Source organism: Vigna umbellata, chromosome 3 (assembly GCF_029865625.1).
Source record: "Vigna umbellata cultivar VRB3 chromosome 3, Vumbellata_1.0, whole genome shotgun sequence".
NCBI lineage: Eukaryota > Viridiplantae > Streptophyta > Magnoliopsida > Fabales > Fabaceae > Vigna > Vigna umbellata.
In genome coordinates, this window is record NC_142167.1 from 28442471 (window position 1) to 28514559 (window position 72089).

The following is a 72089-nucleotide window of genomic DNA, read 5'->3' on the forward strand; positions in this document are numbered from 1 at the left end:
CAAGGTAGAGAAAGTTGAGCTGGAGAAAAAACTAAAGAGATAGAAGAACTGTTGTCTATAATATGAGAAAAAGGGTAAGGACAAGGTAAATGAGTTAACCATTGCATTGGCCGAGGAGAAAAGTGCTTGAAACGCCAAAGGTGACCAACCTGCACGAGTTCCTCAATCTTATCACTAAAGGTGGCACACTCGTCTATCGTATGGTCGCAATTACGATGGTATCTTTATTGTTTCTTCATGTTGGCATTTGGATTCCATGTTAACTTCCTACTAGGAAAATTGTTAAGATATACCTGTCTCCCCAAACCCAAAGCTGAGAAGCTTGAGTTGGAGAAAAAACTGAAGAGCTAGAATAATTGTTGTCTAGAATCTCAGAAAAAGGGTAAGGATAAGGTAAAGAAGTTGACCGCTACACTCGCCGAGGATAAAAGTGCTCGAAACCCTAAAGGTGATTAACGCGGATGAGTTTCTCAATCTTATTCTTAAGGGCAGCACACACGTCTGTTGTATGGTTGCAATTACGATGGTATGTACAATGTTTCTTCATGTTGACATTTAACGGTGTCTATGATTTTTTGGGTGGTGGCATAAGGTATATCTGCAATGCCTTTTATAGGACATGAGATCTTAGGGCATTCAAAGGTGTGCATCATGATAATTGTAGAGGCTTAGGCTCCTTTTGGCGGAACCTACCCTTTTGAACAAAATCTCGGTGAGTTCCTTTCTTTCAAGCCGACATGGTCTCAACTTTAATCTTGCTTTTATATTCTCTCATCTCCTCAAGCCAGGCGAATTTAGCGGCACATTATCTCAACTCATCCATACTCTCACAACGAGACAACGAACCATAAAATAACAGGTTTAAAAAAAGGTTTTAAAGTCCCCACTATAATTTATTCTAAAAACGCTATGGAAAACTATAAAATAAAACATGGTCAACGAAAACTGAATTTTTGGTCGAAAATCAATTACGCATAAGGAAAGTATTAGCACCCTATTGCGCGTGCCCGAAAGTAGTACCTTTAATTAAATGTATGCAGTTGATATGGTTTTCAAAATTTTTGATTTTCTCCTAAAATAACACTATAGAGAAACAAAACTATTTTTTTGGTTTTTTGGGTCCGACAATGATTGACCTTGCTCCTACATATTTTCATTCAAAATGAGAAATCAGGGTTATATAGTTATTTATGAAAGATTATTTGTTTGATAATGTTGATGTTTTTGTTTTTGAAGATTTTGTATTTTTTGGTATTTTTGACACAATTGAGAAAAATTAAGGTAATAAATATCAGGCTGACACGGATAGTCATACGAGTACTCATACCTTTGAAGTGTTGTTTAATTATTTAGAAAAAAGAATAAGTGTATTAAGCACTAGTACGATATGGATGATCACACTAGTACTCATACATTTAAAACATTATTTAATTATTTAAAAAAAAGAATGATATTAAACACTAGGATGATGTGAGCGAGTATTCAATCCTCTAAAATATTATTTAATTATTTAAAAAAAAGAAAAATTTTAAATACTAGAACGATATGAACTGTTAGCCAGACACCAAAGAAAAAAAATTATTTAATTTTTATATTCTTTAAGAAAAAAGAAATTTGAAAATAGGTGTCACATTACATGAATGGTCGGACATAAACTAAAAGAAATAAGAAAAAAACATTTCTTTATGATTTTTAGAAATAAGATATTTGTGAATAGTATAAACAAGGCCTCTGAAAGAAAAGACCTAAGTTAAATACAAAAGAAAAGTGCATACAATATTAAAAAAAGTATAATAAAAATTGGGAATGCATAAATCAAAAGAAAAAACTGATAGTGACATACCTTCTAAGCTTTTCAATCCATATTTCTCTTTATCAATCTTAGTTTTTTTGTTCCATATGTTACAATTATATACTCTCTTTTTTCCTTCCTTTTATACTTCCTTCTATTAGTTTTTTACTTTTTTCAAATGAGGTAAAAAGAAGACGTGTCTATATGAGTGGTGATGGAAAGAAAAAGAGAAATGTAGAGAATTGTCTCTATAATTGTATATGTCTATGTGTCCTTTTCATATGACAAGTTATGTATTTATGTGCACACATTGTAATCCTAGTCATAATTATAAATAAACAATATAAGAAAGGAATTGATATATTTCAAAAATGAAATGAGAATATAATATGTGAGATATTGATTCTAATTATTATCATTTGCTTCAAATTATTAGAATCATATATTTTTTCACTAAAAAGCTCATGAGGATATAAAATCATTAGGCGGTTGGACTCACAAAAAAGATTAAAAATAAATTGGACTATTTTATTTTATTATTGGTTTTGTTTTTGTATTTTTTTTATGTTAAAAATTAAAGTTTAAAAATTTATTTCGTTTTGTCTTTTTTACTTACCATTAGTTGAAAACTTGTTTAAGTCATTAAATCTGAGTTCAATCATATAAAAGATTGACATTACTCTCAAACCAAAACTTCAATCATATAAAAGATTGACATTACTCTCAAACAAAAACTTTAAAGTAATAGGTTAATGAATCTTCATCTTTACATATAGTGTTTTACTTTCTCGTTTTTACACTTACACTTAATTTCAACGTATAAATATAACTCTCACATTTGTGTTCTCTCTTCACCATACTTTCATCCGTCATCTTCGTTCTTATGTCAAATACATGAGTTTCTTTATACCAAACTGAAAGTTATAAATATATACACTCACACCCCATATCCATCTTTAAAATATTAAATTTACTAACCCCTCCGTTCTCTAGTTTATTTGATAACATGTAAAATTATATCTTAATTCAATACTTGCATAACATTCCTTAGAAGCGACTAGATCTTAGACTAATAATTAGTTGCATACTCAATCCAAAATCTTTCTAAAATTACTTCAAGACACTGCTATTTTTTTTCAAAATTGTAATAACAATGGAATTTAATTTACAATAAATTATTATAATGGTAAAAAACATGGGATGTTAAAAAGATAAACAAGGTAGAAGATAAATTAATAGAATAAATGATGCATTTTTAAATAACAAGAGTAGTTTCTGAAGTTCAAATATTTTTGTTGATAATGATACTTTAAGATGAGTAAGTGATTAGGTTTAACAAATGAAGTAGAAAAAGCTAAAATAAATAACCAGACTATTGTTTGAAAGTGCACCATACTGCATTTAAATTTTTTTCATTTGTTTTGGATTAGAACGAACCATTCCATCTATTTCTGTATATTTTCACCTAACTTTGAGACTCTTTTCAATGCATTTTATTATGCCATGACAACAGAAAAGTCATTCCACATTGTCATCAAATGGTTGCAATTTGTCTTATCAATGCTTTCAATTCTTTACATTACGCACACATATAGTATTTGATTTAAACTTTTTCACTTTTTCTTTTATGTTTTTTAGTCTTGACGGATGAAAAGAACAATATCTGAATTTGATAAAAACAAAATGTTCTCTTATATTGATGATAAGTTAAGTTTACTTTTTTTTTCCTAATAGTCCAAACTCAAAAAGTAGATTCCTGTGTATAAGAATATAAAAGGTTAACATATTTCATATAAATATAGAATTTAACAATTTTGAAGACTGTTAATTTAAGTTTTTCTTTTCACCGAATCAGGAATTAAATCAGAACTTGCAAATTACGTGTTTGGATAAACCTAGAATTGAAGTTATGTTATGGGTCAGAATTGATGTTCGAAATTTTCTAAATTTTGACACTATGAATGAAATTAAATTGCATTGATTAGTGTTCAAACACATGAAATTGCATTAATTAGTGTTCAAACACATTGTTGATTTTTTTGTCGGCATCACAGTTCAATGAATAAATATCATAAATCACGATAAATAATGATAACATATTTTTAACATGTTTGCAACTCATTATTAACAGATAATCATCTTATATGTCATGTTTTTTAGCTACAAAATCATAAGTGAGGCTTATATTATTTATACTGTAATTTTCTTTTTAATTTTATATTCAAAATTTTGTTCTTCCTACTTTTTATCAAAGATTTTCGTTTCTACATGTTAGAAATTTTACAATTTAGTTTAATTCTCAATTTTGCATATTTTTCTTTTATATACATTTTATTTAAAAAAATTATTGTCTTTTTTTTGTGCTTTTTTGTAGTGCTTTCAATACGAATATTCTAAAGTTTAATTAGACCAACATCAAATATACAAAATACATACGTAGCATTGCAAATTGAAATGGTGCATAAAATAATATTAAAATGGTATAGTAAAAATTATTAATTTACTTGGCTGAATAATATTTAAAGAATACTTTATTTTTATGAAAATGGGACATTCTTTATCATAAAATATGTTCCTTGGATATTTTCTCTAAGACAAATTGAAATTTTAAAAAAATTAAAAAACTCATTTGATTACTTAAAATTATAAAATTCTAATTTTTATCTAAAAGATTAAGAATTTATAAGTTTCTATATTTTATCCTCTCTTATACTTCGTTTATGTGTGAATATTAGTTCAGTTTTCAATTGGATCTTATTAACTCGGTAAAGATAAAAATATTGTCTATTCGATATCATTTTTATGTCATTGAGGATTTTTATCGGATTTAATTTATTTTCCGTTTATGTCTGTCATTTATGTTCATATATTTATATTCTGTTTTTATATTTATATTCCGTTTTTATATTATTTTAAACAATTATATATATTAATTGTATTCTCTCCTTATATGATGGAATAATATACACAATTTTCATGCTTTCTTTTCTCGTAACATGGTATCAGAAGAAAATTAATTATTGATCACGTTCTTCCGCAACCAATTCTATTACCGCCAAGATCTTCATCTTCTACCTTTTGTTCTTGGCTTTCCTACAATTTCTTCTCCTTCTATGGCTACTCTCTCTATTACTCTCGCATAGTTATGTTTTATGTTTTGACTTTGTTTTATAGGGTTTTCAATTAGAAACAATTGGGTGTTTTAATCACTTGTAGCCCTGGATTGATTTTTGAGAAATCTGGGGAAGTTTTTGGAGATTCGGGTTATGAAATTTTTTGTCCAATTTGAGGTTGTGAAATTCAATGGCTTCTACAGTTGTTCCTTCTTCTACTAATTCTCAAATGCAACCACATTCCTAAACTCTGGGACTTTCTCAAGAGCAAATTCATGGTCTATTGGCACTTCTTCCTCAATCTAATCCCATAATCACACATTCTACCAATCTAGTGAGTTCTCGTAATGTTTCCACTTCTTCTCCAGATCAAGATAATATCTATTCCCAATGGATTCTAGACACAGGTGCTACTGATCATATATCCAGTTCTTTGTCTCATTTTATTTCTTACCATAGAATCTCACCAATTACAGTATCACTACCAAACAAGAACTCTTCATTTGCTCATTATTCTGGCATAGTTTCTCTTAGCCCTCACCTTACTTTACATAATGTCTTGTTTGTTCCTAATTTTTCAGTCAATATTATTTCGGTCACAAAGTTAAGTAAGTCTCTATCTTGTAAAATTACCATTTCTGAATTTTCATGTGAAATACAGGACAAGTCAACCCTGTAGATGATTGGGAAACCTGAAGAAAGGGATGGCTTGTATATCATGATAGTTCCTGCATCCACACCCCTTAGTTCACCAGCTTCTATTACTCCTGAGAATTCCATTGCTTGTTCTACAATAAAACCTAACTCTATAGATATTTGGCACTCTAGACTAGGGCATCCTTCTTCTTCTTGTTATATCAAATTACGCACCATGTATGCCACTTTACCTGATACAAAACACACTCATTGTGATACCTATCACTATTCTAAGCAAAGGAAATTGTCTTTTCAATTAAGTACTACTGTTTCAAAAGCTCCTTTTGATTTAATTCATGTTGATATTTGGGGGCCATATTCTACTTCTTCTGTTGATGGTTTCAAATATTTATTAACTATAGTGGATGATATGTCTAGACACACATGGATTAAATTGATGGCAAGTAAGTCAGATACAAGATCACAACTTATTGGCTTTGTTTCTTATATCAAAACACAATTTGGCATTGATGTAAAAGCTGTTAGATCAGATAATGGTAACGAGCTTGCAATGACAGATTTTTAAAGACAAAAAGGGATACAACATCAATTATCTTGTGTTGAAACACCTCAACAAAATGGAGTTGTTGAGAGAAAACATCAACACATTCTCAATGTTGCTAGATCTTTAATGTTTCAATCCCATTTGCCTATAACTTTCTGGTCTTTTGCTGTTCGTTATGCTGTGCAACTCATTAATATTTTACCTTCCAAAGTTTTGGCATATTTTTCTCCATCTCAGCTGTTACACAATGTTAAACCTGACATTACTTACTTACGAGTTTTTGACTCACTTTGCTATGCTTCAACTCTTCAAGCTCATAGAACAAAATTTCAACCTTGTGCAAGAAAATGTGTTTTACTTGGTTTTAAAAGAGGAGTGAAAGGCTACCTTTTGTTAGATTTAAACTCTAGGGAAATTTTTCTATCAAGGAATGTAGTATTTTATGAAAACATATTTCCTTTTCTTACTAGTGACAAGCATTCACCTATTGATACACAAAATTCCTTGGATTTTGTCACCAAAATCATTTCCTCTCCATCACCTATTTTCTCAAAAAGTTACTGATCAACCCTTTTTACTACCTACATCTCCTCCTTCTATTGTTCCAGACCCTGTTATTTTTTCTTCTCAACCTGTTTCTATTGAACCTGCCACTGCTACTCCACAAAGGAAATCAACTGGGCCAAAATATAAACCATCTTATCTACAGGACTATCATTGCAACATGTTATTTACTTCTTCCGCCACTCAGTCATCCACAGGTACCTTATATCCTATCTCTTCATATCTCTCTTATGATGCATTATCATCTCTTCATAAATCATATGTCCTTCATCTTTCCCAAGTTAGTGAACCTAAAACCTATAACCAAGCCATCAAACATGATTGTTGGAGAAATGCCATGGATCAAGAAATTGCAGCTTTAGAAAATTCCAAAACTTGGGCTTTGACTGATCTACCTTATGGAAAGCAACCTATCGGATGTAAATGGGTATACAAAATAAAGAGGCATGCTGATGGGAGTATTGAACGATACAAGGCAAGGTTAGTAGCCAAAGACTACACACAACAAGAAGGCTTAGATTACTTTGAGACTTTTTCACCTGTTGTCAAACTCACAACAGTAAGATTGGTTCTGGCTTTAGCAGCCTCCAAACATTGGTATTTACATCAACTAGATGTAAATAATGCTTTTTTACATGGGGATCTAGATGAAGAAGTATACATGTCTCTTCCTCTTGGCTACAAAACAGAAAACCAGGGCAAGTTTGCAAGTTGTTGAAGTCTTTATATGGACTCAAGCAAGCATCTAGACAATGGAATTACAAGTTGACAACTACTTTACTTTCTTTGGGCTACATACAATCAAGATCAGATTATTCAGTTTTTGTCAAAAGTGATTCTGCTCATATCACCATCTTACTTGTTTATGTAGATGATATAGTCTTGGCAGGTGATGACATCCAGGAAATCCAAAATGTGAAGGCTCTATTGAATGCAAAGTTCAAGATTAAAGACCTAGGCCAACTCAAGTATTTGTTTGGGCTTAGAAATTGCAAGATCTCAACAAGGCATTAATTTGTCACAAAGGAAATATGCTCTAGAGTTACTAGAAGATGCAGGATTGTTGGTATGTCAACCTGTTTCTACTCCCATACAGCTAGGCACAAAATTTTCCAAGACAGAAGGGAAACCTTATTCAGATGTGCATGCATATAGAAGACTTCTTGGCAGGTTATTATATCTAACCAACACAAGACCAGATTTATGTTTTGTTATTAGTACTCCCAATCAATTTCTTTTCAATCCTTTGGAAGATCACTATGCAGCAACAATAAGGATCCTGAGATATATCAAGAACAATCCAGAACAAGGATTATTCTTTCCCTCCAACATAGAACATGCTCTCAAAGCTTTTAGTGATTCTTATTGGGCTGCTTGCCCTGACACTAGAAGGTCTATGACTAGTTTTAATGTGTTCTATGGTGCATCCTTAATCAGCTGGAAATCCAAAAAGCAAGGTACTATATCTAGATCATCAACCAAAGCAGAATATAGAGCCTTAGCTTCCACAACATGTGAAATTCAATGGCTTTTGTATTTGCTCCATGATTTGAAACAACCTCTACCATAATCAGTTCCTCTGTTTTGTGACAATCAATCTGCTATACAAATTGCACAGAATCCAGCCATGCATGAGAGGACAAAACATATTGAAATTGATTGTCATCTCATAAGGGATAAAGTTAGAGCTGGTGTAATTAAGCTCCTGCCCATTTCTACTTCAGCCCAACTTGCAGACATTCATACTAAAGCTTTGCATCTAGCACAATTTCAATCTTTGTTGTCCAAGCTGAGCATTAAGGATATATATGTTGCAGCTTGAGGGGGATATTGGATTTAATTTATTTTCCGTTCATATCTATACCTTTATGTTCATATATTTATATTATGTTTTTATATTTATATTCCATTTTTATATGATTTTAAACAATTATATATATCAATTTTACTCTCTCCTTATATGATGGAATAATATACACAATTTTCATCCTTTTTTTTCTCGTAACAATTTTTATCATAATACTTTATGTATAGAAAGAAGTTAAATGTTAAATAATTATATACCAAGTCAATATATAATTAATACATGAGTACTTACCATATAATTAATTATCTTGATTATCATTTTGAACCTATACCCATTTTATTGATTATCATTTTGAACCTATATCCATTTTATGATCATGTATCAACTACAACCATAGAAAGAAAAAATCAAACAATCATCCAAAAGGATGAAATATCTAGCATTTTGAGTTATTATAAAATACAATATACTCATATTCATCGAAGAAAAAAAAACTCTATTAGGACCCAAAAAAATAATACAAAAAAAATAGACGATTGAATAATATTTTAAGTTTTTCTTAATATTTTTGTAAGATATATGTGTAATAAGACAATAATTTTTACTTAACATGTTATTTCTCAAAAGTTTTTCTTAAAAGGTCAAGAACATGTTATTTCTCAAAAGTTTTTCTTAAAAGATCAAGAATGACACAATTTCAGATTTATAGAAAAATTATCCAAAACTGTTTTTCAAAACTTCTTTTTTCAAATGTCTTCTTCTAACATTTGTAGGATTTATTGTATATTTCATTTGTTTGTTCAATTCTAAATCAATAAATTGAGTTTTAATAAACAAACTAACTCTAGAAAGATACAAATGACTATTATTTGTATATCAGTTACTCTATTTTAAAACTGACTATTATTTATACTTTAATTACTCTTTATTAAGATTAATTTTTATTTGAACTACAATCATTTATAGTTAAATATAAAAGTTTTTTTAATTAATAAATAATGTTAGTTGTTAGTTTTGTTTGTGAGGGTAGTTGAACCAACAATCTCTCTCAACTTCCCTTTCAAACCCTTCAAATCAATCTTATATCTCTCAAATGTTTATGAGAGAGTTGAATCCACAACCTCTCTTACCCTACCTTCCAACTTTTATACTAGTAAAAAAAAGTGGTTTTTAACACGTCATATACGCTTCGGTTATATAAAAATCGAAGCATATCAAAACGCGGTGGCATTTTTGTAATTTTAGCGAAACTATATGCCTTGATTGCCTAGGAATCGATGCCTAAAAGGGTATACTGTCTTAGTTCTCTGACCAACCGAGGCAGAAAACTCTGTCTCCCCCTACAAATCAATCTTTTCACATGACAGGCTTTTCGAAATAGGACATACTACCTCGGTTCTTAGTAGAATCGATGTCGTAGGTCCTTTCTGCATCAATTTAACCGTGAACCAATGCGTATAGAGTGAAATAATTTCAAATTTGGCATTTTTATTTTTTTTTCAATATTTTCTAAGGAGTATATGCATCGATTCTTTTACTTAACCGAGGTAATAACCTCTGCGTAAGTTCAAATTCAGAACACTAAACGCGAACGCATTTTCTCGCCCAGTCTTCTTCCTCTTCTCTTTCGTGCCTCCAAAGAAGTTCCTCACCTCACCATTGCTGCTTCATCGCTGCACCACCACAATCGTCTCATTGTGGTGTCGTCTCCTTCTCATCTGCACCGCTATCATTTAGTTGTGGTGTCGTCTCCTTCGCATCTCCACTGCTGTTGCACCGCCACCGTTGTCTCGCTGTGGTGTTGTCTCCTTCGTGTCTGCACCGCTGCTACATCGCTATTGTCTCGTCGTGGTTTCGTCTCCTTCATGTCTCCATCACCGTTGCACCGCCACCGTCGTTTCGCTGTGTAGTCCTCTCCGCCGCCTCGACACTGTCATCTCGCCTCCACCAGTTTTCATCGTTGTTGGTCGTTCTTCATCGTCGTTGTTGTTCATGCTGCCGACGTTCATCCCTTCTCTATACGAACTGAGGCCTAAAGTCTAAAGAAAAATAAAACACGCTACTGTTTCGGTTCTGTATGAATCGAGGCAAAATCCTACCCCGTTTTACATCGGTTTGTAACCGAGGCAACAAATTTACTCCTTTTTGCCTCGCCTGTATATGCCTCGGTTACGGAATCGCTGCCTATAGGCGAAAATAACCGTTGTTGTTTTCCCTTAGTGCACTAGTGTTACCACTAAGTCAATCTCATACCACCACAACTAAATGCAAAGTATTATTTGAAACACAATCACTCCTAACTAAGACAAAATATTATTATGGAATGCAATCCTTCTTAACTAAGATTGGATATTATTTAGAAGAAGGTAGTGTCTTAAACAAGTACAAAGGTTATTACTCTTCCATATTGCTAATGAATAAGAATAATGTTTCTTCTCACAATTCCAAGGTTTGAAAACTTAAGATCTTGTTCATGGTCTTGTAGTAAGTTTTTAACAGTCATTGACCTTCCTTCTTCGAAAACGTCTTCTATATATAGAGCTTATGTAGAAAAAAAAATCATTGCACATTTTTTGTAGTTATTGTGCGGGTTTTTTCTAAGAAAAATCTTATTCTTTTAACATTGGCCTCTGTTCAAGCTTGAAGAAGCATTAAATGAAAGAAGTGTTATTCTCTTCTTCAAGCAACATCCAAAAAGTGATAGGACTAAACATGTCTTAGAGAGATTTTTTTCTAAACCAAACAAAGATGGTACAAAACAAATAACAGTTACATAATCGACAATGATTGCATGCAAAATGGTTGAGAATGTGAAACAATTTTAATATCCTTCAATAAATCTTTGATGTTTATATATATATTATCATAATCTTCTTATTTATATAAGATGAAGAGATTATCTTAAACAAATAATAATAGATATAGCATGCATATATCACAAATGAACTCAAATATGAACTCAAATGTTAAGTATCCCTTACTTAATATATACAATTTAACTTATCATTTTAAAATTCAATATAGTAAACATTTAGCTTGACAAAAATATTATATTACTAATACCATTTTAAGATCATAAAATATTCATTATTTGAACGAAATGATTAAAAACAACTCCACTCATCTAAAATTTAGTAAAAATCTAAACAAAACACAATATTAAATAAAAACTCAAACTTTACTTATAAATCTATTATCAAAACGACCAAAACACCAACTAAAAGAAAAATTAATTAATGAAAAATAACTAAAAAGTTACAAAAAAATAATTAAGTAAATTAAAATTAAATTATAAAAATAGAAAACTATAAAATAAAAATTAAACTTAATTTATATTAACATCCAGTCAAATAGAAATGTTTTATACTCTATTATTATCTAGATCTTAACATCAACGGAAGAAAAGGAAGTAAAGAAAATGAAGAGAAATAAAAAATAATATTATCAAGTATCGGAAAATTAAAGCAGGAAGAGAAAACGAAAAGATTCTCAGACTCCATTATCACATTATATATCACCTAAGAATAAAATTTATACAAAAATGTTTAAATTTACAAGGAGTATTCTTCAATACAAAATCACATTACTGTAGTTAGAATGTAAAGAGAACACAAAAGAAAGAATAAAATGAAGTAAGAAACAGAATGATTGGAGACCTAAACATAATGTTCATTAAAAAATCTTGCAAGTGCATGATACGTGCACGGATGTTCAACATCACGCTTTTACTCCATCAACTCCTTTTTCACGCGTTTCATCCCACGCGTCCTTTTGAAATTTGAGTGTAAATTAATTAATTTTATTTTTAGATGAACTCATGAGAAAAAAAAAATATAAATAAAATAATAGCTAGAAAAAGGCACAAACAAATTTGTGAAACATGTTGAGTGTAGATAATAAATGAATCCGGTTTCCTTGTTAACAACTTATTAATATATTATGTTTTTGGTTCATTCTTATGTCTTATCCAGGGATAGAGACTTGTTATTTATATTCAAGAAAAGTATAATTACTTAACTAGTAATATTTTATTGGCCATTTGATTTAGTGTTTAAATCATAAATATCTTCCCTCCTTTTCTTTTTCTGAAAATAAGTCTTAAAAGATATTTGTTGTATAAATGATTTTTGTGGTATAAGTATCCAAAACAAGATATTTTTAGAGAGAATTAATAAGATATGTTTGAATTAGTTTATATATATATATATATATATATGGGTTTGCTAATGCTCGTACACCTGTTTTTCAGTGATACATTTTAGCAATGTGTACCGAGTTTTAATAGACAAAAATATCCTTATATACCATGGATTCTAAGTTTTAAGGTTAAGGATATTTTAATAATTTTCATTCTCAAAACTAAAAAAAAAAAAACCCAAACCCTTACTCACCTCTCTCATTCCTCTCAACTCTTTCTATTTCATCTTTCTCACTCCAATCTTTTCTCTGTCATCCCTACTGTAGTCCCAACTGAAAAAATCAGAAACATTTGCCGTTACTTACAAAAAAATGATTTTATAATGAGTTTTCATCTTATAATTTTTGTCTTATTTAATTTTATCCAATTTTCATAAGCATAAAGGAATTGGTAATTGACTTGGAAAAAATCAGAAATACTTGTTGTTAAACAATTTCTTACAAAAAGTGATTTTATAATGAGTTTTTATTTTATAATTTTTGTCTTATCTAATTTTATCTAATTTTCACAAGCATAATGACATCAAACGAAATTGGCCTGGAAAAATCAGAAACACTCAGTTGTTAAACAATTTCTTACAAAAAATGACTTTATAATGAGTTTTCATTTTATAATTTTATCTAATTTCACAAGCATAATGACATCCGAAAGAATTGGTAATTGGCCTGGAGAGTTTTTTTAGAGATGATGATTCAACATATGCAGATGATGAAATTAGAGAGATTAGTGAAGATGGTGAAATTGAAGAGATCTTGAATGAGGTGAATATGTCAATGACTCAACTCTTTACAAAGGCAAATTGTTTAAAGGCAAGTGTTTCTGATTTTTTTCAATTGGGACTACACTAGGGATGACAGAAAAAAGGTTGGAGTGTGAGAGATGAAAGAGAAAGGAATGAGAGAGGTGAGTAAAGGTTTGGGGGTTTCTTTCTTTTTTTTTAAGTTTTGAGAATGAAAATTATTAAAATACCCTTAGAATCCATGATATATAAGGGTATTTTTGTCTACTAAAATTCGATACACATTGCTAAAATGTACCACTGAAAAGCAGGCGTACGCGCGTTAGCAAACCTCTATATATATATATATACTTTTATATATATATATACTTATATATACAATAAAAACAAAAGTTAAAAAGTGCAAATTTCATAAATAAGAACTAGTTTAATAGTAAGTCAAAACGAGTTTTTAATAAATTAAAATTTATTTTGTGATAAAAAATATATATCATTTTAATATTACTTTTTTATGATTTTTTATCAAATTTTCTCAACAAATGAGTTAAACAAAACTATTTGTTTCGTTTTTTTTTGTATAGAAAAATTAACAGTTAATGAAATAATAAATTATTTTAAATATGATTAAAATAATTATTAAAAATTATAAACCTTATCATATATAGTAATTATATTAGTTATTTATATTTGTAGGTGTTTCAATTAATATTAATTATTTTTTGAGATATTTTGTATTAAACTAATTATTTAGTTAAGATTATTTTTTTATTTTCTATTAGATATGAAGTTGTGATGGACTTAAATTTTTATTATCATTTACGGATGAAAAATGATCGTCAGGTATTAAAAAATCATAATCTAAATAATAAAACTAATTGTTAAGTTTGATTTAGATAAATTTCATCGAAAAAAAATATCACAAGGGAAGAAATATAATTTTTTGTTCATAAAAATTAATTTAAATATTTTGAAAAAAACTAGATGAGTTTTTTTTTTTGGTATAAAATTAGAATGTGATGAATTAATTTAATTAATTTCTTTTTACTTTTTTTAAGACAAGTAACAAGAGTCCTTAAGACACATTTACGAAATTTAAAATACTTTGTAATTAAAAGTATCATTAATTCATTCTTGTTATAATTTCTAATGTATTTCTATTGTAAATTTTAATTAGAAGAGTATCTTGAATTCTTTAACAAGGATAGGAATATTTTTTTAAAATAGTTATTAAAAAGTCAATTATGTTAACTATGATGATGTTCATTTTGAATCTTTAAGTGAAAATCTATCACTTTATTCTACTGATTTTTCATCTACTAAAAATTAAAGTGTTGAATAAAGATGTATCATTACTTCATTTAAAATGTGTTATTGTGTTATTTTTAAAATGGATGAGTAGGTGAATATTAATTGATGTTAGAAAGGAAGAGTTAAGAAAACAAAAATCAAAATGGTCAACTTTGACTCTCACTAATAGATCACACATATAATTTTTGCTATATACTTTTATCACATGCACTTTTATTCATGCCATGTCTAATATTATCATTTATTTTCTCTTCTCTTGTCCAAAAAGTAAGAGAGAAAGTTTGATTAAGAAAAAATATTATAAGATAAAATTTATTATGCAACTATATTATTATTATCATCATTATATATAATTTTTTTAATGTAACATTTTATTTTAATAGTTTAATATTATTAAAATAAGCATTATATGAACAATAATCACAAACAGATAATTCACACATAAAGAAAATGTTATTACAACCATCCAAATTATAATAATAGTAACAAAACATATACAATAGTTCTATACAAAATAAAGAAACTAAAACTAAGATAAGATCAAAGTTTTTCAAAAAGGTTTTATGTACAGCTAGATTAGACATAAAAATTAAACAGTGCATTTTCCTCCTCTTTCAACGTCTATTTTCTCATGAACTCAAACCAATTTAGATGATCATCGTAAACAAAGAAAAACATCATAAGACAAAACAACATAGAAAAAGGGTAAACCAATGTGCAAAAGAATTATTAAATAATGGAAATAAAATTAACATCACATACTTAGTCAATTATACAAATCATTGATACAGACATGTATATCACATACAAAGACTTATATAAGACTCAATTATTTGGTTAAATGCATTGACATCAGACTTTGACAAGTTTTGCACTTGTAGTGACCTTTATTGCTCTACAAAGTCATTCCTAATGGATTTCACTCTACCAGACACAAGGTTAGTCCGTTACATATTTGGTTAAGAAAAAGTCTCTGGATTAAGACATGATACTCCTCTCACCACATATCTTACAATTCTCTGAATCCTTATATCAATGCAAACACTAATGAAACCAAATCCTAATCTTCCAAAGATTAGTACCAACCATTTTTATACAAATTACTTATACAAATAATTTCTTTAACAACTTTTAAGATCACAAAACAATGAACACGAAAGACTGAACCTTCTTGCTAATCTCACTCAGCGAGTAGGGCCTAAAGGTCTACTCGTCCATTGACTAATTGTCTCGTCCAACGACATAATTCGCTTAGCAACACAATTTCTCGTCTAGCGGGTTTGCATAATTCTGCACATTTATGCTATTCCAGTCCTACCAATTTAGCCACTACCACATACAAAGTTCAAAACACACCAAAATTACACAACATTCCAATCATCGCAACTACAATAACAATCATACAATATTCCTAATTTCATCATATAACTTAAATTAAGCAATTTAGAAACCTAATCTCAATTAAACAAGTCATATTCATCACACAATTCAATTATTCAAGCAATTCACACTACAATCATACAATCAACAATTTAAACATATATGAAACTCAAAAATAGTGTAATTAAATTCCCTTATCCGTGAGACAACTCAAAGAGTACCAAATCCCCTTCAAGCTAGTTAGATGATCTATATATACCTAGAAACAACACAAATACGATCAAGGTACACCATTAAGATCATTGATCATAAGAGAATCTTATAAAATACTTGGATGCCGCATGCAAGTAAAAAGGGACTCACATGCAAGTAAAAAGGGACTCACATGAAAAAGGAAGAGCCAACAGACCAAGAAAGGAAAAAAAAACCACCTTAATTTAAAAGAGAATCTAATTAGATAGAAATGGAGAACTCACACTGAGGATCACACTAGCAATCTTTGATCTTCAAACAAAGAAGTACGGAATAAGAAAACCTAAAGAGAATTAAAAAAACTATAAAAAATGGTTTTAGAAAAAATGTGTGTTTTTAAATAATAAAACTCGTTAATCGAGAATCACTATTTCAAAGAAAATATCAATTTTAAAATATCAATTTTCTATACTCTTACATTTAACCTATCTCTTTCATATTTCATATATGGGAAAACACATTTCAAATATAAATTTTATAGGAATAAACTAATTCTTAACATATATGTTTCATTAAGAGAAAAAATTACGTTGAGTATAAAGTTTATTTGATTAAATTCATAAATGTAGTCAACATTTAACTAGATAATTAATTCTTTGATGAGGTAACAATGATTATTATTATTATTTATAATTTAAATTTAAGATTAACTTAGTTTTATAAACTTTAGAAATATGTTTGAACAAATTTTATATAAGAAATTTTAAAAGAAAAAAAAGTAAAATGAATTTCTTTATCTAATTTTTTATTTTTTAAGTGATGTATAATTGCATGATAATTGTTTTTTCGTTTTTTTTAAGTATTTTAGAAACACGTTCTTAAAGAAACTTCTCAATACTTAAAATAAATTATGTGAGATCTTTTATATATATGTATTATAATATGTTAAGCTTTTCTTGAAAAGATTATAAACAAATATATAAAAAGTTGGATATTTTTTTAACTTTAAATAGTCTCTTTGTATATGTAGTATTATTTATTTTCGTCTCAGTATAATTATAAGAGTTTACATCATTCACAAAATTAAATTAATAATTTAAAATATTAATGATATATTATATAATATATATTAATCACATATTACATTCACACTTTAGATAACATTGATGACACCAATAAATTACACATGAATTTATATTGAATTTTCACTTTTATTATTGAAAGTAATTTATCACATTAATTACTTTCTAAAGTATTTTTATTAAATATGTCTTACTAGATATGTAGAATCTGATTTATCAAAATATAATATTAAAAAAAATATACACCTACTTTTTAAGATCCTAATGTGTAATTTTTTTTTTCATTTTTCAACACTTGATGACTTAATTTATATGTGTAAAATTAGGATATCTTCATTTTGTAACGAATTTTGTGCTTGATAGTAAAAAGTATCATTTTAAGTATTTCTCATCACATACCCATAAAAATATTATAATAACACATTAGATATCAACACACATGGTTATTATACGCCATAGTATTATAGGTTTAATTATTTTGAGATTTTGATTTATTTTGGTTCACTATTTATTTATTTATTTTAATCAAGTTTCATGTGTTAATTTTATGAAACCAAAAACAAATAATGGATTCAAAATATAAGTATTATATAATTATTCACATATAATATACCTATTATAGGTACATGCATTTTATATATATATATATCACATGTGCATTTCATCTATCCACTACAACACATCAAATGTTGAGAAATGTTTTTAAATTTTTTTACTCGAATACCTCATATCACTTGAACAACGCTAGTTTCATACGAGAGAGAATCAATTTAACTTATCTCTAGTTCAAACATTCACTCATTAATTAAGTGATCATCATTAAAATATTATATCAACGTTTTTGTGAGAAACTTTTTGTATAAATTAGGAAGTTCTAAAAATATTAAACATGTTTTCTTAATTCTTGAGTGATCACCTTATCACTTGCATGATGATATATGTTTGCATGGTCTAATAAACTCCATAAATACCGTTTCATTAGACCTTCACACTAAGGAATCACTTGTTGCTTAAGGATTAAATATTCTATGGAAAAATAATATGTTATGTTACATCTATAATTTTAAAAACGAATCAATTGTAAAAAACTAACATTAATTTGAAATTCTCAATCCCATCAAAAAACGAATCAATTGTAAAAAAAGTGAAATCTGTCAACAGAAAAAAAAAACTCAGCCGCTTAAATTTTTGAAAAAAATATAGAAAATGAATTTATTTAAGAGATGAAGTTCTCATAAAAAGTGTTTTATAATTTATTTATTAAAAAATAATTTTTATTCATTAAAAATGATATTTCTTAAAATTCACACACGACAAGTGATGACATTATTTGGAAATAGGTTTGAAAGTAAATCATTTATAAAAAAATATAAATAAAAAAATGATTTTTAGTTTTGATAATTTTATTTAACTCTTGGTCGATATATAATTATTATAGTAGAGTGTAACACGTGGAGGGATGGCATGGCAAAGGATTTATTGTTGATCCATTAATTGGCCCCTCCTAAGAATTATTTGTTTACACAAACAACAGACAGCAAGAAGAGGACGACATACCAAACTTTTATTTCTTTGGTTTACTATTCCGAAGAAGATAGTACGGGGAAAGGACACACAAATACACGTTTAGTGAATGAACACTTCATTTTCTTCATTAACAAAAAAATCAAAGGTGTTCTTCCTATAGCCCCACATCAAATTAAATATTTTCTACTCTATTATAAATTATGCCATCACACTTTCAAACACTTTTTCTTTCAATTACTATTCAATTGTCAATTATTTTTAATATATTCAACTATATTATTTACAAAGTAAATATAATTGTACAATGTTATTTTATTAATAACGGCATGAAAACTCAAGGTAATATCATTTCATATGTTATATAATTAACTCAATATATTTATTAAAATATTTAATAAGTTTGTATACTTTTATTGGAAATTATGCTATTTTGAAAAAAGGTTTCGCTAAATTTTGGTCATGAAAAAAGTAAATAGTGTTATTTGAATGAATATATATTTAAAATAATGTCACTGGGAATTTTTTTTAGAGTTGGAAAAAAATTCTACATTATCCACATACACATACACATTACCTTTCCTTATATATACCATTCAATAATCACCAAGTCGATAGTTTTTGACTCAACATTTATGAACATATTCACATCATGTGAAAATAATTTAAAAATTTACGCATGCAACTCTTTAAATCATAAAAATGAAGAATTAAACTAAGATTCTCTTTTATGACTTAATTCTTATTTATAATTTTAAAGCTAAATTTAAAACATAAATATCATTTTTAATTTTAAGAATTTAAAAAAAAAACCAATACTTTAGAGAATAAATATCATAATTTTAAATACGAACGCGTACAAAACTTATGGAAAGAAATTTAATAAATTTTATTCCACAAAATAGCTTTTTAAGAAGAAATCGGGAATTTTACATGTGTCGGAACTTTAAACGGAAAATTCATTTCATTATTAAGTTAACATATTGAAACTTATAAAAATATTTTCTGTTAAAAATCAACTAAGACGATGTTAACATTATTTCATATATATTTCATACATTTAATCAACAATTTATTTTTCAACGATTAAGTTATTATATTTTTGTCTTTGTTTATATGTGTATTTTATTATCCCTTCAATCTAAAAATTATCCATTATTAAAAACTGAATTTAGGTCATAATTAAATTATTCACTGTAAATGTAAACTATAATTAATATATTTAAATATATTTATTTATCACAACCTTTAATTTCAATAAATTTATAAAATTTTCTAAAATACGCTCCCTTAATTTTTTAGAAATAACATACTAACATATTATTACTTTAATTATCTTAAAATATAAGTAAAACATAACGTGAATTTGCTTGTACAAAAATAGATACCTATTCGGCGCAATATTCAAACTAAAACAATAATTCAGAAGAAAAAGGCTAAAAAACTATATATTTTTATTGTACACACGTATTTTTTAACCAAATTGTTATACCGCTACTACTACCCACCAACGCAATTACTGGTTTTCAAAACTGAAACTTCTCAAACCAAATTTGACGTCACTGTAATAAAAGTTAGAAAATTCACATTTCAATAAATTTAGTATGAAATTTTAAAAGGTGCCAAGATCCATTTATATTATAGGAGAAAATGGAAAACTATAGCTATATATTAATTAAAGAGATAAATGATATATATGGGCTAAATAAATCCAAACATTTACTTGATATTTCATATATATTTTGATTTATGTAATATGAAAACCTTTACTTTTTGAAAGGAATGATGTTTTTCCCTACTGTATACGATACCATATACGAAAACTAAAGTATATCATACCATATACGAAATACATGACATCGAACGTGCCCTTGGGAGCTATATCCTCATAAAAGGTGGGAGAGATTCTCATTCGGAGAAGAACACGAGATAGACACAAAGCAGAGAACGGAAGTGGCCGTTTCAACGGCCACCTCCACGTCAGCATCAACGCCTTGTTACACACCACCACCCTTATCACCTTTTATTTTTCAAAAAAAAAAAAGAAATGATGAGAAAAAATAAAGCACAGAGGAACAAACCCTGGAATCTCTGTGCCCAAAAAAATAGAGAACCCCCATTTATTATTTTTATTTTTGTTTTAAATTTAAATAAATAAATATTCGCGAACCCGATTTTGTTCTCTTGACAGCTTCAATTGTTCTCGACTCCGAAAGCTCCACCGTTGAAAAACGGAAGATGCAGCAGAACATCTTCAACTCCATTCGTAGCATGAAAATCATGGACGCTTGTAAGGGCACGCAGGTCCACGCGCTCAAACCCTCCGCCGCCGCTGCTGCCGATCGGAGCTCAGTCAGTGCTGCTGATAAACTGCTGCATACTTCGTTCGACCATTCCAAAACCCCGCCCGGTCGAACCAAATCGGTTTCGACTACAGCTTCCAGACACGACGCCGTTTCGGAGACTCTTCTCCCGTGCGGGCTTCCAGCTTCGGAGCTTCTGGAACCTTCGATTGAGCCTTCCTTGAGGCCCTTGGACTTTGTGGAAACCCTCGCCCGCGTACATCGAAGGGCTGAGAGTTGCGTGGCGCTCGAAAAATCCGAGGTGTATTTGGAGCAATGCGCGGTGTTGCGTGGCCTGCCGGATCCGAAGCTGTTCCGCCGGGGGCTCCGTGAGGCTCGGAGGCACGCGGCGGAGGTGCACGCGAAGGTTGTGTTGGCTTCGTGGCTGAGGTATGAGCGGAGAGAGGATGAGCTTGTTGGATCGAATTCGATGGATTGCTGTGGAAGAAACCTTGAGTGTCCTAAGGCTAGTTTGGTCCCCGGGTATGATCATGAATCGGTGTTTGATCGTTGTACGTGTTTTCGTAGGGAGATAGTTAGTGATTGTGTTGTTCGTAGTCAGGAATGCGAACGAGAATGTTCCACTTCGAGTGAATATGTTGATGGTATTGGTGATCGTGATGCTGAAGATGATGATGTGTTTTTCTGCATTGGTGATAGTGAAATTAGTTGTAGGAGGTACTCTATGGCTGCACTTTCAAGGCCGTTTGAGACAATGTTGTGTGGTGGATTTCTTGAGTGTAGAAGGGAGAAGATAAATTTCTCTATGAATTGTGTTTCTGTTGAGGCAATGATGGCTGTTGAGGTTTTTAGTAGAACTAAGAGGCTGAGTGAGTTCCCTCCTAATGTTATTCTTGAGATGCTTTCTTTTGCGAACAAGTTTTGTTGTGAGGAGATGAAGCATGCTTGTGACACGCATTTGGCTTCTCTGGTTTTGGATATGGATGACGCGGTGTTGCTGATTGAGTATGGACTGGAGGAGACTGCATATCTGCTTGTGGCAGCTTGCTTGCAGGTGTTTCTGAGGGAGCTTCCTGGTTCGTTGCAGCGATGGAGTGTTATGAAGTTATTTTGTAGTCCTGAGGGTAGGGATAGATTGGCCCTTGTGGGGCACGTGTCGTTTGTGCTGTATTATTTTTTGAGTCAGGTTGCGATGGAGGAAGAAATGAGGTCTAACATGACAGTGATGCTCTTGGAAAGATTGGGAGAGTGCGCGGTGGAGGGTTGGCAGAAACAACTTGCTTATCACCAATTGGGAGTCGTTATGCTTGAGAGAAAGGAATACAAAGATGCACAACGTTGGTTGGAGGCTGCTGTTGAGGCAGGACATATTTATTCTTTAGTGGGCGTTGCAAGGGCCAAGTATAAGCTTGGTCACATGTCTTCGGCATATGAGATGATAAACTCCCTTACAGAAAATTACAAACCAGTTGGTTGGATGTATCAGGAGAGGTCTTTGTATTGCACTGGGAAGGAGAAAATGTTGGACTTGCTCTCTGCAACTGAATTGGATCCAACTCTTTCTTTTCCATACAAATACAAGGCTGTTTCTTTGCTAGAGGAGAATAAGATTGGAGCTGCCATTTCTGAAATTGATAAAATAATTGGTTTCAAGGTCTCTCCGGACTGCCTTGAGTTGAGAGCTTGGTTTTTGATTGCTATGAAGGATTATGAAGGAGCCCTCAGAGATGTCAGGGCAATTTTGACGCTGGATCCAAATTATATGGTGTTCTATGGGAATATGCATGGTGGTCACTTGGTAGAACTCCTCCGCCCTGTTGCTCAGCAGTGGAGCCAGGCTGATTGCTGGATGCAATTGTATGACAGATGGTCATCTGTCGATGATATTGGTTCTTTGGCTGTTGTACACAAAATGTTGGAAAATGACCCTGGGAAAAGTATCTTACGCTTCCGGCAATCACTCCTTCTATTGAGGTATGAATAAGCCTTACATCAACTCAAGTATAATGTTTCAAACCTTGTAAGTTGTTTTCTAAAAAAATTCTCACTAAATGGAATTGTTTTCTGTTGGTTATTTTGTAGTTCTCTCTGTCATTAGCAAGGGTGATTCATGTCTAAATATAGCTATATCTGTCTCTGTAGTTCTTTTTCAGTTTAAACTGAATTTAATCATGAACATATTTCTGCACGGAAGTTGTTGCTAAATAGATTAGTTTGTTATGATGACTAGTGACCTTGTAGCATATTTAAAATAGAGGAAACTGTCGCATCGTCATTGGTCATCCACCAAACTAGAAAAGTAACCAGGTACTGTGGAACAGATTTATTAGCACGTTAAATGATCCTGTTAGTGCTATTAAGAATGTGAAATTTAAAACTAACCCAATTTCACAGATCCGGCTTGAAAGATGAGATTTATACTCATTTATATCGAGGATTGAACATCTCAAGCGTGGGGGCGAATTTGATAACCGTGACACAATAGACTTAATAAACTTGACTAGGATAGACTTTGAATGAATCTTGTATCATTTTAAAAAAAGTAAAATTTAGTCAACTTTACAAAACTGGTTTATAAGTTTAGGTTTACGTCTACTTATATATTGTAATTTGGTCATATCTCTAGTTGATGTAGGATCTTCATCCGATGCTATCCTTTTTGTGTGGGTTGAGTTGGGTTTCTTGCTTCTAGATTTTTTTTAGTTCATATGAGCATTAAGAATGTGGAGATTTTTATTGCATAAAGTAGGAAAAAGGAAAAATGAAACCAATTTTGTTTTTTGTTTAAGGAAAGTGAGAGGTAAGAAGGGAGGAATTCACAATCCAAGAGCACATAAAAAGTCGTGGTATTTCTTATTCTCTTTTCTCCATACTAGGTTGTGGCATCTCAATTTTTCCAAGCCAGATATCTTTCCTTAGTTGAAAGATTTAAAATCAATAGCAAGCCCTTGCGGACATACTTTAACAGCCCTCTTACTCAGTAACTGTCTTCCTGAACCTTTTAATCCATAGCATGAACAATGCAGTATATGCAGAAATTACAGAAAGGATGGGTAATAGAAGGTGATATAATATTTTGCTGTTGGAAATTACGTACGGGGCTGAGTTTTAAAATTGAGATGTTTCCTTGCCTTTTTTAAACGGTTGTAGGTTTTTGATACACGCCATGTTCTTTTTTGTTGTATTATTGTATCCAACTGCACTTTCTACCACCAGTAGGATAGATGAAAGCTGATATCTCTATCACTTTTTCAAGGGTCAGGTGATTCAAGTGTTTAGTTTTTTACTTTTCAGTATCTACAGCAAATAAGCATGCAATGCATTAACCTCTTTCTAATTTTTGCATGTTAATCACATAGGTTATTTGATTAGTGTTTCAGTTCTTCATTATTTTTACTGCCTCAGCACGACCCTGTTCACTTTAGCATCGATGCTTCTAATCTTGCAGGTTAAATTCTCAGAAGGCAGCCATGCACAGTTTGCGTCTAGCAAGAAATCATTCATGTTCAGCACATGAAAGACTTGTCTATGAAGGATGGATATTGTATGACACTGGTTATCGTGAAGAAGCGTTGGCAAAAGCTGAGGAGTCCATTTCTATTCAAAGGTCATTTGAAGCTTTCTTTCTCAAAGCTTATGCCCTAGCTGACTCCAGTCTTGATTCAGAGTCATCGAAATATGTGATCAATCTCTTGGAGGAAGCTCTTAGATGCCCCTCAGATGGTCTTCGCAAAGGACAAGTGAGTATTATACCTATTTTCAGATTAAATTAAACATGTTAACTGGATTTCAGTGCTGAAACAATAAATTTACAAACGTGATTCTTGTCATTGTAGGCGCTGAATAATTTAGGAAGCGTATATGTAGATTGTGGCAAGTTGGACCTTGCTGCTGACTGCTACAAGCATGCACTTAACATCAAGCATACACGAGCACATCAAGGGTTAGCACGTGTATATCATCTTAAAGAACAGCACAAAACTGCATATGATGAGATGACAAAACTGATAGCAAAGGCCAGGAATAATGCATCTGCATATGAGAAACGTTCAGAATATTGTGATCGTGACATGGCAAAGAGTGATCTTATTTTGGCAACACAGTTGGATCCCCTAAGGACTTACCCTTACAGATATAGGGCAGCAGGTAATCTTCATACAACTAATTATATTTTTCTCTATTTTTTGTGTGGATAAAACTCCTTCAAGAGGGAAATTTTGTGAAGTTGAACAAATGAAGTTGAATTGTGATAATCAAACAACCCTTTCATATTACTTCCAATCCTGTTTATCATGAAAGGACCAAACACGTAGAGATCAATTGTTATTTAATTAGGGAGAAGCTGCTGTCCAAGGAACTCTTTAGTGGATTTATCAGCTTGTATACAGCTCTAACAACTCTTCATATTGCTTTTGTTCCTGTGTATCATGAAAGCACCAAACACATAGAGATCAATTGATATTTTATTAGGGAGAAGCTGCTGTCCAAGGAACTCTTTAGTGGATTTATCAGCTCTAACAACCAGCTTGCATATATTCTCACTAAGAGGGCTTAGAATTCAGTTTATATATTCCAAGCTTGGTGCATACAATTTATATGCTTTTTAGCATGAGAGGGAGTCTTAAAATTATGATTATTATTGTGTTGTACAGTTTCCATGAAGCTAGGTTTTGAGTGTACCTAACCTAAGGGGTTGAGTGTATAGGATTTAACTTTTCCTTGTAATATACTCTTCCCTCCATAAATAGAAAATATACATCAGCTGGGTAACATGACATCCAAATTCAATTAATAACTACTTGAACGAAATGATTTTCTATCCTTCAGCTGTCTTCATTTATTTGTTTGTGTACCCTACCTTCACTTTTTAAAGTTAACAGCATTTGTGGTTAGGTTACCTCCAATCTAAATTAAATACTGCATCGATGCTAGCTTCCATCCATGCTCCTTATCTAAACTTAAACTTGCATTAATTGTAATTCATTAAAACCTCTCGCATGATGGTGAAAGGTTATGGGAAATAATACATGTGTGTTGCACTCTTATTGAATATAAAATGAGCTTTAGGCATTGCCTTAAGTCTTGGAGGAGTACTCTACTATAGTAGTTTATATATTTGTATGACTGTGTTGATAACATGCCTGTCACATTTCACTTTTCTTGAAGGTGTCTTACTCATTTTTGGCTATTTTATCTTGACACCAGCAACCATTGAAATTAAGCTTATTCTTGTCTGATAGTCTAAATAATTAGAGGCTCCTTTTATTTATGTACGTTATGGGAAATAATACTTGTATCTTGCACTCCTATTGAGTTAAAATGAGCTTTAGGCATTGCCTTATGTCTTGGAGAAGTACTCTACTATAGTAGTTTATATATTTGTACGATTGTGTTGATAACATGCCTATCAAATTTCAGTTTTCTGGAAGGTGTCTTGCTCATTTTTGGCTATGTTATCTTGACACCAGCAACCATTGAAATTGAGCTTATTCTTGTCTGATAGCCTAAATAATTAGAAGCTCCTTTTATTTATGTGTGTTATGGGAAATAATACATGTATTTAGCACTCTTATTTAGTATAAAAGGAGCTTTAGGCATTGCCTTAAGTCTTGGAGGAGTACTCTAGTATAGTAGTTTATATATTTGTACGACTGTGTTGATAACATGCCTATCAAATTTCACTTTTCTAGAAGGTGTCTTGCTCATTTTTAGCTATTTTATCTTGACACCAGCAACCATTGAAATTTAGCCTATTCTTCTCTGATAGCCTAAATCCTTAGAGGCTCCTTTTATTTATGTACGTTTTTTTTGTTGTTTTTTATTTTGGCCTTAATTCATGTATATTATTTTGTTTGCTATTAAGATGAGACAGAATAATGCAATCATGTTTCTGTCTTGAATCCTTGAAACCTGTTTGTGAATTGTCTTACACTCCTCAGTGTGCACATAACTTGTCAAGTTCTGACATGCGGTCTCTTTCTCTCAGTTTTAATGGATGATCACAAGGAAGATGAAGCAATAGCGGAACTTTCAAGGGCCATTGGTTTTAAGCCAGATTTGCAACTGTTACATCTTCGAGCAGCATTTCATGATTCAATGGGTGATTATATTTCTACCGTCCGAGATTGTGAAGCCGCCCTTTGTCTTGATCCTACCCATGCTGAGACGTTAGAGCTTTGTAATAAAGCACGGGAGCGAATTAATGAACAAAAGTGAGAAAGTCAAAAACCAATGATCAGGTGTTCTTGGAGTGTTCCTTATGGTGACAGGCCTATTCTTGCCAACCTATACTTTTTTACACCTCACGACCCAGTTATCATCAGTGCTATTTATCTGTTGGATTTTGTCTCCTGAAACAGTCTGATCTACTTATCTATTAGGCTAACCTTGTGGATGCTGAATTACAAAATTGAAAGGGTAAGTTAGACAGATCCTTTTGGATTGAAACTGAACGGGAAGTGAGGAAGATAGCTTGTAAATATATGTAATGAATTATGGTTTTGCCAGCTATGGATGCAGATGCCACTGCTGTTTCCAGTATACAACACCGGCAGGGATGGTTATAAGTTACCACAGTTTTAGACAAACTTGTACATGAAAGTCAGTTTGTTATGCAACAGATGTCAACCTGTTTGGATTACCGGCGTGGAGCTTCCAAAATTACTTTGAAGCAAGAGATACACATGTTATTCTTTATGCAAATTTCTGAACGGTATTCCAATCGAAGGTTTAGATATTTACCACAAATTTTTTGGCCGAGCAATCGCCAATTCACATTGTGTTGTTTTTTCAGTCCTCTCTGTTGTATAACACAATTGCCTTGCAAACTGTGTATTGTGACAGAGTTCTCTTTGGAGAACCATATCAATACCAGCTATGAAAGTTTTCGTCTATTCAATTCGTCTATATTTTTCTTTTTACCCCCACCCCTACATGCTTTAAATGACTTCTCTGTTGATTATTTAAATTTACTCAAACATGTCTACTTTGTGATACGTTTATTGAAGAGTTTAAACACAGTTATGTCAGTTCAGCTGCTTCTGTACATACGACAGGTTTTTATTCTCTTTCATCCTTTAGCGTTGCATATATAGCATCCCCTCCTTTTCGAATTATTTAACTTTAAATATCTGGCTTCCCGTTTTCCTCCCACATGGAAGGAGATTATCAACTCACCCGTGACCATTTTAAAGCAGGACTTGATTTAGTGATTTTCACGAGATATCTATGTTTTCAACTGTATTTTTATTCCACTCAACTAACTCCATCCCATATTCTCTCTAATCAAGATTTTAATGATTTAATGAACCTTTTCCAATTAATTAGATATTTCTGATAGTCTTTCCGGTCACAGAATATCCCCTACACAGAGGACGGAGAAAAAAAATCTGGAAGCCATATGGATTCCAAACGACCTAGAAAGTTGAACTTTAACGCATCTCTTTTGTCAACAAAGCGTTTTGGTTTTTCAGGTGTTGCAGGTGCATCATCATGCTCCTCAAGCTCACCTGACAGCATAGTAGCAAATACAAGTGTTCCATTTTCATGGGAACATGCCCCAGGGAAACCAAAAATCATTGAGAGGAGCGATAGCATCTATGGAGACATAGACACCCCGCGGCTAAGACCACCCCCTTACCTTTGGCATCCACCTGAAGAAGCAGCCAAAGCTGAAGTATATACCGATGTTCTTGCATTTGATGAAGATGATGGTTGCGATGGCGACAATGAAGAAGATGATGACAAGAAGAATAATTCTTTCTCTGATGCAATGGATGTTTTGTCTCTCTCTGAAGCACTAGACATTATGCAACAATCAGACACAGCTCTCAGTGAAAGCAATAATGGGTTGAGATTAAAGCTTTCAGAGTCTGATGGCTGTGAATCTCCAACCTATATGATCAACCGTTTTCTGCCTGATGCCAATGCATTGGCTGCATCATCTGAAGCACATATTTCCTATGATTCCAAAGTTAGTGATACTTGTTGTAGTCATGAAGGTTATCTCAAAGGTTCTACTAAGCACTCGTATGCTTCTTCTCCAAAAGGGTGTGGCCTGGAATTTATCTTCTCTTGGCTTATGAAGAATAATAAGCTTTGTGCTATAAAGAGCCCTGTCCTCCCATCATCTACAAATGTGCAGAAGCGTCGACACAGTTCAAAACACAAGAAACATCGTTTATCAATTCACAGTACCTGCGCAAATGTGAAAGAACATACCTGACGAATAAAGTGATCTACTGTATTAATATTTGGTTACCTATTTCTTTTGTTCAATTTTCTTTTATAAGCAATCCTTTTACTTTCCAGCACAAACAATATGGCTGATGTTGTATACCAATGCTTAATCAGTTCAATTGGAGTGTAAAAAAGACTCGATCCCATTTGGGTCAGTTGCTTCCTTTCTTGAAAAACAGTAATGGGTAGCTAAATTCATTTCATGTAGTGATTCAGAATTGTGGAGAAGATGTAGAATTAGACACAAAATAATAATGTTCGTGCTGACAGAAGAACATTAATCGTAACTTCAACTGATAATATTGAAGAACCTTTGAAGCATGTCACATAAACCAAGTAAACTGAGTTCATCGTGAAGTTGCGAACTTCGAATTTAGATTTTTTGTTTTATTTTTCTGTACTGTTTTTTTTAATCTTTTTAAAGTACAATCATGAATACTGATTTTGATATTTTAAAATATATTAATACATATTTTTAAAGTACCAACATTAATACTTTTTAATGTTCTATATAGATGATAACACAAAAAAATTCAATTAATTTGGACTAAAAAATTCAATGAATTTGGACTGGCAAATTTATATCATAGTTTTAAACAGATAAGATATCCCAGGTAACCATGAAGACTTTATTTATTCCACACACTTTTTTTCTTCTAATTTCATAAAAATTACGAAGAATTTCAATTCTTTAAATATGATATTCAAATATTACAACCAGCTTACCCGAATATAGTTTCTAGATGGTTTAACGCAAAACACTTCTAACATTAGGGCTGGGCATAGTTCAATAAACTGTACTGTAACTACAGTTAACCATACTATAATGTACTTAAAAACACTAAATTTGTTTTAACTAAAAACTAAATAAACTATTCTATAGTACAGTTAAAAGAAACTGAACTTTACAGAGTTTGAGTACAGTTAACTGAACCACAGATTTTTCTTTTAATAAAAAATTTCACCCCAAATTGAAAACGTTCGAAGCTAGCCATGGTAAGATGCATTCAAGGTGATATATATGCTTACACGGCATTTCTCTCACCGCGGTACCTAATTCAAAAGCTTCTTTGCACACCACACAGTGTGATTCCATGGCTAAGTGAGTGTTATCAATTTCGATGGTTGGTAAGGAATCTATGGCTGTTTTTGACGCAGGAGCGTGCTCATACCTTCCAATACCGTTGATCTCAATCTGAGACAGTTGCTCCAGAAGCCTATCGAATCCAAATCCGAGTAGAAACTCTGACATGCTCGGAGGCAAGGGTCTCAAGCTAGAACCGGCACCATCGTCGTAGAAGAGCTAAAGCCTCGACTTTCCTCCTCGCTGGTAGCGGAGGTGGCAGCTGCGCTGCCGAGGAGGACGATAACGGGGTTAAAGGGGGAGCGGTCACCACCGTTGTGGCGGGTGCGGCGCAGGAAGGGACGGACAACGTTGTCGGAGGCAGGGCGCTGGCCGATCATTTACATGGCGGCAGCAGGGAAGCGACGACGGCAAGGGTCGAGGTGGACTGAGCGCGGCGGGTGTTCGATTTCTTCGATGAATCCGCAGTCGCAGTCGGGACAACCACGGATGTTAGGATTCAAGTTTAATTTCTTAGTTGCTGCCAGGGTAGTATTATTGTTGATGTTTTCTGTACCAGTTTACTGAATTGTACTAGTGTATCTGAACTAAAAACTAGTTCAGTTCAATTTCTTTGAACTATTTTAGTTCAGTTCAGTTCACTTGAACTATTTTATAGTTAACTACAATTATTTATAGTATAGTGCACTGAACTGCATTTTGCCCACCCCTATCTAACATAATCACACTAATCAATAAAAATAATTAATATCATTGATTTTTTTAATTTTAAAACAATATTACAAATATACCATACTTACCCTTAATATTAATTACTTTCGTTATTCATTAATATGAAAAAAAAGGAAAATAAATTTAATGCTTTCATTGTAAAAAGATTTATTGAAAGCAATGAATTTCTGTCTCATTGGGATCGAAGTACACACTTCCACAATTTGTCTTGATTCTTTAACACAAGGTCTTCTTGAAGCCCTTCAAATATCTCACAAACCTTTTATCTTCAGTCCAGTATGATTCAAATACGAGCAGTAAGTACCTTTTAAGTTATCTTACTATTATCACTATTCAGTCTTAAATGCGTAATAATTGCAGTTACCTATCTCTTTACCTTATAAGTTTCTATGTGGGCTTTTGATTAGTGTAGACCTACTTGCAATCTAATCATGGTCTAATATTTCTTAATTATGTTTTTACCTCTTAATCGCAAGAGTAGTCTTAACATATGGACCGCTTTGTTGACTTTGGACCGTTCGACTAATGATACATTGTTTACCGTTCGTTTCGTAGTGAACAATTTCTTATAAATTTTGTTGGATATTCTATGATGCATCAATATTTTAATTTGGATGATGCATTAATGTCTAATACATATTCATGTTCAATATATTAGAATATTATATCAATACTTATCTATAATCTATCAAATAGTAATATCTTATGATGATAATAATTTATAATTTTTTATTTTGGATCCTATTATTTTCAACATAAATGTATCGACGTATCATATACATATCATATATGATACATATATCGTATCTCATAACTGATATTAAAAAATTAAAAAGAGTATCTATATGTTATTTAAATAAAATAATAATAATAATTTAGAATATTATTTAAATTTCAAATCAAACAATACACCAACTTTACTTATTTAAATGTAGTGACTATGATTACATAAAAGTTCATAATGAATGTCAGACCTCAATAAAAACGCACCAAAAAAATCTTCTGATGCCAGGTGTCAAACGAAGAGGATTCAAAAATCAGATAGTGGAAGGCAAGTGTCGGCAGATGAGCGGACGCTCGTTTTGACATGGGAAGCAAATCTTGATTTTCAGAAAATTCACGTCACACTCTCTGCATGCACCCTTCTTCCCCAAACTCTGAAAATCCCATTTCTCCTCCTTCTCACTAAAAGCTCTCCCTTCTCTCTACGAAATCTCACCCTTTCTCTTCTCCGATCTTCGTTCAGGCACCGTAGAAGCACTTCTGGCGTCAAGAGCTTCAGTTTGAACCGATCGGTTTCGAGTTATGAACTGGTAAGTTCTTCTTCTCCTTTAGTCTTTCGTTCTCTGACACATGCAAACCAAGTTCTGGTTGCATGAGTTCATAGTCTCGTTCTGAACCATTTTGGTCTGTTGTTGGTTTAGTTTGAAGAATTGTTGAGCGTTGAGGGTAGAAGAAATTGTAGTCAGGCGAACCGTATTCTGTCTCTAGGAACGTTCGTTCACGCTCAGAGGTAAGGGAAGGTTATCTAATTTAATTTGTATGTTGCTGTGCTACATGAACGTTCATGATTTGATGATTGGAAATGAAATATGATTGTACTATGTTTTGATGTATGAAATATATGAAATTTCTATGATATGGATTGTATGAAGTATGAAAATTGACTATGATATGAATATATGAAGTTATAAAAATAAATGTTGAGAAATTGGATTGAGATAAATGATTTCTGAATATGAAATTCCCCTATGATAATGTACATTCGTAATTGAACGGTCCTTGACTGTTCGGTTTTTCTAATAAACTTGGTTGGAATTGGATTCTTTCATTTGGGAAGAATCCTAGTTGAGGACGAGCATCTTCGTTTCGTAATACTGTGCATGAGCGTTCGGCCAAGCATAGTTGTTTCTTGGTATTCGGTTATAAACTTAAGTATATATATAAATATATATATATATATATATATATATATATATATATATATATATATATATATATATATATATATATATATATATATATATATATGTATGTATTTGTATATTTTCGTTTGTTCTTAAACACTACTCCAAAATGGTATCTTATTATATTTATCAAACCTTCTAATATAAGTTTAGTAGTGCTCGGTCTTACACCAAGCGCTCGTACTGAGTAGTGCTTACACCAAGCGCTCATTTTATAAAGCCATTGGGCCCTAATTTGACAAGCCAGACCCATTTCTGAAATGCCTAATTTTAATATTTTCACTTCCTCTCACAGCAACCTCAACAGTACCTGTACATCTATTTAATACCTATATACATGCTATTACAGAACCCTTACTCCCAACCTTCCAACAAGATCAATTTTAGCCAACAAACTCATTCAAAACAAATTAAATTCATCACATCACAACATGCACAATTTCACAATTTCAATTATAATACCCAATACAATAAAAGTCATAAAATAGTTTCACAAGAGCACACCAGTTCAACATTCATATGCATATATTTTTATAACAAATTCATACAAAAATAATTAGCTCCCCTTTCCTGGTGGGTTGCTCAACACAGTTCACAGATGCTCTAACAGTAGCCCCTACACCGTGCGAAACTGTACAAAACCTGCGGGAACGCAAAACCAATCGGATGGTCTCGTAGCTCTTGACTCCAGGAACAAGAAAACACCACCAAATTAGGATTCAATCGGTGGAAATGGCTGGAAACCTAGAGAGAAGTAAGAGCATTTGAGTTAGGGCAAGGTTTCTGTTCTAGAGAGAGAGAGGAATATGTGAAATGAAATCTGACTTGCAAGGAAAGAGCCCATCCCAAGGTTCAAGTGTCCTTGGGTCAATGGGTCTGGCTTGTCAAATTAGTGCTCGGTCTTACACCAAGTGCTCGTACTCGTTTCTTTTATAATCTATCTTGATGAAATAGCGTTCGTCCAACTTCAATAGAGTTTTCTCTCTACCGTGCTTGGTCATTGATTGACATTCGGATTTCTGGATGTAAATTCAAATAAGTTAAGTATTTATAAGCGTACAGTTTAATCATGTGAATTCTTCTAAGTATTATTCTTTGAAGTGTCCGTATTCATTGGTTTCAGCCTAGAGTATTAGCACTTGGTATGATCTTTTCGGTGTTCGGTTTGAGCTCATAAGGGTCAGTTCATTTAATTGGCCCACTTTGTAATTAACATTTGTTCCATTGTTTCTTGCGATATCCATTTCACTCAGTTTCTTTCTTAATCTGATAGTAACCCTCCCAACCTTAATCTGTTCTGGAACGGGAGACCCCTCGGTCATGTTCCAAGCGTTCGGTCTCGTTCTGAGTTAAAGTTTAACTTTCGGTATTTGGTACCTTTATGATATTTGAACGAATGGTTTAATTAAGATGATTTGTAATGAAAGATGAAAAGAATATGATATGGATTGAAATGTTGTGGATTATGGACAAGCGTTCCGGGGAGGAATGACTCATGAATGAATATTGAAATTGGTAAAGTATGAATGTGGGCATGCTAAGCTGGCGGTTCATCCTGATGTTCAGTGAATACCAGTCCTCACGTAGAGGAGGGTAGGTCATGTGTGGGAACGACAGGAGGTCCTAGTCCTTATGGTTAATTTGGACAGATAGGACTAACCTCGGGTGACAGTTGTTGAGGGTATCCCAGTTACTACATCACCCGGGTGCACGAACGTCGTAGCTACACAGATTTCATACAGTCCGGACAGTCAGTCTAGTATTAGACTTTGCATGAAACGTATGATGAAATTTATCTTGTGTGTTTGTTTGTGAGAAATGTATGTTTATACATGAATTAAATTATATAAGCTTACCTTGTGTTTCCTGTCTTGTCTGTTTTGTACGTTCGTCTTTGTCATTGCAATGATCATCCGTTGTGGATGTGAGCAGAAGGAGACGAGCTGCTGGAAGAGGCGTTGGAAGAAGAAAACCTAGTCGAGGTAGAAGTTAAGACCGAACAGTAGAACGTTCGGTCAGTAGTTTCGTATGATAGTAAGGTGATCGTTCGATCACCTTCTCCTTTTGTGTTTCCTTGACCGTTCTGTATAGATTTTTGTAAACCTTCTCCTTTTGTTTTTCCTTGTACAGTTTAAATTTGTAACTCTTTCTGTAAGGTCGTTCGGCCATAACCGTACTTTATCTTTAAATGTAAGACTGAGCTGTAATATTACTAAATGTGATTATTCTATTATATATAGTTTTAGACTGTATTTTTGGGATGTTACAATGAACATTTGGTTTATTTTTAGAAATACATCACTTGACTAAATTTAATATTTAAATAGAAAAGGAAAAAATTTACTAAATAATTCCATACTATTAAAAAGACATTGGTTTAATTTTACATTCTACCATCCCATTATTATTATTATTATTATTATTATTATTATTATTATTATTATTATTATTATTATTATTATTGTGTATGTAATATCCTATTTTAGTAGTATACAATTACTAGAAAAGATATCACATATAAACGGTTGAGAGAACATATAACTCCAAAAAGAATATGTACATATGACTATTACAGTTATCTCATATATAACCATAACATCAAATATATACACATACCAATATTTTATACCTTTAAGAGTTCTATTACACTGAAAACAAAAGCATAATACTAATTTTCAAGATTGATGAAACAAAAAGCAAAAATTGTCTACTTCTAAGCTTTAACATCACTCTCGTCCTTCACTAGATCAATTGAAACATCTCCATATGTTCATATCATTAAGATGATCATAACAAAAAAAAAGAAACACACTAACAGACAAATAGAAAGGAAAATGTAAATTAATGTACCAAAAGTAATCATATCTCACTTTTATAGAAGTAAGCATATAACACAGTAAAATCAATCAATCTTAAAACATACAACCATTTCTAGACTTGATCATCCGAATACATGTATTGATATCGAATTCTTAAGAGACATACACCCGCGTGTGGTGAAACAACTCACTCACATCAAATTACCACACACCAATGTTAATCCATCAAACATTTATGGCCAATATGTAACTACTAGACTCAGGACCTCTTGTTACTCTCCACGACATACCCCACCATTCTCTACTTGAAACTGAATGGTTATTAAGAGTCTAAGAATCATCCCCCATTTCGGAGCTCTTACATCAATACATCCCACTATAGAAATACAATAAGAATTTCCCTATGAAATTCCTTTTACCACGTACTTAGTCCATACACACATCCATTATTACCATCATAAAGCATCAATAATTATCCACATGCATACATTAAATCAAAATAAACCAATTCAAATCAATAATCAAAAAACACATAAAGAGCAAAAAGAATCCAGACACACAGTGAGTCAGATCTCTTGCCTAGCGAATTAAAAAGAAAAAGAATCCAGACATGTAGAGGAGAAGTGACATTTAGTGCCTAAAAGTGTCGCTCAACGTCACATAAGACAGGAGCTCTCTGACTTGCAGCGTTCAACGTCTAACTCAACGTCCTGAAGCCTAGAGGCTCTCTGACTTTGCAGTGCTCAGCGTACAAAAGGTTGTTCAACATCGCACTAGAAACCAGAAACTGTGATTCTTGATCTGATTGCACTCAAGCACTATCCACATGACTAAATTAGTATTCTTGACACTAAAATTGATTCGAAAACATGTTTAAACATCATATTGAATACCAAGTTGTTCAAGTGGCCAATGACTCAGTCCATTAGATCAAACCAACAACCACCACAACCCCAAACAACAACTTAGCATATGAAAGACCAAATTTTAGAAGAACAAGAAGTTAATAAAGTCTTAATTGACGCAAACACAAACTCCTCATATCAAGTTCACTCCATAAACAATCTCCACAAAATTTCACCTTTCAAACCACCAATTCTAGACCAATTTTTAAATAGCTCTCAAACCTGTTACCAAAATGACCAATTTAAAACATAAATCCTATCATTCACAAATCATCAAAAACTCATTACAACTCAACAAGCTGTCTACAACCATAATTCATAGTACTAATTTCAACATGGCACATAATCCACTATCATAGAATTCAAAACAAATTTCAATAATTAATCCATACAATTACCACCTACAAACTCAGGTTATCAAGCTACTAAAATTATGGAAGTAAGGTATTTAGCTTCCTTTACCTTACAGATGACCAAACCGGTCTAGAAAGCCGAAAACAACACCAATGCACAGGAAGTCCTATATGCTCCTACGAACCACCAAAACATGATCAGGGTACACCTTTAGGATCATTGATGAATAGAGAGTCTCATAAAAGACTCAAGTGTTCACATGCATACACAAATGTACATGCAAATAAAGACAAAACATACCAAAAGAGGAGAAAAAACCAACTTACCTTATCTGAGAAACTAATAAATCTAAAATGAAGAATTCACCACCACGATCAATTATATGGTTTCAATTCTTCAACTAGACGAACAAAAGACAATAACTCCTAAAGAAAAATAAAATAACTCTAAAAACATAGTTTCTAAAAAATAATATATTTTAAAATAATAATTTTTTTTCATAATATTAATATTAAAATACTTTAATATTCAAATAATCAAATTTTACTACTTTTAAATCAATACCACTTCTAAATTACCATGTATTCACATTATACATTTATTATTCAACTTTATTTCTTAGACGTTTTATCGTTATATATTTTATAAAGTTTCATACAATTTACTCATAGCTTTGGCTCTTAAAAATGACGTCATGTTATTATTAATTTTATTGTAAAATGGTATCGTTTTATCATCAACATGATGAAATGTACGGAGAATATTTTAATATTAAAATGTGAAAAGATTTAAAGCTTAATATTCATAAAATGATAGTGGTCAAATATGTAATTAAGGGAAAAGGAATTTTCATCCTTTACTCCTCTTTCCTTGTATCAACTCATAACTTGAGAAAGAAACCAAGTCAAACTATTTGTAATTAATCTATCAAACTTTTCATTTAATAGTTGAGAAAGGTAGCATATCATTATTGGAGGATATTCATGAAAGTTTTGCTATTTAATTGATTATAAAATTAGATTCAATATAAATATATGGAGAATTCTTATTTGATCGATATAAACATTTTATGCTCCAAAATTTGTAAAAAAAACAATACTAATTATGATATGGAATTTTAATTTAAAAATTAGATCGAATTCATCTAATTTGATTCCGCTGTATATATTGATATTAGTATTAGTTATTTGATATTCTAATCAAAATTCATTATTTATATGGCTTTTAAAATAGTTATTGTATAACTTAAAAAATTATCTTTTTGACCTTTTCACAGACATCAATTTTGGAATTTTATCTAATGTAATAACTATCCGACAAGATTAGTTAACAATAACGTCTAAATTTCTTTAAAAAGAACGTCTGAATTTCTTAAACGTGGAAGTTAGAAAACAAGTAAAAATTTCTTCAACGTCAAAGTGTTTATTAAATGACTTTCACATCTATCAAATCACTTCCCACATCTCTCTCATCTTCAAACAATTACAATAGAAAAAGTCTTTAAAGCAACAAAAGTTTAGAATAAGACTTTTTAAAAAAAATGAATAAAAGTAATTAATTTAAAGAAACATTATTTCAGTATATTTTGAATCTTATAAACCAATGAAAAAACACAGTTTAATTGTTATTGCACTAAACTATATAATAATAAAATATGTAACAGAAAATAAAAAGAAATCTTTTGAAAGATTAAGAACAAGGACTTGGTCTGACTTCTACTTAGGCTAATTCTTTTAAAGTATATTATCATAAATTTTCGGGTGTGTTTAAATATACAGTAATAATTTTTTTCAACTTATTAAAATTGAAATATAATAATTTAATTAAAAAGTTAACCATTTAATCCTTTCTGAATTGTTAATTGAGATCATAACAGTTCTAGAAAAGTTTTCGTATTTTAATTTTCGTCCATGATATTTATATACTAATAGTTTGTCTCTGTATTTGTAAAAATTCTCAAACTTTAATCCTTGAAACGAATACTTTTTTTACTAATAAGAAATTTTTATTTGAATATATAAAAAAATTCAAAAGGCTAATAATGATGTATACAAATTTGGAGAAAAAAAAGCAAAATAGAAGGAACAGAAACAAAATTATAATCCAGTTAAATTTACAAGTTCATGCAGAGATTATTCTCTTTAACTTAACATAAAACTGAAGCTTGTTCATTTCCTAATCTTATAACATAACATGTTAATTGATTAAGCAAAGGAAATCTTACATTGCCAAAAAACAACGTTATTATCTTTTGGTTGTTAATAGAAAGAAATGAAAGAATTACAGAAGAACTATGAATATATTCAGAGAAATACAGTGGTAGAAAATGCTAGAACATGATTATTTGCTATCTACCAGCATCCAAGGACTTGGTACTCATGCTAATGGAGGACAGATACCCAGATGTTTCAACAGTTCTCAAAGATGGCGTGACTTCTAAGAAACCTGAGTTCATTCTGCTGCTGCTATTAGAACCACCATATCCCAAATCACCAATATCAGGAAGAGGGTCATCAAAGTTTAGGTACCTTGTAACTTGTTTCATGGTAGGTCTATAATCTGATCTACGTTGAGTGCATAGTAAACCCAACTTGAGAACCAACTCAACTTCTTCCTCATCATAAACTGAATTCAGCTTAGGATCAACCACCTCAAGAATTTGACCCAAATGGTAATTCTCAATCGCCCATTCGACCAAGAAAAACTGATCTGAATCAAGAGGCCTCTTACCTGTGACCACTTCAAGAAGCACAACCCCAAATGCATAAACATCAGTTCTTGTAGAAGCTTTTCCTGTGCGAGTTAACTCTGGTGCAATGTAGCCAATGGTTCCAACCACCCTGGTTGTGTGTGATACTTGACCATGGTTATAGAGCCTTGCAAGTCCAAAGTCACCTAAACGTGCATTCAAGTTTCCATCTATCAAAATATTGCTAGTTTTCACGTCTCTATGGATCACCACTTGCTCCCACTCTTCATGCAAGTACAATAGTCCAGCACTGATGCCTTTGAGAATGTTGAATCTTTGCCCCCAGTTCAAGACAAAGCTGTTGTTGGGGTTATATAGGACACAATCAAGGCTTCCATTTGAAATGAAATCATAGACGAGAAGGAGATCATTCTTTTTCTTGCACCATCCTTGAAGGTTCACCAAATTCTTGTGTCTCAACCTTCCCAAGCTTTCAATCTCAGCTGCAAATTCCCTCATTCCATGGAAAGGGCTCCTCACAATCCTCTTAACAGCAACTTCAGTTCCTGAAGTTGGTAAGACACCTTTGTACACAGCACCAAAGCCTCCAATTCCAATTAGTTGGCTCTCTTTGAACCCTTCTGTGGCAAGGTGAAGATCTTTGTATCTGAACCTGTGAGGACAATCCATCTCCCAGTCCTCAAGAACCTCAAAATCCATGTATCTCTTATAACATGTCAGAAGAATTAGAAGACACAGAAGGCTCAAAGTCAAAGCGGACAAGATGCCAATTACAACATTGACCCAAGGAAACGAAGAGGGATCTTCCTCCTTGGGTGGTGGCTCTGGAAGATTAGACAAATTCATAGCAACACCGTTCACTGCAAAACTCCACCCTAGAAGATAATGAGAGCTTGTTTCCTGGCCAGTCGATGCTGAGAAACCAACATACATGTTTTCCTTCATAACGTTGGAAAGGTCAACGTTGTAATTCTTTATGAGTGGTGTGCTGGGCCTTGATAATTCCCACGGAGCTATTGTTACATTCAGAATTCTCTTTTCACCATCATACTCTATCCAAGCGTGGACAGCATCAACCTTGGCCATTCTGAAATCCTCCTTTACACTCTCAGTACCCTCTTTAATGTATGCAGCTGGTTCAGTAATCCTTGAGTCCATTCCATTTATATTCACCCCAACATGGTTTCCTTCACTGTCCGAGTCACCTTTGTAACCATTTACAGTGTCAAACTCCACCGCAAAGATGTTATTTGTGTCATTCCCATCATTGGCGGAGTTAAAAAGACCAAGATAATGGCCAGCCTCAGCCCCAGGAAACTGTGTTGATGGCGCTATGGTGAAGGCAAGGCCAAAGCCCCCAGAACCAGAACTAGGGGATACAATTGAGAACACAAAGTAGGTGCTGAAAGAAAAAGCAGAGGGTTCAAGGGGAGGGTCTGTTTTGTTAAGCATTTGGAAGGGTGTTTTGTAGAATGCATGGCCTATAATATTGGTTGATCTGTTAGTGAGTTTAAGTAAACGACTGGTTTTGATGATGGAAGATCCTTCAAGGCTTATATCGCTGTTTTCATCAAATCCTTCAAAGATCAAACCATTGGAGGAGGAGGCAACAACTTGGTGTAAGGAAAAGGGAAATAAGAGGAAGACAAGAACAAGAGCTTGAGAAGCCATAAGAGATAATAAACCAATAATGCTGAGAGATTTTGGCATTTTGATTGACAAGTGAATCCATGTGGGGGCCTTTATTTAAGTACTGAATTGGTCAAAGCCAAGAACATGCAAGGAAAGTCTTCTTTGTCATGTTCTCACATGTGAACGATAATGATACGAACCAACTGCAGATGCGAATGTAATTTTCTTCAGAATTTTTTGAAATTATATTTTTCATATATATCATTTTTTATGGCATACGCCCTACCGATAGCTAGAAGATTCAAGAAAATTGAGTTTCACATTAGTTAAACAAACCTAAATTTATGTTCATATGAATTAAGGTTGATGTGAAATCCTATTTTAGGATTTTTTTTATACTAAATTTATGTTCATATGAATTTTCAAAACTTGGATGAAGTTTTCTTTTTCAACTAATTTTTTTCTCTTTTAATGGAAGAGAGTTTTGTTTCAATAACTTTAATGTTAATATGATGTTAAACAATACTAGAAGCCCTTTATTTAAACACATGTTTAAGTTATGTTGAAAAGAGTGAAACTGAGCCATGCAAGGGTTAATGATTCACATATAGAGAATTATTTTTTTATAACTATCAAAAATGATTTTTTATATAATTAGTATAGAAAAAGCAAAGAATATAAAAAGTATTCACTTTTGGTGTTGGTTATAGAATTGATCCAGAAAGTATAACTTTTTACACCGGTTAAACGTACAATAAAAAAATTTAGCAATAGTTCATCTTCTTTCACGAGTCAAAATCAAGACAACCACATTCAAACAACTGTTCGCCACTGCAATCCACCATGCCAACGTTCTTATGCCTCGTTGAAGCAACACCTACACATAGTCATTAATCACAGGAATAAGCACGCAACAAATCACAAGTTCCTAAATCGCGCAATCCACAAACCTCGAACAGTGACATATCGACTTTCATCACTCACTCATTATACCTTTTCAACGTAACCATTACCACGACACATATTGTCATACCTCCTTGTTACCTCGTCAAAGAAGGAAATTTCCAAGATTCGCTACCACCATGAGACAACAACATTGAACTTGCATCGCGCGCCAACAAACACGAGCATCCCCTCTACAGATTGCACAAACCATGGTGACCCCAAATCACATCTCCATTACAACATAGACTGAACTTCCAAGATGCAAAACCACACGTAGTTAGAAATTATATCTCTCTCCATTGCAAATGTATAACTGCAAGCAACCATGAACAACATCAAGTGCATCACCTAAAGAAGCAAAACCGGATAAGAAAAGTTTCAAATTCAAATATTTCCAATGATGATGAGGATGAATAATGGTAAGGCGTGACAAATGTTGTTTCAAATGTTTTGATTCATTTGCAGACCTAGGCTATTTTGGACTGAAAGTAGAAAATCACTACAAGGGAAAAATCACTTTCTATACCGGTTATAACTAAAACAACAATAAAAAATATTTTTGTTTATTACGAAAATGTTACCACATCAACTTTTTATACAATTATAATTATCATCAGTATAGAAATTTTTTTTATTTATTAGAAAAATGTCAATCGTCCACTTTTTGTATTAGTTATAACTATAACCAATATAAAAATATTTCTTTTTTTATTACAAATATGTTACTGCATTCATACAATTATAACTACAATCCGTATAAAAAGTGTTATTTTATATATAATTATTTCAGTACACCGCTTTTTATATTTGATAAATTATCATTTGTATATAAATAGTCATAATAAAAAAAAAAAGCATATTTTACCCAAAATGCTTAAAAGCAAAGTGTAATCATTTATGATAAATTAAAGATACAAGGATGGTACCTATTAGGTTGGTTTAAAGACGTTTAAAGTAAATAGCCAAATTAAGAATACTTTAAGCACAAAGGGATGAAATTAAAAATATGATAATGCATGAAGTTAATATCAATTTAGAACTTCTAGAGATAGAGATGATGTCATATGACAAGACCAAATCAATAATTGCATGTATATACATACAAAGAAGTTCTAATACGTTGGAATCAAATTGAAATTCTACAAGTACGTCTATGAACTAAATTGTGTGTTTAACCTAAACACTAGAAAACCCAAATTGTACTCTTCTCTTGCACTTTTGCCATAAAGGGTATATAAAGTTGTAATGTCAAAATATAAAAACCAGAAAGTATTGGAAAACTTTCTATGATATACTCTTGCTGACATACTTTAGTATTAGTGTTATCGAAATCCACAAAATCACACAAATAAGACCTATTGACAAATATGAACAGTAAATTTTGTATTTTTTTTTATAATTTTCAGTCAATAACAAGTAGAGTACATGCAATAGTCATACTAAAATTTTGTAAAATAACCTAAACACTTTCCTTTGTCATTTACCATAAAATCCCTTTTATAGAGATGCATATATAATATATTTTTCAAACAAATAAGGAGTTAGGGTTGTACATTAAATAGGAATGAATATGAAAACAATACAAAAAAAACTCATATATCTATTGTTTTAAAAGATCGAGTAGAACATAAATTTTAACTTTTTTTTATTTATATAAAATGTTTTTGACTCGTTAATTCTAAATCTTATTGACATTTTCTCTAAAGAAAAAACTCAATTGGTGTAGTGTTTTTTTTTTAAAAAAAAAAATCAAGAGAAGTGAGTATACTAAGGATAAAATAAACTGAAAATATAAAATGTAATTTCACGAATTTTTTCGTAACTTAATAATATAATAACATGGTATTTTCTGGTATTTTTCTATTGTTATTGTATTTTATCTAGAATATGTAAGACTAGTAGTTTAAAAATGCTGACATTCCAATGTTCTTGGATGGAAGTGTAATGTTCTTCCTTTGAAGGCAATTGAATATACGTTGTTTGCGATGGAAGTGGGTTTGAAATTTCTGAATTTGTGTCCCACCATTAGAAAATGGTGAAGCTAATCACATAAAAGAGATTACGAGGAACCACAAAGTATAGAACTTGGAATATAAAGTCTTGGGCAAGTTGATTTATTTTTAATGGAATAAGACCGCAATCTGCAACCATTTTATTTCTTTTTATTTGCTGTGGTTCTGAAATAGCCACCTTCTATTCAATTATTTGCAACTTCACATTAATGGGACCACTTCAGAAAATGATATTCATGTCCCGAAACATCACACCCACATGCACCATTTTCCCAAGAGTTTGAATTGACAACTCCATTTTATGGGAAAATGAATAGAACTTTACCAAATATAAAAAAACATGGGTAATACCACAATTAATGTTTTAGAAAGACCGCCACCATTACAAAGGGAAGAACATATCTCTAATGTGAGAAACTCTCGGATCATAGTAACGTCACATGAGATGCGGATAAATATTGGATTTAATTTATTTTTTCTTTATGTTTATTTATGTTTATATATTTATATTCTATTTTTATATTTATATTTCGTTTTTATATTGTTTTAAACTATTATATTAAGAAGTGAACTTTAAGTTTAACTCAACCCCACAAAATTTGCTTGTAAGGTGAGGTTTGCACCCTACTTATATATTATAATTTGGTCTTATCTCTAGTCGATGTGAGACTTCCAACACACCCCTTCACGTTGATGTATAGACATCTCAAGCGTGATAGTAGAAATTAATAGGTGGTCCGATCGATAGCGGTCCGATGTGGAACAAAATGCCACATAGATCTCGCTAGGATAGGCTCTAACCATGACTATGATACCATGTTATGAGAAAAAAAGGATGAAAATTGTATATCATATTCAATGATAAGGAGAGAGTACAATTTATATATACAGTTGTTTAAAACAATATAAAAACAGAATATAAATATATGAACATAGATGAACAAATATGAACGGAAAATAAATTAAATCCAATATCCCCTCAAGCTGCAACTTATATCCTTAATGCTTAACTTGGACAACAAAGATTGAAATTGTGCTGGATGCAAAGCTTTATTATGAATGTTTGCAAGTTGTGCTGAAGTAGAAATGGACAAGAGCTTAATTAAACCAGCTTGAACTTTATCCCTTATGAGATGACAACCAATTTCAATATGCTTTGTCATCTCATTCATGACTGGATTCTTGCAATTTTTATAGTAGATTGATTGTCACAAAACAGAGGAACTGGTTGTGGTAAAAGCTATTTCAAATCATAGAGTAAATATAGAACACTACAAAAAAGAAGGACATTACCGAAGGCCACAATCCCTCGGAAACCGCCAGAAGCCGTCGGTAATGACCTTTTACCGACGGCTTATCGACGGTCAGATGACCGTCGATAAATCCCTTGTCGCTAACATTTACTGACGGCCTTTGCCCCTCGGTAATTACCGAGGGGCAAAGCCTTCGGTAATTACCGAGGGGCAAAAGCCTTCGGTAATTACCAATGAGCTGAAAAAAAGTATAAACTCAATCTAGAACCATGGATCCAACAACAAACCTACATTATAATTGTTACTTACTAACAACCATGTCTACACTCCATTCATACAAATGACGGCCCATACCCATTTTTCAATAACTTTAATTACAAATACAGATTTCACTAGGCATCATATAAAATCAAATATAATTAATCAACTCTCAAAAATATATTGTACAGATAAGTAAATTGAGAAAGAAATCTAGAAGACAAAACAAAAACTAAAACTATAAGGCTAAAAGAAAAGGAAAACTTGTTCAAATGGGCCACCCATCAAAATTGATCTTTTTAATTTTTATATAAAAGAGCATATTTTCTATTCTATTATTTACTATGCTATCTATGACTAAGCAAGCTAATAACCAAAATTTATCACTATAATAGAAAAGAAAGATAAAGAAAAGGCTTATTGGTTTTGCTCCATGGTCAGCCAAAGTGTGCATTAGCTCTTTCCCAACTATCTGCTGCAGCAGTAACAATTCTTCATCACAGGCTGACAGCTGCTTTTGCACGTTCAAAACTCCTTGCTGCAGCACCCAAAACTCCTCATTCAATAGTTGTTGATTTTGCAACTTCTAGGCTCTTTGGGTAGTGTTAACACTATCTCTTGTCTTCACCGAAGTTGTCTCAGTGTCTACAACTTCCTTATCAAACTCTACCAAGTCAGCTATTGAATGAACACCTACTGTGAAGCTATCATCAACTGGAATAATGTCAAAACCAGTGCATAACTCTGAAACAGCATAAGGCATGTCAATATTTTCAATGGAAAAGGCTGAATCTAAAATATGGGTGTGTGCAAGCATAACGTAAACATAATCTAGAGCAGGTTCTATGGGTTCAACTTTAAACAGATCCAAAGCATTAAATTCATATTGAACCTTAGAGAGCTCTATGGGAATGCTAAGTTCAGAATAAACCTGTGTTCTCTGATCACTAGCTACCTCATCAGGGTCATTTCCATCCAGCTTGAACATAATGATCTCTTCCTTGGCACCTGCAAAATAGTTAGAAGCAGAACATATGGTAGAACTGATTTCTTCACAAATTTCACAACCACCCCCAAGGCATGTACAAGCAGTGAGTTTTTCATTGTTCAGTTCTAAAGAATTTAAGAACCCAACAAACTCAAGTTCAAGTTCTAATCCTAAATCAATACAAGCATTTTCAAAATCAGCCAAATCAACTTTCACATCATCAAAAACTGCATGTCTATCATCATGAGCATCTGATTCCTCATCAAAAAGTGCATTTAAATATGTGGAATCACCAAAAACACTAGATGCAGGTATATGAACTATATCAATGGAAAATGCTGAATTTATGATATTAGAATGATCAAAGCAAGGAGTAAAATCAACAACTTCTACAGGCACATCATGCATATGATCAAGCACATTGAAATCAATTTCAAGCTCACACACATCAACATCAAAATCCATTTCACAGTACTGAAGCACCAAAACATGGTCAGCAGCTTCCCTAATTTTTTTCAAATACTCTTTGGACTTTCTGAAATCAGTTTGTACTTCCAGCACAGTAGGTTCAGCTTTAAAATCAGAATTTAAATCAACAGTACAACTAATTTCAGAATGAGGTTCAGTACTATCACCATCATAATACACATTTTCACTCAATGGAACATTAGCAATGGTAAATTCAAATATAGGGACAACAACAAAGCTATTACAATCATGAATCACAGCCAACTCCCTAAAACCATCAACTAGCTTTTCAAAATGAGTATCAGTGTAATTATGGTCATAAGGTTCACATACACATTCAGAAATATCAACAGATGCACTCATATAATCATCACTCATCAGAGAATTGGAATTATCAGAATTTAAAGCATAATATGAATCAGTGAAAGAAGGATTAGAGTATACAGAGGTGGTAGGACACTCAATCTCTTGAAATTCTGGGGCAGCAGCTACCATCAATGGTGCTTCATTGTTTGTTGCCCCTTTCTCCTCTTCATTTTTCCTTGTCAGCTGATTGATAACAGTCACCATTTGAGCCACTTGGGTGGTCATTTCTTGAAATATGTTAATTGCAAGTCTTTCTGCAACTGATCACCAAATTCATCCTGCCATGGCTGCAGCGACTAAAAATTCTCCTCCTCAGGTTCAACATACTGGTCCCAGTATGAATGTGGCAGCTGCTGGAAAGCTTGATTGGCTGACTGCAAAAATTCCTCAAGAACAGACTCAAAGAACATGTTAAATCCTTGTGGTGGAGCATTGTAAGGGAAAGGGAAATTACCATATGTAGAGGAATTATCCATACTTACCAATTGCTAACCGGAATAAAACCAATCAGAACATTTTTCACAAACCATTTTTCACATTGTAATTAAAAGTGAAAGCACTAAACAAAAATAAGAAACATTTTTCACAAACCAAAGCAATAGAGAGAAGAGAGAAATCTCATCTCACCTGTTCCAGTTGATATACACTTTGCCTTCCCTGATTCCCCTGATCAAGTAGTGAAACTTGTTTTACAGCAAAAAAGAATCCATCTCTGCAGTGGAAATCAGAACATATAAAAAAATTAACAAAAGGAATGCACAGGTAGTTAGCGCTTAAGTAACTTCTAAAAGCCACCATAATGGGATCAAATATCAAATCTTGTGAACTTCAATTAATTTAGAGTTTTGAAATAGGGGCTTTGCAAGGAAACCAACCCATATAATGAAGCAATTTGAACACAAGATATACAAAAGTAGATGATAACTTAACTAAGTGGCCTAATAAACTTAGTTTGACCATTCTATGACAAAAAAAAAATACTCATATAATGCTTATGAATATTTCCCAATCCGGAAGAGCAACAAAACAAATATATTTTAGCATCAAAGAGTTATGATAGTTTAGGAAAGCCCCAACAGGGGCTCCATATTAAAGGAAAACTTAAACCATAAAAGCAACAAATATAAAATAATATAATCTAGAATATTTGGCAAAGAAAAAAGTTAAATCAATACTAATTATGTTTTCCATTGCTTAAAAATCAACAGCCCAAGGAGTAATGACACGGGCCAACACATGCAAAAAAGGAATGCACTAATCATAGTCTTTTTCAATAGATTGTTAACCAAAAGTACAAGACAGTTTAAAAGTTCTGTTGTATATGTTCAAATATCATCTTGATTCTATTTGCATGTTTCCTTATTTCCTTAATTTATTTAGTTTCCTTAGATAGCTTGGTCATAATTCATGAATATTATGTGTAGAAATAACTCACCAAAACACAAAAAATCATCTTTCCTTTCATCTCAATAGATCCGATCACTTCTTCACTGTCAAAAAATTATTGTTTTGAAAAGAAAGGAAATGATTGATTATATTATTTAAGGAGCAAGACATTTTCCCAACAACCACAGCTATGCTTTAGTCCACAAACTGAAAACAATTATAGTGTACTGGTAAGCACTCTCCAACAAAATTGACATTCACATACTGTCATATGCTTTTCCAACATATTCTCATATCCAAACCTTCTACAACTAACCTGCCAATCTCCTAATTATAACACTAACATTCCATAACATAGTATCCTACAAAGATTTCAGTAGAAAGAGAGGAATAAAATAGATGAACCGAATCCCTAAAACTGTTCTCACTGGCCCTACTATAATTATTTCTCTTTTTCTTAACCCTATTCTCTAACTCCAACACCACAGTAAACAATGAAATAAACAATAAGGCTTATCTTTCGTTTCTAACAATAACTTTGAGTGAGTATAAGCTAAGTGATGGGCTCAAAATCACTTACTCAGAAATCCCTTCATAGACATAGCCAAACGAACCACGCCCCAAAAGCTTACCCTTTTGCCAGTTACCCGCTGTAGTAAAATTAGGACCTGTGGTAGTGCTAGAAGAATCATCTTCGTTCGAAGTAGAAAACCTAGAAAACTCATCCACAATATCTGCAATCCTCGCCGCGTTTTCCTCCTCTTCTCTCTCCACCCTCACTCCACCAATATCAAGGCAACAACACTGTCTAGGCTTCAGCAATATGAACATGACAGTGTGAATGAAATTCTGTGGAGCTTACCTCTACCAAGATACCGCTTCACGAGCATGATAGCGACAAAAGCCCACAACGGCCCCTCCAACAAAGTCCCTCAACCTCCACACCGCCAGCCCTAGCCCAAGACCAAACCACGACGAACCCTAGCCCAAAGACTCCCCAAACCACCACGCATCGTGAACGAACAGCGATCAACGCACCACTCACCATCGTGACGGGCCACCACCAGTGACTAACCGAGAAACTGAGGGAGCGTGAAGAAAGAGAAGGAAGTCTGTGGAGAAATGGATGAGACGGACGAAAGCGACGAAGCTGAAGAAAATCAAATTGGGGAACGAAAAACCCAATTTGTGACTTAAATTAGCCAGGACGTTACCGAAGGCTTAAAAGCCTTCGCTAATCATCTCAATACCGAGGGCTTCAAAGCCTTCGGTAAAATGTCGTCTGTAAATCGCGCTTTTTCAGTAGTGGAAGCCATTGAATTTCACATGTTGTGGAAGCTAAGGCTTTATATTCTGCTTCAGTTGATGTTCTAGGTATAGTACCATGCTACTTGGATTTCCACTTGATTAATGATGCACCATAGAACACATTAAAACCAGTCACATACCTTCTAGTGTTAGGGCAAACAACCCAATCAGAATCACTGAAAGCCTTGAGAGCATGTTCTGTGTTAGAGAGAAAGAATAATCCTTGTCCTGGATTGATCTTGATATATATCAGGATCCTTATTGCTGCTCCATAGTGATCTTCCAAAGGATTGGAAAGAAATGTTAGCATAAAGCTAAAGAGCAAAATTTTTGATGATGTCTCAAAGTCAAGTCTCAAGTGCTCTTATTGTAGGAAGATCTTCATGAAGACTTGTTTTTATATTAAAACTTTTATAATTTAGTAGATTTATGTATAGGATTTGGTTTATATTTGATTCTATGTATTGTTTGCCTTAGGTTGCGTTAAAATTTATTTTGAATCAAAAAACCTCATTTTATACTTCAGCTAATTGATTATCAATTTATAATAATCGATTATCGGTAATCAATTATGACTTATCATAATTAATTATAATGAGCAATTATGAGAATTTTTAAGCAGGTTTTGTTTTACCGTTGTGAATTCACTAAATGCATTATTAATTACCATAATTGGATAATTAATTATCACACGTTAATTAGTTGACAACGCATTTTTGGAAGAAGATCTTCATTAAGACTTGTTTTATATTAAAGCTTTTATAATTTAGTAGATTTATGTATAGGATTTGATTTATATTTGATTCTATGTATTGTTTGCCTTAGGTTGCGTTAAAATTTATTTTGAATCAGAAACCTCATTTTATACTCAAGATAATTGATTATCAATTTATAATCGATTATCAGTACTCAATTATGACTTGTCATAATTGATTATAATGAGCAATTATGAAAATTTTTAAGCAAGTTTTTTTACCGTTGTGCATTCATTAAATGCATAATTAATTACAATAATTGATTATCACACGTTAATTAGTTGACAACAAATTTTTGGAGGAATCCTTGAGTGAGATCTCTATAAATAAGATTGAGACTCTCATTCTAAAAAACGAAATACAAAATACGTAATAAGTGTATTTTGATAAATCTTATCTGTAGTGTGCGATGATAAGTGTTCTAGGGTTTGTTTTGTGTTGTGGCTTTGAGAACTTGATGTGTTGGCATAGAGCGAGAACTTTCACAAGGAGTGTGATTGAGTGTTGTTGTTGTTGCTGAGTTAAAAGCCTATCATCCTTCTTGAAGCATTTGGAGGAGGTGTTCATCCTTTGTGAAGATTCAGAGGAGGTGTTCATCCCTTGTGGGTTATAGGGGAAGTGACTTTCATCTCTTGGGGTAACAAGAGAGGTGATTTCTAAACTTTTACAAATTGTTTCTTTGTGCTTGTAATTTGTAATTATTTTGTGAGTAATGAACTGTTTATCTCTATTTGAGATAAGCGACTAGATGTAGGATTGGTAAGATCCGAACTAGGATAAAATCATTTGTGCAAATTTCTCTCAACCTTACTCTCTTTATTTGTTTTTTTATTTGCTTGGTAAGTTTAATTGAGTAGAAATTAAAAGGCACACGTTCGTATTAAAAACCCTCTTAGTTTGTTATTCCACGCTAATAATTCCGCTACAACCGCTCTAACAATTGACATCAGAGCTCGATTTGATAGTTATTCAAATCGCAAGATCATATCAAACTTTTGCAGAGGGTGCTCCTATCAATAGACCACCCCTATTCACAGGTGAAAATTATGCATTCTAGAAGGTAAGAGTGCAAATATTTATAGAGTCTATTGATTGTGATATTTGGGAAGTTATTGCATTTGGTCCGTCTGTTCCTACTGATAATATGGAGGAACCAAAGCCCGATTTTGGTTGGACTACTGAAGAAAAGAAAAGGTTTCAAAATGATGTGAAAGCTCGAAACATTATTTCATCTGCTTTAACCGTTGACAAGTTTTATAGGATCTCTGTTTGTAAGACCGTTCAAGAGATGTGGAAAGTGTTGAGAGTGACCCACGAAGGTACAAATGACGTAAAGAGAGCGAGAAATGATACCTTAATCCAAGAATACAAAATGTTCAGGATGAAGCAAGGAGAAACAATCTCAGACGTTCAAAAACGCTTCACCAGCATCATTAACCATCTCATTGGACTAGGTAAGTCTTTCGAAAATGATGAGCTTAACATAAAAATATTGAAATCTTTAGACAGGTCGTGACAACCAAAGTGACTGCAATTTCTGAGTCACAAAATCTCAACACTGTAACATCCCATAATCTCACACTTGATAATTCATAATTGATATATATATATATATATATATATATATATATATATATATATATATATGTTTTAAACTCAGATTTCAACTACAAACTCATAAATATAACTCGAATTCTTCTAATTTATTCTTCTATCTCTTTCTTCATTGGCATTGAATCAGACGACATTCCTTCATCTGCTCCCGTATAACGAATTATACGATCATCGCACATACACAAACACAAACAAGTAGGGTGAGCTAACATGCAACAACTCATTAACATGCATAATTACTTTGATACACTCAACAAACATCATATAATAATTATGTCAGACACCCTCATACCATCATACAACAATCGCACCATAGATACTCATCCCATCATACCATAATTCCTAATGGACACTCATCCCATAATACCCAATAAACACTCATTCCACTATACTCAATAGACACTCATTCCACAATACCCAATAAACACTCATTCGGATGATACGTTGATGAGCGGTCATAGGAGATTATGCACTTGTGATGACTTCTACCACTACAAAAATTATTAATATTACCGACGGATTTTTACCGGCAGATACATTTCCGTCGGTAAATTTATTTACCGATGGCCAAAAGCCTTCGGTAAATCCGTCGGTAACTGACATAGACATTACCGACGGACATGTTCCATCGGTAAATCCGTCGGTAATGTCAATGTCACTTAGAAAGGTTAGCTCCCCTAACTCTATTCCAGACTTAATCTCTTGCTCATAATTTGTTTCCCCGAAAACTCTCTATAAGCTCTACTATTCTTGCAACTAAAAATTTCTTCATAAGTCTTTCTTCTCTATTTCTCAAGATTTCTCACTTGATTCTTCCTCTCTTTGTGCAGAATAACCTCCCTTCTCATGGCTATTTATAGTCCAAAAATTTTACTATTTAACAATTTTTTAATTTTATTTATTATTTTAATATTATTTTATTATATTAATATTTTAATCACCACTTGACATATTTGATCCCTCAATAATGACTTCAAACGTGGAGTGCTTATCCATTATCATTATTTTAATTTTTTTTTACAAAAAGGTAGAAAAGAGTTTGAACTCATGTTCTTGAAATCACCACAATTTTCTACCATTTAAGCTACGAAAAGTTCTTATTTAGCTTTCCACATTTTATTTTTACCTAAACTTATTAATTATATTTTCCATTCACAAAGAAATTTATTACTACTACTAATAAAATTATTACTATTAAGGTAAATATTTTTCATGGGTCTTACAAACACAATGACTATGGCGTCATTATTTGGAAAATTGAGAGAGCATGAACTTGACCTTAGAAGACTAGATGAAGAAAGGAGCAAGAACAAAATAGAAGATGAAAACTCAGAAGATGAAGAAAATTTGAGACTCATGATAAAAAGGCTCAACAGGTTCATGAAATCAAAAGAAAAAGGAAGATTCAAATACAAAAAGAGAGAAAATCAAGGATCTTCCTCAAATTATATATGTTATGGTTGCGGAGAAAGGGGTACTTAAAAGTTGACTGCCCAAATGAAAAGAAGGGTGAAGAAATAAAAGAAAAGAAGTTCTTCAAGAAAAAGAAAGCCTACATCGCATGGGACGATGACAACGAAACAATTTTTGACTTGAGCAATTCTGATGAAGAAGCAAACATCTGTTTAATGGCGGACGACGACACTGTTGGAAGCCAAGTAAGTACATCTAGCGATTCTGATAATTATAGTCAATATAGTGAAGATGAATTGCATGAAACTTATGCTGCTTTAATAGTAGAATCTGAAAAATTAGATAAAGTTCATAAGAAATTGAAAAAGGATTTCAAAGAATTAAAATTAAATTTTGAAAATATTTTTGAAGAAAATGAAAATTTAAAATTAAATTTTGAAAATATTTTTGAAGAAAAGAAAAATTTAAAATTAAATTTTGAAAATATTTTTGAAGAAAATAAAAATTTAAAATTAAACTTTGAATTTTTTTTGAAGAAAATAAAGATTTAAAAAATAAAATTTCTATTTAGAAAAAGGAAAATTTGTTAGTAATGATGAATGTATATCTTGCATAAATATGAATAAATTACAAGAAACAAATTACAAGAAACAACACATGCTGAAAGTAGTAAAAATAATTCAAATGTTAAAATGGTTGATAAAAATGTTCCTAAATATAATTATAATTACTATGATTATGATTATGGTAATAAAATTGAAAATGTTCCTAAATATAATTATAAAAATAAAATCAAGTATGTTCTAAAATATAATCAAAATTATTATGATTATAATTATAAAAATAGAAATTATAGGAACTCAAATGATGTTACTTGTTTTTATTGCATGAAAAATGGTCATACATCAAATAAATGTAGAATAAAATATTATGGTGTTCCAAATGGAATATATGCATGGATTCTAATTATAAAATAATTTGTCTCTAACTTTAAAGGACCCAAATAAGTATTTTTGGGTACTAAAATATTATTATTTTTTTATATTTTGCAGGTTATTTCAAAATTAAGGAAGAAGTTTTTGGGTGTGCACCAAAACTTGGTAAAGTATGGTTTTTCAAATTAAGGGGGAGTTTTTAACTTGAAAATAAAATTTTGATAATTTTTTTAACTACTTCTCTTTGTTCCTTAAAGAATCAAATGCAATTTTATTCTGTTTAAGTTACTCAATAAAGAGGAGTATTTCTTTATCCTGTTTTTTTTATTTATTATGATTTCTAAATTTATTGTATTTTCTATGTTTTAAATTATGACTCCTGATTCCCTTTAATAAAAATTATGATAATTCTTATTTATTTATTTATGACTTATATTCAAGGGGAGACATTTTTTTTATATAATACATAACACCTTTTTAATAATGAAAAAAGGGGGAGAAATATGTTTAAGGGCTTAATTATATTTATCTTTTGTCTACTAATTCCTCTACTTTAAGTTATTGTCGCAACCAGAATCGCGACGGGACGACGATCCCAAAAAGAAACGATTTTCAAAAAGATATTGGAGTCGCCACCATAGTTTATTCTGGAAAACTACGGAAAAACCATAAAGAAAGGCATGGAGTCCACGAAAACCAGATTATAGGTTCGGGAGTCGGTTATGCGTAGGGAAGATATTAGCACTCTACAACGCCTGCCCAAAGGCAGTACCTTTAATTAAATACGAAAAAGTGATGTGGTTTTCAAAATGTTTAATTATCCCCAAAAAAGACAATATAAAGAAACAAAATATGTTTTTTAGTTTTTTTGGGCCCGACAAGGATTGACCTCGCTCCTACGTATTCTCATTCAGAATCAGAAATCAGGGTGACATAGTTCTTTAGGAGCTGTTTGAGAAATTTGTTTGGAAATTGTTTGAAAATTTGTTTTGAAATGATTTTGGATAATTTGGATTTTTTTTTATAAAAGAAAGAGAAAATGTTTTTAGCACAAGGACGATGCAAGCGATCACACATGTGCTTAACCTTTAAAATATTTTTTTTTATAAAAGAAAGAGAAAAGGTTTTTAGCACAAGGACGATGCGAGCGATCACACATGTGTTTAACCTTTAAAATATTTTTGGTATTTTTTTATAAAAGAGAAAAGGTTTTTAGCACAAGGACGATGCGAGCGATCACACATGTGCTTAACCTTAAAAATATTTTTTTTGGCATTTTTTTTATAAAAGAAAGAGAAAAGGTTTTTAACATAAGGACGATGCGAGCGATCACACATGTGCTTAACCTTTAAAATATATTTTTTTATTTTTTTATTTTATGTATTTTTCATGTATTATTATATATATTTTTAAAAGGGTAAGCATTCAAAATAAATAAAGGAAGAAATGTCAAAAATAGGTCAAGATAAACAAGAAAAGGGCTAAATAGTACTGGAGAGGTAAAAAACAAACGGGCTGCATAGAGGCAAAGGATTTAAGCCCAAAATAATAAAAGTGAAATATTGCCTCAATGGAATAGTGGTGTGCAAAGAAATAAATAAAGGAAAGCCCAATTTGAGTGTTTGAATGAAAAAAAAGGAAAAAGAAAATCTGAGAATAATAAATAAAACAAATAAAAGAGAAAAAAAAACAAAAATGGCCCCTGGACCTAGGCCCAAAACGACTTCAATCTTCAGCTCAGAACATCAGGGGTTCTCACATTCTTCCCCTCATTCCATCATTCAGAAAACCTAGAGACTTAGAGTCTCTCTTCCAAACGAGGCAACCAAAGAAGGGGTTTCTCTCTGATGAGTCAATATTTTCTTGACTTCACCTAGTTTATTGTGCTGGAATTAATTAGGAAATTGTGCTTAAATGTCCGGTATTTTTCCATTTTTGCTAATTGTGCTTAATTTGACCAAAAATTCTTATTTTAATTAATTTGAATTATTTGAGCTAATTATTTTCATCATTGATTGCAGGAAAAATTTTGGAGATACATTTTGGAACATCAGAAAGAATGCAAATAAATTCAAGACTCTCCACACAGACATTTTAGAATTAATTAAATTGTAATTCAGTAGTTTAGAATTTTTGAATCAACTGTTACATTTTGGGTCAATTTTTGGAAAAGTAGATTTGACCCAAAAGTAGAGGTTAGTGACTTGGATCCTAGGGTTTTATTGTGTGGACCCCACCCTTATTAAAGGGAGGACACACGGCCCTTGTCTAGCCGCCACCCCGTTACTAGTTTCTTTTTCTCTCATTCTGCTCTTGGTTTTTGGAACACGGTTTTCAATGGATGAATGAAGAGAATGTTTATTTCTTTTTGCTGATTTCTCATTGCCTTTTCATTTGATTTTGTGCACCTTTTGATTGAAGCTTGAGTTCGCTGCTGTCACGTTAATTTATTGATTCCATCACTTAGAATTTTTGCTCTGTTTTGTGCACGTTTTGACGCTGACTCAAGAAGTGGAGGCGCTGATTTACTTTTCATTTTAGAAGAGCACATTGATTTATTTGAAGCACAACAGCTGCACGCGCAAGGTGTCACGGCTTGGAGGTGTCACGGCTGATTCCAGGAGCTGGAAGCACACACGAAGTTGTTGTTGCTGCCACGTCCAACAAAGCATTTCATTCTTCGTGCTAGAAACGATGCACACGCTTGTGGGACGGGATTCAAGAAGGAGCTGGAGCAAGGATGTGGTGCCACGGTCGGAAGCAGCTCTCGGTTTATTATGCCAACAGCACGCGGAAGTAGTCTTTCTTTCTTTAAGAGGCAGAAGCGGTGATTGACTTTAGCAGTTTATTTCGTTTTAGCTTAGCTGGAATAGAGAATGAAAGGTGATTAAATGGGAGTAGTTGTATTGCGCACGGTGATTGAGGAATGAAGAATAGAACGATGATTCATATTGCTGGAATGCACAAGCTCGGATTCACTTTTGCTTTTAGGAAGTGTGACTCACTTTGTTGGAAGGAGAGAATAGGTGCTGGAAGAGTGTCCCGTGAGGTGATTACTTGGCATGGAGAAAGGCACAACCTCAGGATGGGAACCTGAAACAACACATTTAATTTCTTTTAGGCACAATGCATTTTATTTTACTGAACCAAGCACACGACATTCTCGGTTTTTGATTTAAAAAAAAAAAGAAATGGTAGCAGCACGTTGGAGGAGTAGGTGTCACGGTTTGGTTGGGAGAAGTATACTACGTCGCAGTAAGGGTGGAGAGAAAGCACACGGTGCATTAATGTCTTGAAAGAACAGCTTCCTAAAATCATTCAGCCTTTGAAGAAGTGGCATACAGCTCACGTCCATAATTTTTGAAGCTGAAGTGGTGATTTAATGTTTGGTGGAGAACGATATTTGCTTTCTTTTAATTTAGAAGCTCGGTGATTCATTTGCTGCAAGGTGTTTGATGTGTTGTTCGAAGCCTCGTTTAGCTGATTATGGTTTATGCATTTAATTAGTTTATGAATTTAATTATTTTATGCATCTAGTGCTTCTAAGGCTAACATAGACCATTCGGTCTCTTAGGCTACTTTAATGTGTTTTTTTTTCGTCACTAGTTTGTTTGGTTTTATTTCATTTTATTAGCTCATCAAATTTTCAAGTCCAATTTAATTAACTGGCTGGTGTGTGAATTAGGATTGTTCGGTTTAATATTTTCATTCACTTTAATGTTTCCAATTGTATTTGGTTGTGTTTAATTCTCATTTTTAATTAAGTTCATCCGCATTCACAAAATCTTTCACAAAACCCCCCTTCACTTCGTGTTTGACCTAAATCTTGAATCACATTTGGTCCTTGAGAGACGACCTAGGAGTCACTTCCTAGCACTGTACTGCATTCTTTAATGCACATCAAATTTGATGGGCCGCGACAGCCTGCATCACTCTCCTTCGCCCGCTCACCCACACGCGCCATGTAAGGACCTGAGAAATAAGTGGGCCTTATGTTGAGGCAGTCTGACCCGTACCACTAAGGACACCGCGACCTTAAAAGGGGCCTTTCTTTTTCCAACTCTGAGTTCCTTTGCTACTTCTCCTTTCTCTCTCTAACATCTAACTTTTCTTCTTGCTCTGGCTTCTCTCTACTTTTTCACCACATTCCACTGTTGAAATTTCAAATAGGTAGTGTGCTTTCGTTCACGGAGTTGAGAGCTTCCCATTCATCCGATTAAATTTTGTTTTGGACGGGTAAGTTATTTGTTTTCTGTTTCTCCCTTTCCTTTGAACCTAGGGCATGCAATTTTCTAGTTGCATGTAGTCAATGGTTTTCCTCTCTAGATTCTCTACCTATTCTAACTCTAAGAGATGTCTCTGTTCCTAATTTGACCGTTTGTAGGTTGTGTTAAACTTGCTTCTATGCAAGGGTTACTGTTTTGGGGTTCTTCTAAAAGAGTATTGTGCTTGTAACCACCAAGGTAAGGGGAGCTAGTCATATATTGTTTGGACTATATTATGTGTGTGTTTGAATAAATTGTGATTTATTTTACTATTATGTTATGTTTTTGGTGATGAGCATGTTGGTTTGTATTATTGGATGTGTAACAGTAGCATAATCATGGTGTACTGAATGTTTTTGACTTGGATGAGTTGTTGGTTGTACTAGGTTTCAGGTTTGAGGTAAGAATTATGATAAAATAGTCAATATGGATAGTTACAGGTACTGTTTTAGATTACTGTGAAGGGAAGTGTAGTATTGGAATTGGGCAAATTGAGTCTAGAACCCCATACGACAGTTTGTATAACTTAAATAAATTAACTGGGAATTGCTGAGAATACTTTGTTGGTAGGATAGAGGAACCTTAAAAACCTGAGTTGGCACATCCCTGATCATAGAGCAGCCCTGGTCTAATCCAGTCAGTTGTGACTAGTCATATCGAAGGTGAGTTTGATGCGTTCAGACATTGGATTCTTCTCCAATGACCAATTGGGCTGTTTGGGCTAGCATAGGTGAGTCAATTAGAACTAGTCTGAGTCCTAAAACTAGAAAAAAACATGTTAAAAATAGCATAATTGGATTTAGGTCCCTAAGTTGTTGAAATTGGTGTTTTAGAATTAAAATTGAACTCTAATCGCTTTAAAATGGTAGTAGGAATGTTTAGAATCATTTAGATAAGTTTAATGAAGCATAAAACAAGAATTAAGAGTGTTAGAAGTTAGTAAAAATGGTTATAAATGGTCATGTTGGGTTCTCGTAGCAATTATGCAGAATTATGCAGAACGCTATAGTTGACCGTTCAGTCCTAGTGGGTGGTCTTGGTAGCATTCAGTCTTAGTGGGTGGTATTGGTAGCGTTCGGTCTTAGTGGTGGTCTTGATAGCGTTTGGTCTCTCTTAGTGGTCGACCCTAAATAGTGTTCGGCCTAGGCTTTAAGTGTTCGGCCAAGGCTCTAGGTGTTCAGCCAAGGCTCTAAGCGTTCGACCAAGGCTCTAGGCGTTCGGACAAGGTTTTAGTGTTCGGCCAAGGCCCTTAGCGTTCGTCCAAGACCCTAAGCATTGGACTAAGGTTCTAAGCATTCGACCAAGGTTCTAAGTGTTCGACCAAGGCTCTAGGTGTTCGGCCAAAACTCACATCGTTGGGTTCAAGCTCATTTGCTCTTGTTTTGGTTTGAATTAAGTGTGCGGAATGATTGAAATGCATAGTATGATCATGGTAATGTTATTATACTAAAAGTATGTGAATGTATAAGACATGTTTGGTGGTTGAATGTAACAAGTATGGTGGATGGACGTAATTCCATGATCTTCAAGGAGAAGATTCATGGTGGTGCCTTAGTGTTTAGAATGATCTGCAGGGAATCTCAGTCTTGGGGGTTTTCCTGACGCTCAAATGGTCTTTCATTCTCAAGTAGAGAGGATTGAACCATGTGGTGAGGAGTAGCAAGAGGTCTTAGTCTTGAGGGCTTCTAGTATGCCTCAAGGCCCGAAACAGGCTAACCTCTTGAGTGTGGTAGGATGGGGAACCCAAGTTTCATAAGACACCACGAGCGCATAACCCGCCATAGCTCGACAGTAATTCTAAGTCCGTACGAGTCAAGTCTAGTATATGACATGCTAGGTTGTATGATTTAACTAGCTTGGATTGAAGTAGTTCTTGATGTGTTATTTACTCTAATATTGTATGATGGCTTGTAAAACTTGCTCACCCTTGCTTGTGTGGTTGTGTTTTGTTTGGGTATGCTTTCTTTTGCAATGATCATCCAATTGGATGTGAGCAGATGAAGAGGAGGTGTCCGTGGAGCAAGCGTTGGAAGATGGTGATGCGACAACTTAGTACTTCTAGGATTATAATTTGTAGAGCTATTTTGATAATACTTCTTAGGGGTCCTTTATGTTTAAGAGACCAATTCTGATTTTATTTTGGATTACTGTAACCACAATAGTTTGTTATATGTCTCTAACTGCTTTCCAATATTATAACTGAATGACGTCTTTATTATATATGCATGTCGTATATTTTGGGGCTGTCACACACCGCCGCCTCCACCGAAACCAACCATTGCAAGTTGCGGCCCAAGGTGTCGCAAGCAGAGCCGCTCACCGTCGTTCGTCACCGGACCCACCGTCAGCCACGGTGCCGGGTTCTCTCGTCTCCCTTTCCCTTTTCTTCTTTGTTACCAATGATGAATGGTTCCCCCGGAATATATGGTTGGTGTTGCCGATTAAAGGAAGTCCTCTAGTACTCCTCTTTGGCTTTGGCTATGGTAGTGAGGTCTCAATCATGCCTCTCCCCCTCTTGATTCAAAAATGTTTCTCCAACCTTTTTTTTTTTTTTGCTTCCCTGCTCCCTCTTCCCTTAGCCATATTCACCAATCAGATGAAGCCAAAGTCAAAAGTGTGGCCCTGTTAAATGGTTGCTTCCTGCAACAACCCCCTATTCTTCTATGTTGTGTTTCCTCTTAAGGTAAGCTAGCTAAAGGCAGTATAGATGCATGCATGGCGCAGTAGAAGATTTGCACAAGAATGGGAGATAGCATGGAAACAAAGAAAAAGAAAGCAGACCGAAAAAGTTGACCTTTGCCATTTTTTTTATTTCTTTTTGTCTAGTTTTAACATTTGGCAAATAAATTAAAGTAAAAGAAGACAAAAAAATAAATTGACGTAAAAATAGATTAAAATAAAACATAATAAAATAATTCTAAATAAAAAAAGAATAACCAAAATAAGATTAAAATAAAATAAATGAAATAAAATATAGTATAATAAAATAGACTCAAATACAATAACACAAAATAACAAAGTAAAATAATCATAAAATAAAATTAGAATAACATAAAATAGAATAACATAAATAAAATAAAATAAATTTCATCAAAACAATATTATTTAGTCACAGGACAAAATTGGGTGTTGACAGTTATGTATGAGTTACAGATCAGTACCAGTTACAAAAAACTATAAATTAAAATATTTTTTATCATCATTAAAAAGGGGGAGATTGTTAGCATAAAGCTAAAGAGCAGAAATTTTGATGATGTCTCAAAGTCAAGTTTCAAGTGTTCTTATTGCACGAAGATCTTCATGAAGACTTGTTTTTATATTAAAGCTTTTATAATTTAGTAGATTTATGTATAGGATGTGGTTTATATTTGATTCTATGTATTGTGTGCCTTAGGTTGTGTTAAAATTTATTTTGAATCAGAAAACCTCATTTTATACTCAAGATAATTTATTATCAATTTATAATAATCGATTATCAGTAATCAATTATGACTTGCCATAATTGATTATAATGAGCAATTATGAGAATTTTTAAGTAAGTTTTTTTTTACCGTTGTGCATTCACTAAATGCATAATTAATTACAATAATTGGATAATTTATTATCACACGTTAATTAGTTGACAACAGATTTTTGGAGGAAGATCTTCATGAAGACTTGTTTTTATATTAAAACTTTTATAATTGAGTAGATTTATGTATAGGATGTGGTTTATATTTGATTCTATGTATTGTTTGTCTTAGGTTGCGTTAAAATTTATTTTGAATCAGAAAACATCATTTTATACTCAAGATAATTTATTATCAATTTATAATAATCGATTATTAGTAATCAATTATGACTTGTCATAATTCATTATAATGAGCAATTATTAGAATTTTTAAGCAAGTCTTTTTACCGTTGTGCATTCATTAAATGCATAATTAATTACCATAATTGGATAATTGATTATCACATGTTAATTAGTTGACAACGAACTTTTGGAGGTATCCTTGAGTGAGATCTCTATAAATCAGATTGGGACTCTCAGTCTAAAAAACGAAATACAAAATACGAAATAAGTGTATTTTGAAAAATTTTATTTGTAGTGTGCGGTGATAAGTGTTCTAGGGTTTGTTGAACCCTTGTGTTGTGGCTTTGAGAACTTGTTGTGTTGGCATAGAGCGACAACTTTCACAGGGAGTGAGATTGAGTGTTGTTGTTGCTGAGTTAAAAGCCTATCATCCTTCGTGAAACATTCGGAGGAGGTGTTCATCTCTTGGGGTAACAAGAGAGGTGGTTTCTAAAATTTCACAAATTGTTTCTTTGTGATTGTAATTTGTAATTGTTTTGTGAGTAGTGAACTGTTTATCTTGATTTGAGATAAGCGACTAGATGTAGGATTGGTAAGATCCGTACTAGGATAAAATAATTTGTGCAAATTTTTCTCAAGCTTACTCTCTATATTTGTTTTTTTTTATTTGCTTGGTAAGTTTAATTGAGTAGAAATTAAAAGGGACAAGTTCATATTAAAAACCCTCTTGGTTTCTTATTCCACGCTAACAATTCCGCTGCAGCCGCGCTAACAATTGGCATCAGAGCTCGATATTATAGTTATTCAAATGGCAGGATCTTATCAAACTTTTGCAGAGGGTGCTTCTATCAATAGACCACCCCTATTCACAGGTGAAAATTATGCATGTTCAGTGGACTGCTGAAGAAAAGAAAAGGTTTCAGAATGATGTGAAAGCTTGAAACATTATTTCATCTACATAAACAGGCAAGATGGTAATATGAGCAAAATCACTTTTGACAAAAAGTGAATAATATGATTTTGAATGTATGTAGCCCAATGAGAGTAAATTAGTTGTCAACTTGTAATTTCATTGTATAGAGGCTTGTTTGAGTCCATATAAAGACTTCAAAAACTTGCAAACTTGCCCTGGTCTTTTAGTTTTGTAGCCAAGAGGAAGAGACATGTATACTTCTTCATCTAGATCCTCATGTAAAAAGGCATTATTTACATCTAGTTGATGTAAATACCAATGTTTAGAAGCTGCTAAAGCCAGAACCAATCTTATTGTTGTGAGTTTGACAACAGGTGAAAAAGTCTCAAAGTAATCCAAGCCTTGTTGTTGTGTGTAGCCTTGCCTTGTATCGTTCAATACTCCCATCAGCATGCCTCTTTATTTTGTATACCCACTTACATCTGATAAGTTGCTTTCCATAAGGTAGATCAGTAAAAACCCAAGTTTTGGTATTTTCTAAAGCTCCAATTTCTTAATCCATGGCATTTCTCCAACAATCATATTTGATGGCTTAGTTATAGGTTTTAGGTTCACTAACTTGGGAAAGATTAAGGACACATGATTTATGAAGAGATGATAATGCATCATATGAGAGATATGAAGAGATAGGATATAAGGTACCTGTGGATGGTTGAGTGGCGGAAGAAGTAGATAACATGTTACAATGATAGTCCTACAGATAAGATGGTTTATGTTTTGGCCTCGTTGATTTCCTTTGTGGAGTAGTAGTGGCAGGTTCAACAGAAACAGGTTGAGAAGAAAAAATAACAGGGTTAGGAACAATAGAAGGAGGAGATGTAGGTGGTATAGAGGGTTTATCAGTAACTTCTGAGAAAAGAAGTGATGGAGATGAAATAATTTTGGTGCCAAAATCCAAGGAATTTTATGTATCAATAGGTGAGTGATTGTCACTAGTAAGAAAAGGAAATAGCAAGTAAAACAAATGATAGCCTTTCACTCATGTTTTAAAACCAAGTAAAACACATTTTCTTGCACGAGCTTCAAGAGTTGAAGCATAGCGAAGTGAGCAAAAAACTCCTAAGTAAGTAATGTCAAGTTTAACATTGTGTAACAGTTGAGATGGAGAAAAATATGGCAAAACTTTGGAAGGTAAAATATTAATGAGTTACACAACATAACGAACAACAAAAGACAGAAAATTATGGGCAAATGAGATTGAAACATTAACGATCTAGCAACATTGAGAATGTGTTGATGTTTTCTCTCAACGACTCCATTTTGTTGAGGTGTTTCAACACAAGATAATTGATGTTGTATCTCTTTTTGTCTATAAAAATTTGTCATTGGAAACTCATTACCATTATCTGATCTAACAACTTTTTACATCAATGCCAAATTGTGTTTTTATATAAGAAACAAAGTCAATAAGTTGTGATCTTGTATTTGGTTTACTTGCCATCAATTTAATCCATGTGTATCTAGACATATCGTCCACTATAGTTAAGAAATATTTGAAACCATCAACATAAGAAGTACAATAGGGTCCTCAAATATCAACATGAATTAAATCAAAATGAGCTTTTGAAACAGTAGTACTTAATTAAAAAGGCAATTTTCTTTGCTTAGAATAATGACAAAGTATCACAGTGAGTGTATTTTGTATCAGGTAAAGTGGCATACATGTTGCGTAATTTGATATAACAAGAAGAAGAAGGATGCCCTAGTCTAGAGTGCCAAATATCTATAGAGTTGTCTTATAGTAGAGCAAGTGTAACACCCCTTACGGAGTGCCACTAGAAAATAACAAAATCCAAAATTTTACGCCAGTTTTTTTTTCTTTTAAAATTAACATCGCAGAACTAAACCATCAAAGGTCTAAGCGTCTTACAACATAAGGTTAAAACCTTACAAATATCAAATTCATTATTCAAGGACAAAATTACTATAAAACATGATAAGTCCCCCATAGTTATTCCCATATCTCTCGTCATGTTACTTCATCTCTGCCTCATTTGCAACACCATCTACTCTCGTACAAGTACGATCATCGTAGGTGGAACCACAACCACAAAAGGAAAGGGTGACTAACGAAGAACCTAACATAGCATATAATTTCGATATCAAAATATCATAACTTAGATTATCCTAGTCACAACCTTACAATACAACATAATATGCAACTCATAACTTAGATCAACACCACTCAGACTATCAAAGTCACAATATTACAATACATCACAGTATTAAACTCACGACTCAATCATTTATACGAGCTTCTGTTGTTTCCTTGAATTTTGTCATACCAAACCTGTTTCGCAAAACAAGGCAATTTGAGTCGTCTTCCATCGCAACTTCAGACTTATCTCCCCGACTCCTCAAGGAATTATGAGTAAAAACTTCGGTTAGGCGCACCCACCGAGCACTATACTCACACGAGTCGAAGTCATTGGGTGAGACATCCAACCCTCTCTAGTCCCCGCGCACGAGGAAAGGGTGACACTCGAACCTCAGTCTTCGCAGAGACTTAACACATTATCGTATCGCAATACGAACACCATCGATTCGACAAAAATTCTAAGGAAATGACAGAACGCTTGCTCTCACAATTTTACCATCACCATCATATATAAAGTCAACTAAATTCATTGGCTAACAAATAATTAAATAACTTAATTTAATTATTTATCCTACTGCCGCACCCCTCTAAAATTACTAATTTCACACTTCCATAAACTAAAACAACATTTCTAGTGCATCCCTACTTTTACTAAATTCCCAACACCAAAGAAAACACCTAATTTCAGTACACCCTTTTTTTACTCTAAGCACACTCCCTTCTACATCTAACTCTTCAAGTGGGTCCCAAGGCTATTAAATTACATTTTCTCTCACTTTCAAAGTAGGTCCCACATGAAACCATGATAACGGTAATTTTTACCATTATATGTGATGCAATTTTCTTACCAAATCGACTCTTTTACTCTTTTGAAGCTTGAAACATGTTTAATCCTCTATTTTATCTAACCTTGTGAATAAGTTTAGCTTAGGCTTCACATAGAAGTTTTCATCACTAATTCCTCAAGTTGTAGGCCATTTGCGTGCTTTGGAGGAGTATTTTAACTACCAAGAGTGGGAGCCGAAGAAAAGCTACAGAAGCAAGTGTTTTGAAGGAGCAGCGGAAAGTACTTCGCGCCTGGGCGCCCCAGCAGGGGGGGCTGGGCGCCACTTTCTGCGAACACCTCGCGTCCGGGCGCCCTCAAGGGGGGCTGGGCGCCACTTTTTGCGCAGGCCTCGCACCTCGGCACCCCAGACAGGGGGTCGAGCGCCAGTCCCCAACACAGACCTCGCACCTGGGCGCTCAGAGGAAGGGGGCTGGGCATGACTTTTGTTAACTTGGAACCCAAAACCTATTTAAGGCTTCCGTGAACTTAGGGTGGAATCTTCTTGGCTCCTACAAATGTTAGCCCCCTACTCTTCACTTACCTCTTTTTCTTCATTTCCATAACATTCCAAGTCAATCTCCAAGACTCTACTCCATTCCTTTCTTTCTCAACTCCCACCCCAACACTCTCATTACTTCTCCTTGCCTCTATTGGGTGATTTGTAATGTGCCATCTTCACCTTCCACTTCCATTCTTCTCTTTTCATGTTCTTCTTCTACCCAAGACATCAAACTTTCATTCTTCTTCGCTGTTTTTCATCAACACATGTACCCCAACTCATCAAACATCTCTTTCACTCCTATCATTCTCATAACTCATTCTTTCCTCTTCTAACAAAGGAAGAGAATTCTCAATACCCTCTTACCCACACTCTTGGTTAAAGAGTGTAGCTAAGTGCTTCCAACAATAAATAATTCTTGTAAGGTAATAATAACTAAGATATACAAAATATACATGATTTTAAAGTGTACCCATGACACTTTTTCATACAAAAACAACACCCCAATACATCCAACATGTATACCCATTACAACAACACCACTTTTTCATAAAATATAAACATGTATAATCCATTAAATACCCCATATAGTAGAAAAACGAAATGAACATGTGAATACCCATTCTCCATGCAACAACACATGAAACTTAAACCCAAAAGAAAAGTACATGCCTCAACATGTTAACTTTAATCCCAACACACAAGAAAGAAAGCATGCAACAACATTATATTGTTACCTTCTAACCATCATACACTATGTTATATCCCAAGTTAAACCCCTTACCTCAATTCCAAGCTAGGAGCCTTTTTGTTTTAGGAGGGCTTGAACTTGAGACCAAGCACACACACCCTCCCATGCACACTTGCATCAACCACTAGACCAGGCTCCATCCACTGATATAATAGTGCAAACAAATTATACTTAAATACTCTTTCAACTTTTTTTTTCGAAATTTACTATGAAACCAATATTAATTTAATTTTCTTCCCTTCCTTAGATATTTCTCAACATTGTTTTTCATCACAATTTATTATATAATACCACAAAATAAAATACTTAAGGTAAGAAATCATTTTATTTATACGGGTCTTACAACAAGCAATAAAATTCTCAGGAGTAATAGAAGCTGGTGAACCAAGGGGTGTGGATGCAGGAACTATCATGATATACAAGTCATCTCTTTCTTCAGCTTTCCCAATCATCTGCAGGTTGACTTGTCCTCTATTTCACATGAAAATTCAAAAATGGTAATTTTACAAGATAGAGATTTAGGTAACTTTGTGACCGAAATAAGATTGATTGAAAAATTAGGAACAAACAAGACATTATGTATAGTAAGGTGTGGGCTAAGAGAAATTGGGCCAGAAAAATGAGCAAATGAAGAGTTCTTGTTGGGTAGTGATACTGTAATTGGTGAGATTCTATGATAAGAAATAAAATGAGACAAAGAACTGGATATATGATCAGTAACACTTGTGTCTAGAATCCATTGGAAAAAGATATTACATTGATCTTGAGAAGAAGTTGAAACATTATGAGAACTCACTAGATCGGTAGAATGTGTGACTGTGGGATTATATTGAGGAAGAAGTGTCAATAGACCATGAATTTACTCTTGAGAAAGTCCCAGAGTTGAGGAATGTGACTGAGAATTATTAGAAGAAGGAACAACTGCAGAAACCATTGAATTTCAAAACTTCAAATTGGACAAAATGTTACAACCCGAATCTTCAAAAACTCCTCCAGATTCCTCAAAATTCAATTCAGGGCTATGAGTGATTAAATCACCCAATTGTTTCTAATTGAAAATCCTAGAAAGAAAGTCAAAACATGAAACATAATGATGCGAGAGTAACAGAGAGAGTAGGCTCTAATACAATATTAAATAGTAGACTTTAAGCCTAACTCAACCTCACAAAACCGGCTTGAAAGGTGAGGTTTGCACCCCACTTATGTATTATAATTTGGTTTTATCTCTAGTCGATGTGGGACTTCCAACAATAAAATCCTATATTATTAAGAAGTGAATCTTAAAGAATAAAAGAATTCATTTTTGAACATCAATATATAATCACCGATCTAAGAGGAGATTAGTTATCTTAACATAAGTGTTGGTTAGTGAGTTCTTATTAAGATTGTTAAGCGGGAGTTTCTTGATTAATTAATATCTTGTACGATCTTCTATCTTATATTACACATTGCATTAAATATCTTATATAAATAGACTTGTGACTTATCAGATTTATATCTTTCCAGTTACGAACTAACTCTTTCTCCCCATACAAGAAATTTAAGAAAGGAAAAAATAGAGTTCATGTTTTAATAGACCTAATGGAAGAAAAATGATTTTAAAATTTGAATTATTTTGTATACTTTTATAAATTTAAATTTCAAAATATAAATAAGATTTTTTTAACAACTTCTAATGTTTTATATTATTTTTCTTTCATCCTAATCACTCCCAAAAAAGAAAAAAGAAAAAAGAAAAGAAAACTGGATTAAGAGAAATTTTGCTATATGTTAACTCAAAATTAGAATCCCTTTCTTACTCTTTTATTCTTTTATAGGGAGAGAACAAATTTTGTCCTATTTTTTTAATCCGTCTGTTGAAAAAAAAATCTTGTATTGACCCAAGATAGGTAATATTCGAGTTTTATAATTGGATATGAAAGTATAAATATATATATATATATATATATATATATATATATATATATATATATATATATATATATATATATATATATATATATATATTCGTTTAGCCTTTTAGTTTTATAATTTTTTTATATATAATTTTTTTCCTTCCAATTATTTGGCTTGTTATACATATGTATACAATGCACTCACATTTTCAAGATATATTTTTTTATCATAATCTTAATTATATAATTTTTTTATTTCAGGTGATTATCTTGAAATAGTGTATTATTAATTTTTTTATATATAATTTTTTTTCTTCCAATTATTTGGCTTGTTATACATATGTATACAATGCACTCACATTTTCAAGATATTTTTTTTATCATAATCTTAATTATATAATTTTTTTATTTCAGGTGATTATCTTGAAATAGTGTATTATTAATTTTAGTGAACCATAGTTTTTTATTGTTTTCGAGCTTTATTTTTTATTTAAATAATTTTTTTTGACTAAAATAGTTTTTGTTATTTTTTAAGAGTTCGACTAGTTTGATATTTAAAATGTTTTCTTAGATTTAATTATAATGTTTTTCAATTTGTACGATTTCGTAATATCAAAATGTTTTTTTTAAGACACATTATATACTTTTATTTCTTTTTAGTATTTTTATTTGTTTATATTTTTGTTGTAGAATATTGTTTTAATTTTTTATATACTTAAAACTAGTAAAGTTAAGTATCATATAAAGATGAAAACTGAATTGGATGTTCTGTCAATCCTAATGTGAGTTAGGCTGAAGGTCTCATTTCATTGGTGTGGATCAGAGTTGATGGTTAGTCTTGATGACTAACTCATATGAGCACAATATGGTCATGTTTTGAAAGTTTTTTTGACAAGTGGTTTAGGCAAATATGTTCTATTAAGATGAGTAGTCATGTGAAAAGGAATACTCGTGATTGGGAATGCTTCCACTTGGGAGAGAATGTATTAATAATTGTCATTATCATGGTTTTTATTACGTTTACTTTTATCTTTTATTGATATTTTTTATTATATCTTTTCAAATAATTAATGTTTTATTAAATAATTTTGAGAAAACGAAAGTATATGAATTTTATTTGTGTAATATTGTGTACATAAATGAAAATATCAAAAGATTAACCAAATTCATCCAGCAAGCAAGCAAGACTACGTTGCCCAACAAGAAAGGTCAAGTAGCCTAACAATTCTATTTCGCCCAATGACATCTATGTTACGAAAATCAATAAATAGAATTCGTCACAAATTTAAAAATAATCTTTTGGAGAATATGGAACTAATTCTAAAGGAGAAACGATAAAGATGCATTCTAGAGGCCCGAGACACTCAACATCGTTATTTTCATCATTTATCCTTATTTTTTGTGTTGAGAATGTCTAAGAGTAACTAACTTCCTTATTTATTAGATTTGAATGTAATGTATCTTCACTTTTTATGATTTCTTCTATTTAATATATTTTTTTTTCACTACTCTTATGTTCTATTCTTATTCTTAATTACATGATTATTGATTGTCTATTTGTTGGTATCTATTTATTAGGTAATAATTTAGAACCTTAATTAGGATACAACAACTAATATATTTTCCTCTAAACATAGAGTTTTA

At 32.5% G+C, this 72089-nt stretch overlaps 4 protein-coding genes and 2 pseudogenes across 5 annotated transcripts; 2 read left to right on the forward strand and 4 right to left on the reverse strand.

The window, feature by feature from the left end:
• The first annotated feature begins 20814 nt into the window (after window positions 1-20814).
• On the forward strand, window positions 20815-28109 carry LOC124833495 (ethylene-overproduction protein 1). Of its 2 annotated transcripts, XR_007028417.2 has the most exons (5): window positions 20815-23177; window positions 24652-24943; window positions 25040-25349; window positions 27190-27620; window positions 27711-28109. XR_007028417.2 is itself a non-coding variant. In XM_047307990.2 (4 exons), exons 1-4 carry the CDS (start codon window positions 21139-21141, stop codon window positions 27417-27419), a joined length of 2871 nt encoding a protein of 956 aa, XP_047163946.2. In that variant the 5' UTR covers window positions 20815-21138; the 3' UTR covers window positions 27420-28109. The 2 variants fall into 2 exon arrangements, 1 of the variants encoding a protein (XP_047163946.2); XM_047307990.2 differs by having other exon boundaries at window positions 27190-28109.
• Window positions 28110-28247: 138 nt separating this feature from the next.
• LOC124833496 (uncharacterized) lies at window positions 28248-29659 on the forward strand. The gene has a single exon (XM_047307991.2). The coding sequence runs from the start codon at window positions 28603-28605 to the stop codon at window positions 29425-29427; it is 825 nt and encodes a 274-aa protein (XP_047163947.1). The 5' UTR covers window positions 28248-28602; the 3' UTR covers window positions 29428-29659.
• Window positions 29660-30402: 743 nt separating this feature from the next.
• LOC124833497 (putative E3 ubiquitin-protein ligase RHC2A pseudogene) lies at window positions 30403-31354 on the reverse strand (annotated as a pseudogene).
• Window positions 31355-39448: 8094 nt separating this feature from the next.
• LOC124833494 (lectin-domain containing receptor kinase VI.3 pseudogene) lies at window positions 39449-41732 on the reverse strand (annotated as a pseudogene).
• Window positions 41733-46698: 4966 nt separating this feature from the next.
• LOC148202172 (uncharacterized) lies at window positions 46699-47750 on the reverse strand. The gene is made up of 2 exons (XM_088109544.1): window positions 47706-47750; window positions 46699-47574 (listed from the first exon to the last, which is right to left on the reverse strand). The coding sequence occupies exons 1-2, from the start codon at window positions 47748-47750 to the stop codon at window positions 46699-46701; spliced, it is 921 nt and encodes a 306-aa protein (XP_087965670.1).
• A 760-nt stretch (window positions 47751-48510) lies between these two features.
• LOC148202173 (mitogen-activated protein kinase kinase kinase 1-like) lies at window positions 48511-50613 on the reverse strand. The gene is made up of 2 exons (XM_088108152.1): window positions 49901-50613; window positions 48511-48646 (listed from the first exon to the last, which is right to left on the reverse strand). The coding sequence occupies exons 1-2, from the start codon at window positions 50149-50151 to the stop codon at window positions 48553-48555; spliced, it is 345 nt and encodes a 114-aa protein (XP_087964278.1). The 5' UTR covers window positions 50152-50613; the 3' UTR covers window positions 48511-48552.
• Between the last annotated feature and the right edge of the window lie 21476 nt (window positions 50614-72089).

Bases quoted from the DNA above. Each gene is read 5' to 3' on its own strand.
- LOC148202172 (XM_088109544.1), bottom strand. From the start codon at position 47,750: ATGTGTATTATGATGGTGATAGTACTGAACCTCATTCTGAAATTA. The intron at 47,575-47,705 runs GTTGTACTGTTG...TTGGTGCTTCAG, and splicing joins TGAACCTCATTCTGAAATTA to TACTGTGAAATGGATTTTGA.
- LOC124833496 (XM_047307991.2), top strand. From the start codon at position 28,603: ATGGATTCCAAACGACCTAGAAAGTTGAACTTTAACGCATCTCTTTTG.
- LOC148202173 (XM_088108152.1), bottom strand. From the start codon at position 50,151: ATGTTCATATTGCTGAAGCCTAGACAGTGTTGTTGCCTTGATATTGGT. The intron at 48,647-49,900 runs GTAAGTGATTTT...TTTCCACTGCAG, and splicing joins GTCTATGAAGGGATTTCTGA to AGATGGATTCTTTTTTGCTG.
- LOC124833495 (XM_047307990.2), top strand. From the start codon at position 21,139: ATGCAGCAGAACATCTTCAACTCCATTCGTAGCATGAAAATCATGGAC. The intron at 23,178-24,651 runs GTATGAATAAGC...CTAATCTTGCAG, and splicing joins CAATCACTCCTTCTATTGAG to GTTAAATTCTCAGAAGGCAG. The intron at 24,944-25,039 runs GTGAGTATTATA...TTGTCATTGTAG, and splicing joins ATGGTCTTCGCAAAGGACAA to GCGCTGAATAATTTAGGAAG.